This window comes from Miniopterus schreibersii (assembly GCF_964146895.1).
Source record: "Miniopterus schreibersii genome assembly, chromosome: 11".
Taxonomy (NCBI): Eukaryota; Metazoa; Chordata; class Mammalia; order Chiroptera; family Miniopteridae; genus Miniopterus; species Miniopterus schreibersii.
Genome location: NC_138111.1, coordinates 1 through 57376, shown reverse-complemented (window position 1 = coordinate 57376; position 57376 = coordinate 1). Strand labels below are relative to the sequence as shown.

General features: G+C 61.1%; 1 protein-coding gene across 1 annotated transcript; it reads right to left on the bottom strand.

The window, feature by feature from the left end:
* Nucleotides 1–8609: 8609 nt before the first annotated feature.
* Nucleotides 8610–31729, bottom strand: NACC2 (NACC family member 2). Its single transcript, XM_081152153.1, has 6 exons — nucleotides 31668–31729; nucleotides 29572–30517; nucleotides 12913–13077; nucleotides 11380–11485; nucleotides 10894–10991; nucleotides 8610–9544 (listed from the first exon to the last, which is right to left on the bottom strand). The coding sequence occupies exons 2-6, from the start codon at nucleotides 30455–30457 to the stop codon at nucleotides 9042–9044; spliced, it is 1758 nt and encodes a 585-aa protein (XP_081008279.1). The 5' UTR covers nucleotides 30458–30517; nucleotides 31668–31729; the 3' UTR covers nucleotides 8610–9041.
* Between the last annotated feature and the right edge of the window lie 25647 nt (nucleotides 31730–57376).

The following is a 57376-nucleotide window of genomic DNA, read 5'->3' as shown; positions in this document are numbered from 1 at the left end:
ACTCACCACATTCCTGCTCCGGCCGAGGACCGGAGGGGAGGCCACCGTGACCGAGCCACGCTCCCGCAGGGTGCCTGCCGCCTGCGGACACGGCCCCTCCTCCCTCCGCAGCGTCCAGGGGGACTTACGGCTCTGTCTGTAGGAGACTGAGATGCAGAGTGGCCAGAATACACGTGAGCCCGGAGTCCTCGCCTGCCCGGGCTGGTCTCCCCAACCTCCTCCGCTCTCGAGTAACCGGCTGCTAATTGGACCCAGCTTTCCCTGGTTCTCACTCCAGAACCACCTGCTGAGTGTCTGCCACGGAGCAGAACCCACACGGCCCGATTTCACTGACTGTACTATGGACCACGCGCCACTGTGCTTTTGGAAACACGGCACCTTCCAGGCCCCCAAACCCCAAAAGGCAGCATCAGTATGGTCCCATTCTACGGAGAACACTGAGGCCAAGAGGAGCTGAGCACGTGCCAAGGCCACACAGGGAGTAAGTGGCAGGGTCCCCCTCCCACCTCCCCCCCTGGGGGCTCTGTGGGTGGCTTTGCCCCCTCCCTCCTTGGCCCCCACCCAGCCAGAGCCCCCTCCCAGCAGGAGTTTCCTCTGAAAGTTTCACCTGTTTTGCGGAGCTGGCTTCCGTCTCCGGGATCCACCTGGTCCTCATGGTAATTGACTGCTCTCTAATCAAATCTATTCCATTCCAATGAGTCCTGTAGCCGCCTGAGTTCCAGGAACGTACTGTGAGCACAGAAGTATAATCAAAGGGCAAAAAGCAGAGGGCACCGTGGGCCTCTCTGCCAATCAAATAAAGCTGGATGGTGAGCTCTCATCCTAATCAATCGTGTCCCGTTGGCGTGGGCCTCGCCAGGGCTGCGTTCTGGCACCAGGTCCCCGTGATCGAATTTGCCCCCCAGCCAGACCACCTGGCAGCGGATCCGCTCTGCTCAGATTCCCTTCCACGCGGATGGCGGATGGCGACGTCCGAGAGGGGCTCCGTCTCCGAGGCGCCACTCTGGACCCACACGGGGGGCTGAAGCCGGGGCACTGAGTCAGCCCCCGGGTCTACAGAAGCCCCAGCCTGGGGGGCTGTCTGCGGGGCAGGTAGGGCTCTGAAGCCGTTCGACTGCCCAGGGCCTGTGTGGAGAGACAGGCGCCCAGCACCTGGCTCCGTCCCTCTCTGTAGCCCCAGGACCCTGCAGCCGGCCCGAGCCCACAGGGACACTTAGCCCCCCCGCAGTGCCTCCAGATGGGGGGTCGGGCTTTACTTGCCTCCTCGGTCTGCCTCCCCATCCCGCCCTGGCCCCAAGGCCCTCAGGGTAGAGAGCGGGGCTTCATCTTCACCCCACTAGGTGGGCAAGGAGGGGGGCAGCCACTCCGAGGCCTGGAGCAGAAGCTGCCCAGAGGCGGCCCCTCCCACCCAGCCCCCGTCCAGCTCCCCGACCTGTGGGGAGGGTCCCTCGGGCTGACTGCCGTAGGGGGTGTGGCCACAGGCAGTGGCTTCCTCCTGAGGGGTGGGGCTGCGTGGAGTGGGGAACCTCTCAGAACTGATGGGGGCCCTGGAGCCGGGTGGCTGGGGTCTCTGGCCCCCTCCTGCCGCTGCCCCTCGAGGAGGCTCTCAGGGTCCCTGCAGTCTTGTAACAGGTGCAGCATGGTCCTCAAAGCCTCACGGCTCACCAGTCACCTCTGCTGGCCCCCGGCCGAGGCCCCAGGCCTCAGCAAGGTCAGCACCGTGGAGGGGCCTGGCTCAAATCCTGGCTCTGACACCTGCTGGCCGTGACCAGGAGACGTCCTCAACTCCTGAGCCTCAGCCTCCCTGTCTGGAAAATGGGGCTATAACTGGATCACCTCACAGGGTTGTGGTGGGACCTCAGTGAGGCCCTGCAGAGAGGGGGCCAACAGAGGTCAGCAGGGTCAAGCTCGCTCCCAGTGAGGCCCAAGGTAATGCTGCCTCCAGCACAGGGACCGGGGGCACATGCACAGGGGTCAAAGCCAGAGTCATCCTTGGGTACCCCTCTGCCCCCACCCTCCCCAGGCCCCTGGGGACCCTAATGTGGGATCCTGGCCATCCCTGCATTCTGTGTCACCTGTGGGTGTCATCAGCACAATTCCCACACGGCAAAAGCAGTTCTCCCCATAAGCTCCTGGGTTCCCTTCTAGATTTAGCCCTAAGTAGCCACACACCCCAGGGGAGCCCAAGAAGCCAGGCCCAAGGGGGTGATGGCCTCGTGCTCCTCTCTGGTCTCAGGGACCTAGGCTGGGCCTCTGTACACCCAACACAGCGGGAGTCCTGTTGACACTGTCCCCCCGCTCATCCCCATGTGCCCAGATCTGTGTCAAGGCCTTGGGCAGGGCCTTGGGAGGGCAGCACAGGGCAGGCCCAAGGCCCTCAACTCCCCCTTCCTGACCCAGGCTAACCTGCAGGCCCTGCCCACTGCTCTCCTTCCCTTCCTGATGAAGGCCCCACAGTGGTCCCTTGACAAGTGCCTGCGTCCCTGTGTGAGCAGACCTGCCGCCTGCCCCTGGGGCCACCTGACAGCCGGGAATAAAGGAGAGCTGGGACTGACCCTCCCCGAGCCTCCTGGCAACAGGGGCAGGCCCACCCCCTTCTAGCTGGGCTGTTGCCAGCAGGCATGGGGTGCTCAGGGTTTGGGGGGCAGCTGTCGACTCCTCTGTCCCAGGGCCTGTCTCCCTGCTCTAGGGAGCAGAGGTGCCCACCAGTGGGGGTCGTAAAAAACTCACCATTCAGTCGTCAGTCACGGTTGGAGAGGCATACAGGTGTCGGTGGGCCCCAGCCCCCACCCTCCCACCCCACCTGCTCCGGTCAGGCCCTCACCACAGGGCTCCTTCCCTTTGTGGGGGGAGGACAAAGGGCTCTGGGCAGAGCCTCAGGGTCCTGCTGACTCAGCACCCTCCTCCCAGAGCAGGAAAAAGGGTGGAGGGGGAGGCCCGGGGCTCAGAGGACAGGTTCTGATGCCTCAGCCACTTTCTGTGGGAGGCTGCAGGGGCGGGAGGCTGCTGAAGGACAAGGCCGCAGGGCACAGAGAGGGCATGGAGCACGGGCTGGCAGTGCCTCACCCCTCCTCGGGCACCAGGTGGGGCTGGGCAGCTGTCCCAGAGGGACCCCCCAGCAGGACGCCTGGGCTCCAGCCAAGACCATCCTCACCCCCCCACACACACACCACGGGCCTCAGCTGCCCTGACTGCAGGGGGGCTCCGGTCGGGTCGGGTAGGGGACTTGTGAGGGGCCTTTGGAGTCTTCCAGCTTGTGGGGCTCGTGGCTCAGAGACTGGGTGTCTCCACTGGCCCAGGTGGGTGACCTGGGAACCCACCCCGTCCACTGGCTTCAAGGCCTGAGGGGAAGGGGCTTGCACACAGCCAGCCGAGTGGACGCTGGGGAGCTGGGCGAGGGCGGCAGGAACCGTCCTGCCAACAAGACCCTGGGCGCTTCCCCTGGTGCCTGGTGCAGGGCAGTGGGAGGGGGACCTGGGCTGGGCAGTGGGAAGGGACCGGTTTCTTGGGCTTCCTGGGGGAAGTGTGATGTGGCCCCTGCAGGAGGGAATGGCTGAGGGCGACCCTGGACCAGCACACCCCTTGCTACAGGGGTCCCCAGTGCAGGGGGCCCTTCTGGAGACCATGTCCATCTATTTTAGACCTTGTGTCTGCTCCGTGCTGGCCATGGCTCCCAGGGGAACCGGTCTGGGGACATCAGCACAAAGCAGACCCGCAGACCCGTCCCATAAACAAGGGAGCACGTAAATCCCGGCTCGGGCAGAGCCGTGCTATGAAGCCCCAGGAAGGGGAAGAGACCAAGGGGCTTGCATAAGGTCAGACAGAGGTGGCCATTCTGGACTAGACCTTCACAGGACAGGAGGTGAGGGCCTTGCCTGCAGGCGTCCATGTGTAGGAAGTAAGTGCCAGGGCCAGAGACCACATCAGCCAAACACATTGATGCCAAGCCTGGCCCACCTGGGGCCCAGGGGAAGCTCAGGAAGGTCCCAGTGGCTCCAGCAGAGGAGGAAATGGGCAAATGGCTGCCAGGCCTGAATCCAAGAACCCCAGCCCCGGGCTGGCCTCGGGGGACACTCCCAGGGACAGTTGGAAGATGGAGTCCACCACCTGGGTCCAGGGCTCCCAGGGGGCCAGGCAACCTGCTCCGCCCACTTGCAGTTCCCCCTCTGTCCACCCGGGGGCAGGCCTGGCCAAGCAGGAGGTTGGGGTGGGGGAGAGAGGGGGCCCTGTGCACACCTGGCGGGGGGCAGGCAGGTGAGCCAGGTGAGGTGTCTCCCCAGTCTGCAAACAAGAAAAAGGAGAGGCCCTCGCCCAGGCCCATGACCCCCAGGACGTCCTGCCCAGAAGCCCCTTCCCTTGTAAGACCCTGGGGGAGGGAGGGGGAGGGGGCCAGGTGTGGACCGTGGGCCAGGCGTGGACAGTGGGCCAGGCGTGGACAGTGGGCCAGGCGTGGACAGTGGGCCAGGTGTGGACCGTGGGCCAGGTGTGGACAGTGGGCCAGGCGTGGACAGTGGGCCAGGTGTGGACAGTGGGCCAGGCGTGGACAGTGGGCCAGGCGTGGACAGTGGGGGTGGCCCCTTCCCCTACCGGGCTCCTGGGACCTGAGGCTACCCCAGGACAGTTGGTCTCCCTGCCCCTAACTGCCCCCCAGCTTCTCAGCGCCCCCCCTCCCGCCCAAGCACAGAGCAGGCCGCTTGGGTTTGAACTGACTTTATTATTCTGTAAATGTGAATTTTACAAAGCGCTTTACAATGACCGACCGATCGCGTCCTTCCGTCTGTCTGTAACGGATCCCACCTTCTGAAGCGGCTCTGAGCAGGCTCGGAGCCCTGTGTCGTGGCTGCTGGCGGGCGTCTCTGGGCTGCGTTACCGAAACAGCATCAGCCGCGGCTAAGAAGCGAGTCGACTCTGCCGCGCAGCCGCCCGGGACCGAGACGCGTGAGAACAAAGGTTCTCTCCTTCGTCAAAAACAAAACAAACAGAAACAGAAAGCCAGCGTCCCTGCGCCGACACCGAGCGCAGTGGTGCGGGAAACCACCCTTTCTACAGCACGGGAACGGTTTACGTGTTTTATTTATTTGTTTTTAACAGTCGCGAGTTACAGAATCCCTCACCCCTCACAGGCTTCACCACAACCGGCTCCTTTGAAAAGTCTTTTCCCCAAACAGCCCGTCCAGAGGATAAATGGTCTGTTTGCACCCAGAGTCATCCGAATGTTCAAGTCAAAAATATTTATACATTTTTATACTTAGTTTTTTTGTGGTTTTTTTTGTCTGCTAAAAATAGTATTGCAAGTTTTGGCTTCTGTTGACATAAAAATTACAGTCATGTGCAAAACGCTAAAGACGACGCAATTGACCAGAATTCGAGCGGGTTGTCCAATCAGAAAGCTTTCGATTCTGCGTAACTTTTTTCCTTTCCATTTTTTTCCAAAGAAACACAAGAAACAAACAAACAAAAAACCCAAAACTTTCGCTGTGTTGGGAACACCTGCGCGCGGCCCGCGTGGCCTTGGGTCCCCGGCGCGGGCGGTCGGAGGCGGCGGGCGGGGCCGTGATGGATTCAGGCGCAGCGACATTCTAGAGCAGCGGTTAAGCTCAAGGCAGCGACGCACCCTGATTCTGCGGGGGGTTGCTGCTGGCGGAGGCTTTCCCGGAGCTTTCAGTTGGTTAACGGGTAATTGGCCTTTTTTCTAACTGCGAGATATTTCCATAAAAATAAGCTGTCTAAGGGGAATCCGCGCCGTCACAGCTGGGGAGGCCGCGCAGGGCTGGTGCCGGCCCTGTCCCCCGCGCAGGGGACCGGTCAGGGCCAGGCGCACGGCCCCTGCGCGCCTCCCCACCCCGCCTTCCGCCCGGCTCGGAACAAACACAGAATGCACTTTCCCAGAGGGGACGGCGCCAGGCCGCGGGCCTCCACCGCAGTCACTCGCACCGGGCCGCCGGCGGGGGCTGCAGGCTCGCGCCTGCGGTCTGTCCCCCGCGCCTCTGGTCCACAGCCGCACCCAGTCGGGGCAAGGTAAGACAACGAATCCAACGCAAAGTCAAGTGACCACAGAGAACTCTGGGCAAGGCCAGACACAGTGCAGAAAACAAGACAGAATTCAAGTACCGAGGCACGCCGGCCGGCGGGCAGCCCGCCCAGCTCACAGTATCTGTCCCCGTGGCCCTCCTGAGGGGCCTGTCGCACTCCTCCCGGGCCTCCTGCGGGAGGGCGGGCCGCCCATCAGCTGCATGCCCTCGGCCCTCTCCTCGCAAGGCGCCGCTGTGACTTAGCTCTAGATAGACTATGTAGTATATGCGTATTGCTAGTAAGTCAAGCTTAGGGATAAAGGTGCTCGCATCTCATAAATACTGAGTGGCTCGTCTCTCCATCTACGGGGTCTGGGGGTCAGGATCACGCGGACGGGACAGGACTTAGTCGTCTTGTAAACAGAGGAGGGGGAGGGTCCGGTTTTCATAACTGGTTTTCCGTGGGAGAAATGGTCAAATGATGCTAAGGCACTCTGGAAGGCCCCCGAGCCAGGCCGCCGCCGCAAGCCACGCGGGGAACGTTCGGGGCTCGGAGGGACGCCCCGGCACATACAATCATCAGCCATGCCCGCCTGCAAACGCTCCGGACCCACGACCACCGCGGGACACATTAGTGCAAAACGCTCGCCCGGCCCACCCGGGGCCCGGGGAGAGCTCAGAACCCATTCACATTTAGAGATTAAAGTTCCACCTCGAGCTCTGCCTTCCTTACCCAGAACAACAACAGACGGCGAGTATCAACAACAGAGGCAGAGGTCACGGACATTGTGCTGGCCTGGCCCCGGCCAGGCCTTCTCTGTGCGGCCACCAAGCCCTCGGCCGGGCCAGCGGCGCCCTCCCTGCCCTGGCCCCCGTGGGCGGCCGCGCCCACTTTGGAGTGGAGAGGGAGGGAGACAGAGCGAGCCCTTCCGTCAGCAGCCGGGGCAGGTGGGCCCGTCTTCCGAGGGTCCCCAGGGATGGTCAAATTAAAGTGCAAATTTGGGTGGGGGGAGCAGACAAAGGAAACTCCAGAGGGGAGTGGGTGGGAGTCAGCCTCCCCACCATCACCTCCATTGCCCTGAGGCCACCTGAGGGTGCTGGAGGGTGGGGCCTCCTCTCAGTTCCGGGAGGACTCAGCTCTGGACCCCGGGGGCTGCGGGCCCCAGGTGGGGAGGGAGGCAGAGCCCACCCCCGGCCAGGCGGCTGGTCCGGAGCCGCAGCCCCTTTAGGCGAAGGACCAAGGGCTTGGGCTTCCGTGCACTTGGGCCGGGACACGCGGTAGAGGGGCTGAGATCGGCTCCCACCCGCCTGCCCACCCAGGGCCCCCGCCCCGTTCTGGAAGCTGCCGGATCTTTCTGGGGGTCAGGCACACGTGGGGCCTGGCCGGAGGGGCCGGGAGGCTGCGTGCCGCTGGGACGGAGCCCTCCACCCCCAGCAGCCTGCCCCCAGAAGGGCAGCAGTCAGCAGGAGCGGGTGGAAAGAGCGTAACACCCTCCTGCCCCCACCCCAGGCAGCCCCGCACGGGCCCTCACTGGGCTGCAGCTGGAAGGCTCAGCTTTGTGGGTCCCGAGTGGGGCTGAGCGCCCCTCCCGGCCCTGTGCACACGGGCGGGGGGGCAGGGGAGGCAGGCGCCGGGACGGGGCACCAGGCGAGGCCCCTCCACTTCGGGAGACGGAGGGGGTGTCTCTGGCCATGTCTGGGGGCCGCCTGGGACGTGGGGGGAAGGCAGCCCCTGGACCAGGGCAAGCAGCCCTGCGAGTGGCGACATGAGCACTGTTCCTTCCCCCCAAACCAGCAATTAAACTTCAAAGAGAACAGAACATTCCAACCTCACACAAACTGACAACTTCTACGGCCCTTCCCCGCCACCCCCGCGCCTTCCAGACCCTCTGCGTCTGCTGCCCAGGCCCCTGCACCCTGCCCCGGCTCAGGCCTGTGCCCGCCACCCACCCACCGCGGCCTGAGTGGGGCACACCCCAGGGTCGGAGCCAGCACGGGGCCCCACTCCGGCCCCAGCCTGGCCGCGTCCCTACCAAGCGGGAAGTCCACCCCCAGGCTGGCCCCTGAGTAGCCTCCACCTTGTCACACACTCTGGCTGCATCTCTGGGGACCCCCGTCCCCAACAGGTGAGTACAACCTGACCTGGGGTGGGGGACTTGTTACACAGATGACCCGTCCCCAAGCCATAGTGGGTGGGTTGGGGGCAGGGACACCCAGTCCTCCCTAATTTTTTGCTCTTTTGGGTCTGAAAGTTTCCAAGCCATGTATGAAATAGATCTGAATTCAGGCAGAAACAAATAAACAAACATAATCCCAACAGGCTGAAGGCGGGGCACCTGGGTGGCCGCCCCGCCCTGCCCCACAGGGCGGCGGGCAGCCGGGCAGGAGCCAGGGGGGCCCAGGTGCACCGAGGGGCTGCGGGGGCGGAGAACAGGGACAGCCAGGAACCCTTTCTCCCCTCACAGGGAGAGCAAGGCCCGTCGCGGTCCCTCCCACTGCTCCCCACGCACGCTCAGAGGCACACGCGGCACTCGCACCCCACGCCCACGCCAGCCCGCAGGCCTGACCCCCCCCCCCCCCCGCCCTGTCTCAGGAGGAGGGGAAAGCGCGGAGTTTGGCCCCCGGGGGCCCAGCCCTGGCCACCAGAGGGGTGGGTGGGGCCCTCGGGTAAGGACCCGGGTCCCTGGCTTCGTCCTGGCAGAGGGGCAGGAGGGGGGAGGCTCGGGCAGGGCTGGGCACCAGGGCCCGGGGGCCTCTGGCCCCCTCCCCAAGGAGGGGAGAAGCTACACTTGGAGACTGACCTCGAGTATCAAAGGGGCTCGGGGGCCTTCCTCGCAGCTCGGCAGCCAGTGGCCTAATTGTTTACAGTGTCACGAATGCATTTGTTTCCTTCATAAATTTTAAATACAAGCAGAATAAAAATCACATTTTTTTCAGGCAACAGCAGTTCAGTAGGTAAGTGGCTTGATCACATTTGTTTGTATTAGTAACGCATGCAAGCAGCTAGTACCGGTCCCGGCGCCCGGCCCTCTACAAAGTCCCCGCATAGGAGCCCTCCGGTCTCCTGGCTGCGGGCGTCTGGGGCCGGCTGGAGCTGGCACTGCCCTGCTCGAAGGGCCGCGGGGGGCTCTGACCTTCGGGGGGCAGCGGCTCCGGCGCCGCCACCTCCTGGATGACGGAGCCGGCCCCATCCGCCTCCTCGCCGGCTTCGAAGGCAGGGTTGGCCGCGGCGCCCAGGTCGACACTCACGGCGTCAGTTCTCAGGGCCACGATGGGGGCCGTGTCGCCTCGCCGCTCCCCGAACAGGCGCTGCTCGAACACCTGGGCCGCCGTGGGCGGGAACTCGGGGTCGAGGGGCATGCCGGCGGCCGAGGAGCCCATGACCGTGCGGTACATCTCCACGCCCTCGGGCAGCATGGACTTGATTTTGGGCAGCCAACGCTTGCGGACGCGGCGGGCGTTGGTGCACATGTCCGCGGCGATTACGTTCATCTCGCTCTCCTTGAAGCTGGGCGCGAAGTTCTGGCAGTACACTGCAGGGACAGACGGGGGCGAGGGGGAGGGCGAGGGGGAGGGCGAGGGGGAGGGCGAGGGGGAGGGCGAGGGTCAGGGCGAGGGGGAGGGCGAGGGGGAGGGCCAGGGCCAGGGGGAGGGGGAGGGGGAGGGGGAGGGTCAGGGCGAGGGCCAGGGCCAGGGCCAGGGCAGCCGCCACACAAGGGACTCCCCACGGCGGCTGAACCTCTGCCTCCCAAGGGGCCCTGGAGTCAAGATGCCCTGGACGGGCCTCGGGGTCAGAGAGCTTAGTGCTGGAGCGGCCACTCCCGGGCTGGTGGGGATGGGGCATGGGTCCTGCTCCCCAGTGCTCTCTGGGCCTCAGCCTGCAGACCAGTGGTCACCTTCTCACTGCTCAGCCCTCCAGGCCACCCGATGCTCTGGGACAGTCTCTGGCCAGACTGTCCAGGAAGGAGAGACAGTCAGAGCACTAAGGGCAAGGCCGTGGCTCTGGTGTGAGCAGTGGGCTTGGGGGCTCTGGCCCTCCCTGACCACTGGCTGGCTGTGTGGCCCTGGGCAGGCGCCTTCTCATCTCCGGGCCTCACTTCCCCCTCTGCCCAGCCCCACCCCGGAATCCGGGGCCTGGTCAAATATGCCTGAGAGATATCAGCCCCTGGCCGGAGCAGGAGTCAGGGCAGAGCCTGGGTGTCCACCCACAGGCCGGCCAAGGTCGAAGGGAGCTGGTCCCAGCCCGGGGAAGCAAGAAGCCGCAGCTGGAGTCCCCCCCGTCCCCCAGGAGCCACAAGACCCAGGTCTCTAAGACTGTGCAGCCAGGGCCAGGCGCCCGACACGCCCCCCACGGCGAGCCCTGCCGCGGGCAGCACCGGCCGCACCCTGGCCCGCACCCCCGGATGCCTGGCCATGGCCCGCACTTTACCGACGGCAAAGGCCCCTCTTTGCTCTAAAACAAGAGATGTTTTTTAAGCAAGAAACTGACAGTGATCATGTGGCCCCGGCTACAGGGGGCTGAGCCCGGGGTCAGTGTGCCCGCTCCGGGCACCCAGCCGCGGGTGCCGGACAGGGTGGCGTCTGCCGCAGCGACGGCCGGGCTCCTCCCCACGTGCCCAGGAGTGGGAGGCAGGAGCCGCCAAGCAGATGGCAAAGGCTCAAAATAACCTCCAAATGTAAATAAAGGGTTTTGTTCAAAAAGGAAAATTAGACCTATTTCACATATTAAAATAGTTTCGCAGCTGAACTCATCGCGCTCGGGACCTGCCAAGAGCACAGCGCGCACACCTCGGGACCGGCTCCCGGGGCCAGGCGCGGGCCACCCTCCCGGGCTGAGTCCAGGGGCTCCCCCGCCTCCCGCCCCCTGGCACCCGGGCCTCACGTTTCACAGCGTTGAGGACTCTGCTGTCCAGTGGCTTGCGGCTCGGGTCGCTGGTGGACGAGCGGATGCCTGTGCCACAGCTGTTGGCCAGCGTGTTCCTGGCGGGGGGAGGGAAGAGTGAGACTGGCCCCAGGTGACCGCAGGAGCGGCCTCCCCTCCCGCATGCCGGGCGGAGAAGCAGAGGCCGTGGCGGTGGGCAGGGGACACCCGGCCTCCTTCAGGGCCCGGTGCCCATCCCCAGGGCTGGGGTTCGGCGGGGAGCAGCCCCACACCCTTCGGCGGACGGGAGGAGGAAAGCCCCCGGGGGCAGGGGCTGCTCTGACCGACCGAGAACGGAGGGGACCCGCGGGGGTCACCAAGCCCCCGGGCACGCCCCACCCTCCAAGGCGCTGGGGGGCACTGAGGGGTGGTGTCAGACGGGCGGGGCCTCAACAAGCAAACAGCTTGCGACCCAGGGGGCCGGCCGCCCGGGCGGCGGGGACCTACCTGTCAAAGAAGGTGGCGAGCAGCCGCCGGAGCAGCACCTTGTGCTTCACGCCCGCACACAGGTGGCAGTTCATCAGCTGGCCCCGCGTGATGTAGACGCCCGAGCCTGCGGCCGCCAGACACAGTGAGGCCCGGCCCCGGCTCCCCGCGGCCGTGGGGAGGGGCCGGGCGCAGGGGCCTCCTGACCTCCCCGAGCAGCGCCCCGCCCGGGCCTGGGTCCCCGCAGCGGGGAGGCGGCCTTGGGGGCCCCCAAACTACCCTCCCCGCCTCCAGGGAGCTCCCGGCTCAGCCAGGGGCCCGGAGAGTTCCGTCCTGCCCCGAGGTCCCCCCGGACAGAGCGGTGGGGGCGCATCCTGCAGGCTGGGCGGGGCCCCACCTTCGGAGGAACAGCGTGAAAACCCTGGAAGGGCACGCACAGTGCTCCCGGGCTCCGAGGGCTCCGCGGACCGATCACAGGGCGGGCACCCAGCCTCCTCATGGGGAAAGGGGCGAGGCGGGTCCCTCCTTGGGGGCAGGGCAGGAGGGCCTCCAAGGCCCTGCTCTGCCTGCGGACCCCAGGCCACGGGGGGACCTTCCCCAGCTTGACCATGTTTCCCACATGAGCCGGGTCTCCTGGCCAGAGGCACACAGCTGGTTCAGCATGGAGACCACCTCAGGGGGTCTGGTCAGTGCTGCTGACAGGCCCTGGTCGTGACCTGCCGGTGTCCCTGAGGGCCTCACACCCACCCATGTCATGTCTGTGGAGCCTCAAATCAACAGCAGACCAGGTGCCCTGGACCCCCTTGTTTGGGGAGACCTGTCACGGGCTGGGCACGGGGGGGGGGGCGACCTGTCTAGCTGACGGCAGGGACAGGGAAGGTGCTAGTCTTTGCCCCTCCTGACCCCAAACACCGACAGACAGGAGCCAGGGATCTGGCAGCTGGCGGGGGAAGCCTCGGGGGAGGCCCCAGGTCCCCAGCAGCCTGTGTTGGGGTCCCCTGGGGGACGAGCGCAGAGATGGCTGCAAAGGGCTCCATGTCCGCCAACCGGGGCGACAGGGCCATCAACAGCCACCTTCCCCTGAGCAGCCTTAACACCCAGAAACAAATCCCGCTGAAAAGATAAACATTTCTGACAGACACGGGCCCCAGTGGGCTCTGACTTGTGTTGTTTCTTCTACGGACGAGCCCGTCTCCGGGAGCTGCTGCTCGGGGCCCCCGGCCCTCACCCCGCGGACGCGGCCAAGGGGCACTTTGGGAGCCGGGGGGACAGGGAGGACGGGGGCTACTAAACTGCATCAGGCTTGGTTTTATCTGGGACCTAAATTAAAACACAGCCGTGACTGCCACCCTGCCCACCGGCAGCGAGACCAGCCAGGGGATTCAATTAAAACGCTAAATTAATTCAACTGAATAACCGCTCCTAAGGCCACGTTCTTCTAAAGGAAATCAGAGGAAACAGAAGATGGTCTATCTTTTTCTTGACGGACTGGCGATGAGTCCACTGTTCACAGCTCTAAGAGGGCGCCGCACACGGGCCGGGGGCGGGCCTCACCTGCCACCAGCTCCAGCTTCTCGCCGGGGTCGCCCTCCGAGTAGAGCTTGGGGTGGCAGCGATACCCGATCTGGCTGATGAGGCTGGCGGGCAGGGCCACGAGGTCGCGGCGTATGAGAACGCAGGAGCGGCTCTCCAGCGGCACCGGCTCCGGCTTCTCTTGCACTGCGGGCACAGGACCAGCCCCGTCAGAGGTCCCCCGAGCAGCCCTGCTCCGGCGGGGACAGGGGACGGGGACGGGGACGCCCTGCCTCCCACCCCGGCCTGTCAGAGCTGCGGGTGCCCAACCTCTGAGCCCGCCCCGCCCCCAGGCCCGGGAGCCCTGCCCTCCTGATCCTGCCCCTGCGGGGAGAGCGAGCGGAGGACGGCAGGTGAGAGGTGCCGCCCGGCCCGGAAACAAGTCACTGAGGCCCCCGAGGCTCCGGGGAGGCGTCTACGGGCAGAGGCTCGGCGCAGGGTCTGCGGTGGGGTGCGGCCTCGGTGAGTTGAGGGGGCACCTCCCTGGAGGCTGCACCGCCCACACCTGGCTGAGAGGCAGCTCCATCGGCATCTGCTAAGCACTTGCCAGCAGTAAAGACGGGCGGGGCAGATGCTGCATCTGTGAATGTTCCTGACAAACTACTGTGGGCGAGGGGGGGGATAGCCAGGGACCCGAGTGAGCCAGCCCTGCAGCTACAGTGGGGGGATGGCGAAGCCCCCTCTGAGGTTCCCCGGCCACAAGCGCCACGGGCCAGACACCAAGTAGAGGACCTGGCCCCCGCCCCCTTCCCCGCCTCCCCACCCTGCCCTCCTGACCCCCGCAGGCCTGCCGGTGTCTCTCCCGTGCCGGGGTGGGGGCTCCCCTCTGGTGCTCAAGGACGCAGGGTCCAGAGGGCACTTGCTGGGCATCCACCACACCCACTGCTGCACAAGGGCCAGGAGACTAAGGGGGGAGTGCCTGGCAGGGTGGGTGCCAACACAGAGTGCGCAGGATCCAGCCATACCTAGGCCTGGAGTTGCCCCAAATCCCCACCCGGGGACCCCCAGGCCACTCCTGTGCCTTCGGCTGAGCCCCTTTGCAGGGAGGCACCCGCCAGTCTGGGACTTCAGTCCAGCTGCAGCCCAATTCCAGGAGGAAAGAGGGAGTCGTCGTTCCCCCCCCCCAGTCAGCAGACCCAGCTGCCCAGATCGGGGCAGAGCAAGAGAAGACCACTGTGTGGGGGGCATTTCCCACGAGGCATGTTGGGAGAACACAGTCGGGGGGGATCAGCAAGCAGAGAGCAGCAGAGAAGCTTCCAACCCAGAATCACCGGGGCGCTTGGTGACATTTTAAAACAGAATTCCCGCCTGCCCCTCCCCGCAGCCGGCTGTGATCAGAGCAGACGGGCAGCCTGGCGCCCGCCGGGCATTTACAGAGAGATCGCTGGACCCACCACTCCTGTCCTGCACTGTCTCCAAACAGCACAAGTTGTTTGCGCCCTGCAGGCCTCCGCCTCCCTCAGCCCCAGCCCAGCTCCCCAAGAGCCAGAGACTGTCAGATCCAGAACAGGCAAAACACTCGCTATTCCTGCTGGGCACGTGCCAGTGCCGCACCTGCTAAAAATACCCACCCGAGGGGGCGCATCTGGAGAGGTGCCCCGAATTCCTTCCCGCGCCCCAGCCTGCCAAGGGCTCCTCCTTCCAGGGCCCGAGTTACAACTGGGTTCTGGAAACTGGGGAGCAGTGATGGGGCCACCGTGTCCCTGGTGGCCTGGACGGGTCACTCTCGCCTGACGGTGAGGGTGTGGGAAGCCCCTGGTGGGCTGTGGCAGTGGCCACCTGCAGAGACTCTGCAGTGACACCAAGGTCCCCAGAGCAGGGGACCCAGCAGCCTCCTGCCACCCCAGGACCGAGGCGGGGCTGCGACCTTTGCCATCCACGGCCCCCCTTTAACCAGCAGCCACTGGGTTTCCAGGGTGTGGGCTCCAAACACCTGGCATAGGAAGTGTGGAGAGAAGCACCTGAGAGGGCACTGAGCTGTGGTGCCGGAGGTGAGAACCGCTCTCGGGGCGGGTAGGTGAGTCACGGTCACCAGGGTCTCGCTGGGAACAGAGCTAATCTGGGCAGACAGGTCACGCTGGCTGAAGAAAACACAGGGGGTCATGGGACACGTGGTGGACCCTCCAGGGGCTCCAGTGGGGGATCCAGAAGGGTCCCCATGTGCCTCAGGCCCTGCTGCTCCGGCCTTGGTGACCCTGTGACCCTGCACGGTCCAGCCAGCAAAGAAGGACCAGGCCCGGAGGACAGTATTCTGAGCAGGACAAGCCAGGCACAGAAGGACCATCCTGTGCGACCCACTCGGACGCGGTCCCCGGAGGCCTCAGGTCCCCGGAGACAGGAAGTGGACGGTGGGGACCAGGGGCTGGGGGGGTGGGAGTGAGCCTTTCGCGGGGGCAGAGTGAACGTTTGGGACGAGCATGTCCTGAGGATGGTGGTACATACACAACAGTGTGACTGTGCCCAGTGCCACTCAGCTGGGCACTTAAGAAGCAGGATGCCCTGGCTGGCGGCTGGTGGTGGAGAGTCTTCCTGCGCACCAAACGGTTGTGGTTTTGATTCTTGGGTTGGGGTGTGCATGGGAGGCAATGTCTCTCTCACATCGATGCTTTTCTCCCCCCCCCAAAAAATCAATAAAAACATATTAAAAGTGGGTAAGATGGTCAACATTATGTGTATTTTATCACAACAAAGAAAACATTTTTACAGGATGAGTGGAAGGAGTACAGGTCAGTGTGTCACGCTGGCCTCACCCCTGAACTTTGACAGCCTCCTGGGGTCACTGACTCGGGATCAGAAGCTCGAACTTCTCCCAAGCAGCACACACCAGGGCCCAGCCCCTGGGGAGCTGCGGGGTCAGAGGCCCCACGTGAAGAACCCTGTTCCCGCCCCCGAAGCAGAGGGCGTCCCTGGGGGGCTATAGGAAGCACCCCCGGGAGCCCCACCCGTGTGAGTGGAGGCTGGGCAGGGGCAGGGGCAGGGCAGGGGATGCCCACTCCACAGGAGCGTATGCCTTTTGCTAAAACGGCAGAATAAGAAAACGAACCCCTAGTCCTTAATTACGCAGGAAAATACAACTTAAAACTGAACGGAGAGGAAAGTGCTGACTCACACGTCTAACTGTTAGGCCCACTCTAAGTACCTGCAGATGGAGACAGGCTGTCGTGGCCCAGAAACAGCCGCACGAACTCGCTCGGCTGATCGGTGACCAAGGCTCACACGTCCCTCAGCGGAGGGCGGCAGCCCCCTCAACCAGCGCTGCCCAGCAACCGGTCACAGGCAACTGCGCACAGCGCCCTGGTCCCCACCTCCCGCCTCGTATAAAACCAAACAAAAAGGGGCTGCAGACCTAAACCTAAGACACAAAATTATAAAACTTTTAGAAGAAAATCTTTGTGATCTTGGGTTCAGCTAAAAGCTGAGATATGACCCCAAAAGCACAACCTAAAAAACAATTAGTTGATAAACTGGACTTTATCAAAACGAAAAACTCCCGCCTGGGAAAAATGAACAGACAAGCTAGCTATGGACTGGAGGAAATATTTGCTAATCACAGGTCTGATAAAGGACCTGTCTCGAAAATACTGAGAGCCCAGCCGGTGTGGCTCAGCGGTTGAGCATCGACCTATGAACCAGGAGGTCAGGGTTCGACTCCCGGCCAGGGCACAGGCCCGGGTTGCGGGCTCGATCCCCAGCAGGGGGCGTGCAGGAGGCAGTTGATCCATGACTCTCATCATTGATGTTTCTCTCTCTCTACCTCCTCCCTTCCCCTTTCTCTAAAAAAAAAAAAATCAATTAAAAAAAAAGAAAGAAAATACACACAGTGCTCTCAAAGCTCAACAGTGAGAAAATGAGCCACCCAGTTTAAAAATGGGCCAGAGATCTGTACAGACACCTCGCCGGAGACGATGCAGAGGCCAAACGAGCAGCACGTGGAAAGCTCTGCGCCTCGTGGGCACCAGGACAAAGCAAAATCAGACCCCGGGGAGATGCCACTTCGCGCTCACGAGAACGGCTAAGCTTACAAACCTGAGCACAGCAAGTGCAGACGAGGACCTGGAGCAATGGCACCATCAGCCCAGCTGGTGCAGATGGAGGCACACGGCACGTGGGACACGGCCGGTTGGTTCCTCAGAAAGTTAAACCTACACTGAGCACGTGACCAGGCAAATCCACTCCCAGGTATTACCCCCGGAGAAATGAGACGTGAAGACTGTCCACACAGCTCCCTGTGCGAGGATGTCTGCTCAGCTCTGACCACAGTGCCCCAAGCGGGAACCTGCCCGGCGTCCTGCAGCGGGTGACACGGAGCCATCAGACAGCGGGTCACAACTCAGCACGGAGCAGGGACAGCGGGATGGGGACGGGACGGGACAGCGGGATGGGGACGGGACGGGACAGCGGGATGGGGACGGGACGGGACAGCGGGATGGGGACGGGACGGGACAGCGGGATGGGGCCAATTACTAGCTCCCTCTGGGCGTCTCCCCATCCAACTCAGCCTGTCCCCATCTGAGCTGGTGCCACCACTGCCAAGCCCACTCCCCTGGCCACTGCCACCCCCAGGTCCAGTGGGTTCTGCTGCTTTTGTCTCCTGCTCCCAAGCCTGGCCCTGGGGGACCCCACAAGTGCCCTACCTGGTCTCCCGGACCTCCCACAGTGATCCCGGCACCTCTCTGTGTGCCCATCTGACCTCCCCTTTCTGCTCTGTCCTCCGTGAATGGCTTGGGCTCGTCCAGTGCTGTCCCCAAGACACGCAGGGCCCCGTCCACACCACCGAGCGGCCCTCATCACTGTGAACACCCCGCAGGCACCAGGAGTGTTTACATAAAACCACATACACGCACCGCCCGTGAGCGAACCACACAGGACGCAGTGGGCTGTGGAACCCGAGGGGCGTGGGGGGCGGAGGGGCCCCTGGGGCACAAGTTTCCACGGCCGGTCTTTACGTTTCGCCAGCTGTGTGAGACCAACACACTTAACTTGTAAGACCCCAGAGCCTCCCCTGCGGCGGGAGGGCCACCACCTCGGCCAACCCCCAGCAACAACTCCGAAAGCTGCCCGGATGTGCGGGGCCCCCAGGAGACGGAGCACAGACGTGGGCTGAGCGGAAAGGGGCCAGAGGGCCTGAGTGTGCGGGGTCACGGCCCCAGGAACAGGCCTTGGACGAGATCTCCCAGCTTCACTTAGACAACAAAGCAGCACGTGTAGGATGAGCTTCAGAAAAAGCTGCCGAGAAACAACACGGTCTGGAATTTGGTGACTCAGGTGTAGATAGACAAACGTTGGGTTTTAGGGCCTGTCAAAGAGGAGATGCTTTGGGGAACCCCAGCTGAGAACTGGAGAGGGCTGTGGCCAGCAGCGGGGCCACCCAGGAGGCCGCAGTCCCCCCCGTGGACCTCTGACCGTGGTCCCCAGACCTCAGAGGAAGAGCCTGCTTGGAGCTCCCTAGGTTTCCACACAAAGCCCAGCTTTCAATACAAAGTTACCAGGAATAAGAGAAAACAGAACCGACTGACACAATGCAACTTACACAAGACATGGATGGACCAGAGGACAGGGACAGAGGGATGGGGAGGAGCGCGGGGACCACAGGGACTCGGCCTGGGCCTGGGGGCTCCCACCTGAGGTCGGTGCGAGTCAGGGCGGCTGCCGAATCTCCAACCTGCGGGTGCAGCACAATCTCAGAAAGGGAAACGGTCAGGACAAAACGTCTGATCAACCGAAGAGGAGAGGGAGGAGCCACAAGACCAGAGGCACAAACGAGAACCGTTCCGGGATGGGAGGTAAAACCCAAAATATTGTAATGAAACGGGCTGAACCAAACACTCTAATGACAGCTTAAGATTTAACAAAACAAAACAAAACCCAAGAGAGAGCCTTGAACAAAAGCACAAAGAAACGATGGAAAAGACTTGCCAGGACCTGTGTAACTGTGTTGACCCCATGTCATCCCGATAAATCTGAGCGAGGCCCGAGGCCCGAGGCACGAGGCCCGAGGCGGGAGGCGGGAGGCGCGAGGCGGGAGGCCCGAGGCCCGAGGCGGGAGGCGGGAGGCGGGAGGCGCGAGGCGGGAGGCGGGAGGCGGGAGGCGGGAGGCGGGAGGCGGGAGGCGGGAGGCGGGAGGCGGGAGGCCCGAGGCGGGAGGCGGGAGGCACGAGGGCGCTGCGCCCACAGAGCGGGCACAGACTTCGCAGCAGGAGCCGCCTGGCGACACCACAGGGAACTGCATGGCGACCGGGGGACCGATCCCACAGGAGGACCGGCCAGCCTGCAGTGACCACAAACCGATCGGAGCCTCAAGACGAGGGGCAGGAGGAGCGGGCCAGCCCGCCCCCGGCCGGCCCGAGGGGCGCCACGCGGCCCGGGGACCACGAAGGCCTGGCTCAGCTGCCGGTGAGTTTACCAGGCGGAGCGGCGTCTGTGCATCTCAACAAGCCTCAGAGCGACAGAGCTGTGAGTCTGCTCTGGGGCCACAGGGGATTCAGTTCAGAAGCCACAGCAGACAATGAAACAAGACACCAGCCCACGACCAGGGGTCCCAACGAAAGCGCCCGTGCACGGGGAATTCTGTGCGCTGATGAGCACACACCCGACCTACAGACACGTGCTGGACAGAATGGGCCGCGCCGCCCGGGGACTGGGCAGCCCCGGGCGCGAACACTGTAAAACGCCGAGAAATCAAGGATCTAAAGGGTCTCAAAACCTCGGAAAAGGAGCACATTAAACTCAAAGAAAAAATAAAGTGAGATTACCCCATGTACAAGTATATACAGGGTGTCCCCCAAAAACGTACATTCATTCCAATGGGTTAAATCTGAAAACACTGGAACTGATAATTATTTAAAGTGTGTCTACATTTTGGGGAAAAACAATCCACGAGTCGGTTCATTGAAAAGACTAGAATGATGGAAAATCTCCAGCAGGTCTAACGAAGGAAAGGCGGGGAAAGGCGCAAATTCACAATATTCACAGCACGACAGCCCGGCTGGTGTGGCTCAGCGGTTGCGCATCCACCTAGGATCCCAGAGATGGAGGTTCGATTCCCGGTCAGGGCACAGGCCTGGGTTGCGGGCTCGGTCCCCAGTCGGGGGCGTGCAGGAGGCAGCCGATCAATGACTCTCATCACTGACGTTTCTCTCTCTCTCCCTCTCCCTTCCTCTCTCTGAGATCAATAAAAAACACACACCATAAAAAAATGTAAACCTCTATACCAACACTAAGTAAATAATTGAGATAAATGAAGGAACAGAAAAAAGAAGCGTGGGGTAGGGGGAAGAGCTCCCCACAAGAGACCTGCTGACTAACAAACACAGAAGCGATCGTCGCTAACTAACCGATGGTGCAGGCTGGTGAGGAACAGTCTCCTCTCGCAAAGGGAAAACAGTAACTCTACCTGGCAGAGGTCACCCTAACCGAACGATCGAAGGCAGCATCACCAACACCGAGCCAGGCTGGTATCATGTGCCTCCCGATAGACACACTGAGCCGGGCTCAGCATGGCTTCTGCGGAATCCGGTTGAAACCACAACCCACATCCAATCACGAGACGGAACCGGACAGAGGGACATTCCACAAAATAACTGAACCATGCTGGGCAGAGAGGACAGACCCGTGCGGGACGAGACTGGGAGACGACTCCAGAATAAAGGAACCGGAGACAGTCACCCAAAGTGCAGTGTCTGGGTCTGAACTCAACACTGCGTCCAAAACACACACTGCTGTGGGCAACAGGGAGACAACTGGGGGATTCAAGCCTGACTGGTTCATACAACAACGCAGTTGAGAGAGAACGTCCTGAGTTTTTTAAAAATATGCTTTTATTGACTTTAGAGAGAGTGGAAGGGAAAGGGGGAGAGAGAAAAACACATCAATTTGAGAGAAACATCGATCAGCTGCTTCCTGCACCCCCCCACTGGGGGTCGAGCCCACACGCTGGGCACGTGTCCTGACGGGGAATCGAACCGGCGACTGTCTGGTGCACGGGTTGACACCCAACCAACTGAGCCACACCGGCCAGGGCAGAACGCCCTGAGTTTTGAACATTGCACTGTGTCTATGGAAGAGAATGTCCTTGTTTGTAAGAAATGTTATCTGCTCTCGAATCGTTCAGAAAATCACACACATGTCCATAAAGAGGGAAAGAATCATATAGCAAATGTGGCGAGTTCTTACAGTGAGTGAAGGGTACACAGGATCCTCTGAACTGAACTTGAAATATTTCTATAAATCTAAAATGATTGCGAGTCAAAGTTTTTGGTGTTTTTTTAAAAAAATACATAGAGGAACATCACCACAATCTTGAGGCGAGAAAGATTTCTTTAAACAAAATGTAAGAACAGCTACTGATAGAGAGTGGGGGGGAATCAATAAACTTGACTACATCAAAGTTATATTGAGAAAACGAAGGTTGTGGATTGGGGGAAGAGACTTATGACACATATCTGACAAGAGGCCCATTCAGAGCACACAGAGCTCATGAAAAGCTGTAAGAAGACAGACAAGTCGCTAGGAAAAGTGGGACAATAGACGGAAACAGCCGCTTCCCAAGGAGCTGTTCCAGTGCTACGACCACGAAAAGGTCACTCATTAAGAAAATTCAAGGTAATGCCACTGTGAGAGGCTCGGGCGGCATGCTGCAGGCACTCAGCAACGTGGACGTCACGATGTCCAGCGTCCAGTAAAGGATCAGCAGGCACAGGGAGACCCACACACGGTGAGGAGGGGAAAGCCGGTCAGGAAAGACTGCTGAATGAGAAACTATTCAGTCTAAAGCCTGGACAGGAAAAAGGCTACACATTAATAAGTAAACAGAGCCTTGGTGGCCTCAGGGACAAAAACAGGTTTAATGGAGTTTGGGGAGGGGAGGGCCACAAAGATCTTTGAAGAAATAATGGCGTAAAGGTTCATGTCAAGGCTCAGCAAACCCTAAGCAGAGCCAATACAAGTGAAAAGACAGAAAGTCACATCAGAACCAGAGGTAAAAACAGCCTGAAAAAAAAGTCAGGCTGACTTTTTTCCCTCCAGATAGAGAAACAGAGCAAATGACTGTAACTTCCTGTGAGAAAACGCAACCCAGAAGGCAAGAAAATGACATGGACTGAAAGAAAAAAAATAGTGGTCAACCCAGAATTCTATATCCAGCAAAAATACCCTTCAAAAGTGAAGGTGACAAATTGTATGATGAAAACGGATTAATTTCATTGAACATAAATCATACTGCAATCAAGCAAGTTATTTAAAAAGGTGATAATGACCTTTTTACAGTTTTTCAGAATTCATCACTAGTCCATCACTAGGATGGTTAGAAATGCTAAAGGAAATTCCTTGAGGAGAAGAAAAGCGATTCCAGATGGAAACTCCAAACCACACAAAGTATGCAGGACAAGGTAAGTATATAATAGAAAAGGTGGGTTTTTTTTTTTTTTCATATTTTAAATGTCTTCAAAAGAAAACTGGATATCCACATTTAAAAAATAGAACCTTGATCCATACCTTACACCTTATACAAAAATTACCTCATGACTTAATTGTAACTCACTGAGGTTAAATGTAACCTAAGCCATATAACATCTAGAAGAGAACACAGGAAAAAACACTGTAATCTTAGGTAAACACCTAAATACAACCCCAAAGCATGATCTATAAGAGAAGTAATTGATCATTTAACTTCATCAAAATGTAAAAATGTCTATAAAATACACTATCAAGAAAATAGAAAGACAACTGCGGTCTAAGAGAAAATGTGTACAAATCACATATCCAGCCTAGGACTTTGATCTGTAAAATATAAAGAATGCACAATACTCGACAATACTCAATAATCAAACAACCCAATAAAAAAGGGCAAAGACTCGAAGAGGCCCTTGACCAGAGCAGGTATACGATGGCAAACAAACACATGGAAGATGTTCATCATTAGACAAGACAGAAAGACAAAACCACCATGAAATACCACCGCCCTGAGAATGGCTTAAAAATAAAAAGACAAAAACCAAGTGTTGGCGAGAACACGGGATAACTGGGACACTTAGGGTGGCCGATTCTCACACAGTTAAAATACACACTCGCCATGTGACCTGCAATCTCACTCCTAGGTTAATTTATGCAGGGGATTGAGAGCAGAAGTGTGTGCACAAACCCATACACAGACGTTGCAGAAGGTTAATTCATAATTATAAAAAGCTAGAAACAAACTAAATATCCTTTAATTGGTGAATAAACAGTGGTTCAGCCATCCAATGGAATACTACTCAGCAGTAAAAAAGAAATAACTGCGAATTCAGACAATACCACGAATGGATCTCAAACGCTTTCTGACTCAAAAGGCCACATACTGCATGACTCCCTTTAAGTGACAGAAACCAGATCAGTGGAGGCCAGGAGTTAGCAGGAGGGGCAGGAAGTGACGGCAAAGGGACTGATGAGGGGCCCTCAGGCTGGTGACACTGTTCTGTATCTCGAGTGTGGAGGCGACCACGTGACCATGGGCATGTGTTCAGACTCAGAGGACTGTACAGCCAAAGGGGTACATTTTACTGTACCGGAATTTCAAAATCGACTAAAAATAATAACATATGATAAGGCTCATAGCACGTGAAGAAGTAAAACATGACAACTGCACAAAGGACCGGAGGGGGGAATGGAGACACGTCTGAAGGGTCTGAAGTTACACGGTGTGGCAGGACTGAGAGAGCACCCGGGATAAGCTAAAGAGGCAAGTAACTAGGCACAGCCGAAGCATAAAGGGGTGTGACCATTAAGTCAACCCTTGGGAACACTAGAAAAAAGTCAATCCAATAACTGACGCCAGAGAGAAACCAAAGGCAAATAAAAAGCCAACCGCCAGCCCTGCTGCTGTGGCCCAGAGGTTAGAGCACCGGCCCACGCACTGAAAGGCTACTGGTTTGGTTCCCGGTCAGGGCGGGTGCCCAGGTTGTGGGCCTGATCCCCAGTAGGGGCGTGAGCTGATCAATGTTTCGCTCTCACACTGATGTTTCTCTCTCCCTCTCTAAGAATCCATTTTAAAAAATCTTTTTTAAAAAATGCCACAATTACAACAGATCCGTGGGCCACAGTGGCCTCACTAGTGAGTCAATTCCACCAAGCGCGTAAGAAACAACATCAAAGTGACACCAAGTCTTTCAGAAATAAAGGGAACCAAGGTCAGCTAAGTCCTGATACCAGAACCAGACACAGTATCGGAAACCTACGGATAATTAACCTTCACGAGCAAAGATGCAAAATTCCCTAAGAAAATATTAACAAACGGAATCCAGCAGTACAGAAAACTGACACGCAGTGGCCAAGCGGGCTTGTCCTGGGAATGCAAGGATGGTTCAGCAGTTGAAAACTGGCTGATGCTTTCACCACCTTAGAAACGTTAAGGAGAAAACCCACATAATCACTTCCACAGATGAGTAGAAAACATTTGATAAATTCAAACCTCCTTCATGATTAAAAAGAAGAGAACGAGTGACCTGCCTGCGGCGAGGAGTTAAACACGCACCTCTCGTGTGGCCCGGCACCCCACCCGCACACGGGTGGCCACAGCCCGCACTGTGGGGCAGGCGGGGCATGGTGACAACAGCCCCCCCCGGAGGCGCCCACGTGTCTGCCACAGTGGCACAGCCACGGCGGGGAGAAGGCAGCAACCGAGATCACCAAGGACCCACCCTTAGAGCCACACGATGAATCTCAAGATCTGGTCATGGAAAAAAGTGAACAACAAGGCTGTTCTGTATGATCTCACAGCGATTCTGGAAAGACAAAGCTGCGGTGGCAGAAAACGGGGTGGGGAGGACCCGGGAAACTTTTCAGGGGAGTCAAGTGTCCTGTGTCTGGCTGCCTGGGATGCCGGATGGATTACCATTACGAAAGGCATCGCCGGCACACTGAAGCGGGCACATTTCACAGCATGCAGACGCGTTCAGGCACAAAAGGGAGGGGCAGGCGGGTCCACGTGGCACTGAGTCCAGGCTCACTCTGCGCGAGAGAGCCAGACTCCGCTTGCGGGATGGGACCTGCTTCTAGAACAGCCAAAGGATCCCGAGTGCGGGAGGGCGGGGGCCGGGGGCCTCGAGGGCCACCGAAATGTTCTCTCTGATGGCGCCTCACCCCGAGGCTCCGGGTTCGTTTTACACCCATCCCATTAGGCATGTAAGTTACACCTCGGTGAATAGGGTTAAGAGGTCTCGGGGCGTTTGGAGTCTGAGGGTTAGAGGTGACACCACACAGCTTAGCAGGCACCCAGGGAGGCCACCCCGAAGGCTCTCGGGGACGAGCCCCAGATGGCACCTGGAGTGCCCGCTGGCCCTGGGGGCAGCCTCCTCGGTGCTCAGTGTGACAGACACAGCGGGACTGGCACCTCTTTTACCCAGAGGAGCTGCTAGGTGTTATTTTAAAAGGGATGCTATGTCCCAACCCCAGGCCCACACCTCCCCCCTTCCTCTTGGGTGCCACCCGAGCCAGGCCAGGGACAAATACATCCCTGGCTCCTGGGGCCCCACCAGAGGCTGGGATGGGCTCTAACAGTGTGACACCCTGGCCCAGGCCAGGAGGCAGTGGGGGGTGGTGGGGAGTGGGGTGATTCAAGAACAAATCCCACCTTCTATTCCCTTCTCTGTGGGACTCCAAGTGACTGGCCTTGAGTTCTCAGCCCTGGGTGGGGTGGCCTCCGACAGGCATCCCGTTGGCTGAGCAGGCAGGAGATCCTGCTGGAGGGACCGCAGCTGCAGGCCAGCCACCCACCACCCCAGCCTTGGCCACATCCGTCAGGTGAGAGGGCAGCAACGCTGAGCTTGCTGGTGGCACAGAGAGGGGCCTGGCCCTGGTGGGCTCGCACACGCTCCCTGCCTCCCGCCCCCCACACAGGGCATGGGGCAGACCAGGGACAGACGTGCTCCTGGCGTGTGCTCCTGGCGTGTGCTCACGTCAGGACACTGGGACAGCTGGGCTGAGGCTGAACTTTCCCGAGACTCTGGCACCACCGAAGCTCGCAGGCCTGTCCCACGGAGCTGAACCTGGAGCGGCTTGCAGGGGACAGTGGGAAGGCCCGGGAGCTGGCGGGGGAGCAAGACCACACAGGGCCACCAGCATCACGGTGCACCAACCAGCACAGCCTCCCCGGTGGCCTCCCCCAGCCCCGGGAAAGGATTAACGGGGCTGGTTTCTAAAGAGGGAGGTGTGCCTTTGTCTCAGGCTTCCTCAGGGGGCAATACCTGCCTTCAGTTCAAACATCTGCTCAAGAGCAGAGCTGGGAGGGGCCCTGTCTGCAGTCCAGATGCCGAGGGAAAGCTGGGCCAGGGCGAAGTGGATGGAAAAGTGGTCAGACACAGGAGGGACCCACCCCGCACGGAACGGGACAGGGGACCCAGGCTGGTGCCACACCCACCCCACCATGCTCACCTCCCCAACCAGTCTCGCTCCGGGGGGTGCCAAGGGATGGCTGGCCCTGCCCCATTGCCACCCTTGGCTGGGGTGGCAGTGACTACCCAGCCATGATCAAATACTTGTCAGGGTCTTATTTGCTGTCTGTCTCCCCCAATGTGAGGGTAGGGGCCCTATTATCTCGGTCACCACTGCTCGCAGCCTGTGGGTAACAGACATGTCCAGGGAACAGGGAAGCCACAGGGGCTGACCCCTGACTGCACCAGGGTGCCTGCTCTCTATACCCACCCCAGAACCAACACTGACCCCCAGGACCCCACTGCCTCAACCTACAGACACCCACCAGCTCTCGAGCCCCCAGGAGCTGGAGCACAGGCTGACCTGAGCCCCCGAGGGAGCCAGGCCCCAAGCTATGCCCTGGGGAGGAGGAGGGGGGGGTGTGAGATGGGGGGAGTCCCACTCAGTCCCATCAACACCCCTACAGCTGGGCCTTCCTGGTGGCATCTCTCATGACATCAACAAGTTAGAAATGACCCGCTGCCTTTCAACGGGGCCTGGACACATCGCTGTGGTGTCTCCACCAATGGGTGGTGACACAGACTCGGGGAGACAAAGGAGACGCAGGAGGGGAACAGGCGGGAAAGATGCCCGGGGCCACTGTGGGTCAAAGGCAATCAGCTTTATCTGCGATATTTAATCCCTTGATTTCCAAAACAAGAGGCTGGCCACACAGGCCCTGCCAATGGTTCCCCATGAGGGTGAGGGTGCAGATGGGGTCACTGGTGTCCACGTTTCCTGCAGCAGCTGCTGGTCAAAGACCTAGCCTATCCTTGGCAGGGAGGGAAACTGAGGCCAGAAAGGAGAAGGGACTCTGAGTGTCCTTAGAACTTTCCAGATTCTACCAGCCTAAAGAGAGCCCTGCCCATCCCTGATCTGGGACCCCAGGGCTGCTCGGCCACCAGAGGTGGGTGTAAGGATGTCCCTGGATCTGGCCAGGCCAAGGCACAGAGGGAGCAGGGCTAAGGGGGCCAGCACCCGAGGGGCAGCCAGCCTCTGGGGACAGGCCCCTCTCTGCCGGCTTGCCCCCATGCCCCCCTCCCCACTACCCTCTTCCCAGCATGCCCAGCGCCCTGTGATGCCAGCGACGTCACTGCCAATAACCTAGATTTTAACCAAGAAATCACACACCCCCTCCCTGCCCCACTTATGGGCTCACCGAGGAGAAAACCCAGGCTGGAGCATCCTGGGCCAGCTGGAGGCAGAACCGACCCCCACACCCTGCCCCCTCTGGTCTTCCAGTTTGCCAACACCCCTGGGGAGGTGGTGACAAGGGAGTCTGACGGCCACGGGGCTCCCTCCTGTTCCCCCAAGACATGGGTGAGCCCCTGCAGGCACACAGCCTTGAGCCAGCCCACCCCCCGGGCCTCAGTGGGACTCACACCCTTGTCTGAGTAATGGGGGTGGGGGGGCTGGTGAGAAGGCCCAGGCACCTCAGGGTCACGGGGCAGCTTGGCCTCCCAACCTCCGCCCGGGCCTTTCCATGGCCACTATCCCATTGGCTCCTCTGGAACCCCCAAGACCCAGGTGGGCCACCACTGTTCAGGTGGAGAGAGGGCTCCGGGCTTGTCCAGCCAGAGGGCAGGTGGACCAGCTTTCAGCAATCCCGACAGCTGGCCTTGCTCACTCTCCCAGACCTGCCACAGCCCAAGGCCACACTGGCCGCAGGGGGTGCAGTGCAGGGAGGTCCCCGGGAGACATGCACCAGGACGGGCCACAGAGAGCAGTCCCCACCCCCAGCCTTGGCAGATTCTGCCCTGATCCCCCCACAGAGCCCCATCCTGCTGGCAGCATGAGATGGAGTCCTCAGGGACTGCGGGGTCTGCCCTGGGCCCGTGTGGCCTGCCCTCCCCGCGAAGGGGGGAGCCATGAAAGCCGCCCAGCCTGGGGCTACACGTGGCCCTTTCCCCCTCTCCCTGGGGGCTGTCAGAACACAGGCAGGCTCCCAGAGGCCCCTGCAAAGCCTGAGCCCCATGGGCCCTCAGAAGGGCCTGGCCATTGCTTCCAGGCTTCCTCTACCACTAAAAGGAAATGCCAAGTCCACTGAGGTGGTCTGTGTGCTAGCACCCTGTGGGATTCCTGCAAACACGCATTTAAGTGAAGTAATCGCCCCTGAGACCCAGCTGGCCCAAGCACCCAGCTTCCCCTGCCCCCGCCCCCCGGACTGATGGAGAAGCCCTTGCCAGGAGATCCAGGAGCAGATGAGGGGGGAAGAGGAGGGGGGGCAGTGGCGTCCCCTCAGGGACATGGGGGTACGGGGAGGAAAGAGTCCTCAGTGCCCCCAGGGCCCCAGCTCTGGGCGTCGCTTCCCGCTGGCACATGTGTCCGGATCCAGTGCACTGGACACAGGCCCCGCATGCAAATCAGGGCAGGCAGCAGGCCCAGGCACACAGCCAGTTTTCGGGGAACACAGAAGGCAGGGGGACACCCGATCTGGGGCCCCAACTACGGGACCCTCTGCCCAGCAAATCATGAGCCCTCTCCAGGGACCATGACGCAGTTCACAGCACCAGGCATCTCAAATGAGGGCATCTCGGGTTTGTAGGTCCCGAGTGGGGGAGCCCCCCTTAAGCTGGGGCAGCTCATTCAGTTCAACAGGCACTTTCTGGCCTGTCCCTTGGTGCTAGGCCCAGGGAGGTGGTGGCAGACGGGATGGGTACAGGGGAATCTCTGGCCTTAATGGGTGGAGAGAGGGCTGAGGTCAACGGGCCTGCTGGGCTGCTTGTGGAGCCAGGAACCTCACAGACAAGGACACTGAGGCCTTGAGCAGGAGAGCGACTGGCTTGGGTCACCCAGCACCTTGCGAGCCCTCTGGCAGGTCCCTGGTCCACCGGGGCCCTCAGTCTCTTCCTCTGCCCAGTGGGAGACAGAGCCCACTCCCACATGCTGCACTAGTGCCAGGGGGTTTGCTCAGCTGAACACCTTCCTGTGGCCTCTCATCTCACCTGGGATCAAATCTAAAGCCCTCAGCTGAGGCCCTGCAAGACTGACCCAGGCCAGTCCCACCTCCGGTCGCAGCTCCCGCCAGCTCCTGCCGTCTGGCTGGGCCCCCCGCACACCTCCAGCCCCGCGGCCTCCCCAGGCTGCCCCGCCTGCCCAGCAGGGCTGCGAGGCCACAGGGAGGGGTCAGGTCCGCCCTGGTGCCCACAGAGGGCCCGGAGGCGGCCACGCCGGCTGGCGGGCGGCCGGGGCACTTGCCTGCGTAGCTGCCGCTGGCCTTGATGTACATCTGGCCGTACTGCTCCTCCACCATGGTGTCGTAGGCTTCGTCTTCCTCTTCCTCCTCCTCGTTGTGGTAGGAGGTGGGGCTGTCCGTGGTGGGCAGGCTGCTGGCCCCCGGGCTGGTCCGCTCCCCCTGGGAGTAGGGCACCTGCTGGATGCTGGGGATGAGGGTGGCCAGGCTGGGCACCCCATAGTAAGAGACCCGGGGCAGCTTGAGAGGGGCCGCGCCGGCCGCCACCGCGGCGCCCGCGGCCGCTGCAGCGCCGTCCCGGGGCCCGGACTCCAGCGGGCGCTTGGTCGCCAGGCCCGGGCCGGCGGCCGGCGGCAGCTCCGTGGCTTCGTGCTTCACGCGGGTCAGCAGCGGGATGGGCATGGAGGGGGACACGGCGTAGGGGGGCCCGGGGGCGGCCGGCTGCAGCTGGTTGCAGGGGCTCTGGGGCTCGGAGCTGGCGTCCTCCATCACAGCCGTCTGTGAGTCGCAGTGGGGCGAGCTCACCTTGAAGAGCAGGTCGGTGCCACGCTCCACGATGTGCTGGATCTGCAGGAAGCCGGCCGTGTACATGACCACGAGCTGCTCGCTGGCCGCCATGGTCAGCCTGCCCGTGTAGCAGAAGGACAGGATCTGCTGGAAGCAGGCGGGCGGCACCGTGCCCGGCAGCTCGAAGGCGCTCTTGCTGTTGCCGCTGAACAGGTCACGGAAGTAGAGGCTGCTGGCGGCCAGCACGGCCCGGTGGGCCTTGAAGGCCTGGCCCTTGACCACGATGGACACATCGCAGTAGAGGCCCAGCAGGCGCTGCTCATTCAGGCAGCCCAGCACCGTGTTCCCAAAGTTGGGGATCTCAATGTGCAGCATCTGCGACATGGCGGGCAGGCTGGCGGGCCCCCTGGACTCTCAGCGCGGGAGCGGCCCGAGCAGGCACATCTGTGGGAGAGGGCGAGGGGCACCGTGGTCAGCCTCCTGGGTGCCCAGTGCCCACCCGGCAGGGCCAAGCCCCCACAACCCCCCAAACACGCTCTACCCCAGCACCCCCCTGCCGGTCACTCCCAGGCGCCCTCCAGCTACAACTGTCTGGAGGTCTTGGGCCGACCTCGCTCACAGGGGGCCCTGGCCCAGCCAGTGCTCAGAGCTGCATAGGACACTGGAAGCCCAGAGCCGCCTCCCCGCCCCCACGCCCCGGAGGACGGAGCCCTCAGCCAGACCCCACCGTGGCGGAAAGCAGCCGAGGGGCCCGCCCGGCAGCAGGGACCGGAGGCCAGGGCAGGGCACCAACCCGCTCGCTGGCTCACGCAACTCTTTTCCCAGGAAAAAGTTAGCAGCAAAGACGCCCCTCGCCGCCTTTCCCCAGGGAGGGGCCGGAACCAAGAGCAACGGGTGCAGCCTCCCCAGGGTGCCACGGGGGGTCTTCCCCCCAGGCTCTAGGTTTCTGGTTTTACTTTTCCTCCGAGCAGCAGCGCAGGGGACAGGTGGGGCGCCCGGGGAAGTGAGCGAGCTGAGAACTCCGTGGCTCAGGCTCCGCCACCCCTGCCTCCCGCCCTGTCCTGCAGGGGAGACCTCTAGGGCCAGAGGGGCTCCCGGTCCCGAGCCGCCGGCCGGCAGGAGCCTGGCTGCGGGGCCCGCTGGGAGCCTGTCGCAGCCCCCCCGGCCCCCCAGCTCCCAACGCCGGCCAATACCCGCCGGCTCGGTCAAGCCCAGGTGACTACAGGGGTCACGGGGAAACTGGGGACAGGGACCGGCCTGAGCTGGGGATGCTGCTGTGCGCCCCCGGGCTGGGGACGGGGCTCTGGCACTGTTGATCCCGTGCCCGCATCCAACGCGGGCAGGGACGGACGGGCCGGAGAGGGCGCCGACTCAACTCCACGCAGCCCGAGCCACACAAAGGGCCGGTCTGTCCGGAGGGCGGCAAGTGCGGGTGGCCGCAGAGGCTCCAGGCGGCCCCGGGAGGGGCAGAGCGGGCGGAGCGCCGGGACCACGACGGAGTTGGGCAGGTGGGCGGCGGGGGGGGGGCCGGTGCCCCCGCTGCGGAGAAGTTGCCAGCCAGGCCGGGCGGCACCGGCCAGCGGGGGAGACCTACCTTTGGCCGCTGCCGCCGGTGGCCCCGCACTGCCCGCTCAGCCTGGCAGGGGCAGGCTCGCCCGCTCGCCGGCCGCCTGCGCCCCGCAGCCGCCAGCTGCTCCGGGAATGCAGCAAACGGAGCGGGAGCCCTTGGGGTGGGGAGGGCGAGGAGCCCGGAGAGGAGGGGGAGGGGAGGGGGAGGGGGAGGGGGCAGAGTCTCGGCGCGGGGCTGGGCGGCCGCGGCTCAGCTGCACCCAGCCCGGCTCTCCCGGGCGGCGCGCAGCATCTAAATGAAGGGGCCGGATGCAGACGGACATCCAGGCAGCTCCCGGGAATGAATAACTCCCTTTGATTTGGGAGCCGAAGCAAATGCCAGCTCCCAGCCCGGCTTTGAAAACAGTGGCCTGTTGGTGCCAGAGGAATGCGTGGCTCCGGGTGTTGGTACAAGACAGACTTTTGATGACTCACTGCAATGCAAACAAAGATGGCAGAAATACTGTACTGTACGCGGGGAAACGCTCGCAGGGCCGCAGCGACCGGCGCTGCCTGGAATTTATGGTGCAGTTTTGCATATGAATTGCCCAGTAAACTGCCGCCCGCCATCCAGCACAGCCCGGGTGTCAAGGCATTTAAACTATTCCAAACAGTCTGCAGAGCTGGCAGAGCCCCGCCGAGGGGCAGGGGTGGGGCACACGGGGCAGAAGCTGGGTGAGGGGGGGCCGGGCGGCGGGGGAGGGGGTAGATGAGAGACCGAGGCGGGCACTGGAGAGCCAGGGGCCAGGGGAAGAGGCCCAGAGCCGTCGGGGAGGCCGAGCTGGCGCCCCTTCCCTCCAGGGCCCCGCAGGGCCCCGGGGCCCTGCTTCCGGCTTCTCCTTGGGGTCCCAGAGCGGAGGGCCCAGCTAGTCAGCCCACCACCCCTAACCCATGCGCCCAGGGTAGTCGGCCTGTCCCCCAACCCCAGCCTGGACCAGAGTTTTTAAAAAAGCAACTTTGTGTGGCAACCAGAGGCCCTCAAAGGGGCAGCCTGGACCCTGATGCACCCGCCCCAGCAGAGGTGGCAGCAAAGATCCCACCTCCTCCCAGGAAACAAAGCAGGCTGGGCTGCCCGGGGGCCACAGTGTCCAGCCTCCCCCGTGGGCTTTCCCTAGGTGTGCACAGCCTGTCCTGCCCCAGAGCAGGGCACCTCCTTCCAGACTCAAGCCACCACCTGCTGGACTGTGTGGGCCCTGGGGCCAACCACTGGCCTGCCCAGCCTCAGTTTCCCCACTGCCACCAACTGTGGCCCTCGGAGGAGCAGATGCAGCCTGCGAGAAGGGACAAGGTCGAGACTGGAGTGGCCAAGGCCCGGTCCCTGCAGCGATGCATCACTGTCAGCACCTGAAAATCAGCCCTGGTGGCTGGAGTAGGGAGGAGGCTGGCAGCGGGCAGCACCCCTCCCAGCACCCCCTCCAGGCAGCCAGAGAGAGGGAGCCACCTGGCACCTCCCCATCCACACACTGTGGGCTCAGCTCCTGAGACCAGATGAAAAGCAGCTGAGTGGGGGTGGGAGGAAATCCAGGTGAGGGAACCGCCAGGAGCTGTGGCCTCAGAGGCCCCTTGGAGGCCCTGTGCCTCCTACTCGGCGGATGACAGCGGGGGGTGGGGGTGGGGGGTCACACAAGGCGGGGAGCGCGACTGGGGCACTGGCAGAAATGGTCCCTGCTGGGCTGCTCCTAGGGAGCTGTGCCAGCAAGGAGACGGGGCTCGGACCCTCAACAGGCTGCGGCCCGCATCTCCGCACCAGCCAGGCTTCAGACCTCACCGGCCAGCTGAGTGAGCCCAAACCTCAGGCCCTTCTCATCTGCACCTGGGTGGCGGAGGCGGCCCGAGTCCAGAGCAGCCTGAGCGGGCCGAGCCTGGAGGGGCCGCTGGGCCAGCCTGGTCAGTGGCACGTGCTCTAGCGCACGGCATGTTCCTTACGTTGCCCGCTCCCCACTGCCCCTAGGAGGCCCCGTCACCCACGTGAGGCCTGTGTCTGCACAGGTAGCCTGGCCAGGCAGCTTTATTCAGACCCAGGGTACCGGGCCCTGGGAAGGTCCTGCCAGAAGCCCTGTGGGGCCCCCGGACTGGGCTGTGTCACACTGGTGGCCCCCTTTCCTGGGGTCTAGGAAAAGCTCCATGGGGCCAAAACGAGGGGCTGGGAATTTAGGGTGGGGTTGAGGGTCACACTGGGAAACAGGGACACCCAGACTTGTGATGGGGAGGAGAGGGTGGGTGCAACCCTGGCGTGGGTGCAGGACACAGGCTACCACTGCTCCTGTGAGAGCCCTCTCCTCCCGAGCCGAGCCCCAGCCCTCCCCGGAACAGAGGCACCCCGGCCTCCAGGCCCTTGCTTCATTGCCACCTCCTCTGGGAAGCTCACCAGGTGCACTCGCGAGCTGGGGAGAGCAGTGGTCTGCCCAGTGCCTCTGGAGCATTTAACATAACGCTGGGCGTGACCGGGGAGAGTAACAGGAGAGGGGCTGTGCTGCCCAGCAAGACACCGCACAGTGCGGCGGGGCCCTCCAAACGGCCCCTTCACAGACCCACAGCGCTCATCACCATGAGCCTCCCAGAGAGCGAAACGGGGTCACCTGAGCCAGATGGGGGGGTGTCCTGTGTCCTAATGGAGGAGGGGCACCCAGCCTGGCCAAGGTGTGCAGAGGCCAGCAAAGGTGCCCTGTGCACCAGCCCCCAGAGGGTCCCAGTGGCCCAGGGCAGTGGCGGGGTCCTAAATGGAGAGCAGGTGACAGCACCGAGCCCTTGGTGCTTGTCCCGGCGGGTCCTGGGTCCCACTGGGCACCACCCCCATATGCTAGGTCTGGCCCCAGCCCCATCTCATCCGCATCCTGTGGCCTCAAGCAAATGACACAGTACCTGAGATTCTCATCTGTCAACCGGGGGTCAGGTGTGCCCTCGGCAGTTACCGCAGGGTCCGGAGAGGCGATATTGGTAAAACCCTTGGCTGGAGCCAGGCACACTCTCCACCCAATGAGCTGTTACCTGCCGTGACCTGGGTGGGAGGGCGACGGTCCAGGTGGGCATCTCCGCCACACCTCCCCACCCCCCTGGCCTCGGCCCTGCATTTCAGGCCCGTGCCCCGGGCTGGGGCCAGACCACTTGCCCAGAGAAGGGACCATTATTCGTCTGGATGGTGACGGGGCTGTCTGGGTCCCTGGGGACCGAGGACAACTGGCGCTGTTGCCGCCGTGTCCTCATGACACCTGTGCAGGCGAGGCTGGCGCCCGAGGCCTGGCCCATGGGAGCCCGACGTGGGCTGGTTTTAGGTTGCTTTCTTAGAAGCCTCGCTGGGGCAGGAACAAAGCTGAACTTTAGGAGAAAAGAATGAAATAAAGGCTTGGTTTACGCACCCAGGGCCCTGAAAGCAGGACATGCCAAGGGCCGACCCCTGTGTGGCAGCCAGAGAGGAGGCAGGCCAGGGCCCGAGCAGCCAGGGCGGCGGGGAGGGCCATCTGCCAGGACGGAGGCACCGCCTCACCTGCCCCTGCCTGTGGAGCCCCACCCCACCCTGGCTGCCTGGTCCCTCGGTGCCTCTGCTTCCCCACCCCCTGCTTCCCTCCCGGGAGCTGCCCTGTGCCGTTTGCTTACAGAAGGTTGGGAAGAGCCAGGCAGACATCCCTAACTCAGTTCTCTGTGGCCATCCTCAAAGCCACAGAGCACTGAGGGAGCCCTCCCCCTCAAAATGCCCTTCAGAATGGAACCCCGTTTGGGAACCCTCTGCTGACACCACAAAGCCAGAGTCCAGCACCCACAACTGTGCCAGCCTGGGGGGGCACACCCCACACAGACTCTAGACCTCCCCTAGAATGAGAAAAATGTGGGCAGCCAGGGGGTCTTTTCCGTGGACCCTCCTTCTGGACAGCAGGGGCCCAGGCCAGAGCCCCCCCAGCCCCCAGCAGGCAGTGCAGCCCTACAAAAAGGGGATGGGCACTGGCCTCAGGGGTGGCAGACATGCATGCACATGGGGCCGGGAATCAGCCTGGAAGCCCCACAGAAGGTCCACCGGCCATTCCCCACCCTCGTGCCCACCCCAGATTCCAAACCACTTTCTGTGGCAAGGGCACGGCCAGGCGCAGGAATGCAGGGTTTAATTTCTGCAGGATCACCACCAGTAAGCGAAAGGCAGGCGAGATAAATTAAATTAAATAAAATGATTTTGCAGGATTTAATTTTACCAATCTAATAAGAGGTCTGGACCTCAGCAAACGCACAGTCATTAAACACACTCACAGCAGGGGAAGGAGGAGGCAGGTGCACCAGGAAACATGCTGGCAGGAGCCCCCCCTTCCCTGCCCCCAGTCGGGGCCCTGTCCCCGGGGGCAGCCCCTGCCTGGCCTCCGAGCCCCGTCCTCTCAGCAAAAGGGGGACTGGCTGCACCACACTTCCCAGGAGTCAAGGGGCTCCAGAGCTTGGGGCAAGGATGGAGTCTGGCCGGGAGGCAGCCAGTGGCTCTGTGAGTCAGCACGAACACACGTGAGCACACGGCGGGGAACACGGCCGGGCTGCTGCACGGAGGCTGGCGGAGGGGGGGGGGGGAGCACTTTGGACAGTGGCCTGCAGAGCAATTGCCCAGCTTTTCAATTTCAGCACAGGCTCCAGTTACTGGCCTGCAGGAGGGAAGCTCTCGGACATCCCATCACCAGCCTGCTAATGCAGAGCAGGGCGGGGAGCGGTTGGAGGTGGACTCGCTGGGGGTCAAGGTGCCCATTCGCATGCAGGCTGCCCTGCTTGGGTGGGCCAGGCCCCTGGGGGCTGGGCAAGGCAGCAACTGGTTCGGGCTTCAGGTTTGCATTAAACTTTTAATACACCACAAGCAGAGCTGCACCACCGCGGGCCTCACTGCTAATGGAGGGCCGGATGCCCTGCGAGCACCGTGCAGCAGAAGCAGGGCTCCAGGGTAGGTTCCTGGCTGCCAGGAGGCCCTCCCCATGGTGCCCAACAACCACGGACCTCACCAAACCCCACCCCCTCCGGGTGGGTGCAGATGAGAAAGCTGAGGCACCAAGGGGGCAAGCCTCCTGCCGAGACCTCAGGGCCAGGGGCAACTGAGGCTCAGACTTGTCCCGGCTGCCAGGACTCTGCTGCAGAGACAAGAATTCTTCCCGGGCCTCTGACCTTGGCTGTTCCGAAGCCCCCCGGGGCAGAGGAAAGGGGGCAGGCACACAGGCCTCTGAAACTTCAGGGTTAAGTAGGTCCCTGGCTGGGGCCCCACCTCCGAGACCCAGCCCTGGCTCACCGTGTCCCAGCCTGAGAGGCAGAGGTGAGAGACCTTGGGCATCTGGCCAGGCACCTGGACAGCCTCCGTCCCAGACCACAGCCTGGACTGGCGTGAAGCATAAAAGCCAGTTTTAACTGCACTAACAAATGTTTGCCTGGAAGCTTTCCTTCCCAAACAGAAAAGGGCAGCATGCCAGCCAGAACCTGCAAAATCAGAGATGTGCTCATCAATCCTTCCCCTGCCACCCCAAGGAGAAGGCCACAGATCCACGCTGGTCCTCAGAGAGACGTCCCCTGTCCAGCACCCCTGACCCCAGCCCTCGAGGGCCCAGGGCACCAGGCAGGCCACCAACAGCCGGCCCATCAGACCCCAGCCACAGGACCCCAGGGTTGGGCACAAGCTGGGTGGACGCCCCATCAGGTGGACAGCGGGCCCTGTGTCCCACAGCACATGGCCTATGCAGGGAGCTCTGCTGAGCTTCCAGCCTCGGGGTCTCTGCAGCCAGGCTGAGCCCATGTCCGGGGGAGATGCAGCCTGTGGCTCCTTCTGACACGACACCGCCCACCTGCCACCCCTCACCAGCCTCCCACCCTCCCCTCTCAAATATTGACTTGAGTGTGGGTGGGGGGTGGGGCCAAACAAACAGGGCGGGAACCGAGAGAAGCAGCATCGCAGGTCACTCGGAAAAGGAGCGGGGCTAATGCCCACCCACGAGCCAACCCCCCACCCAGTAGCACCCACCCAGGCCCCTGCCTCGAGCGCTGAGACCCACCAAGTCCACGCACTAGCCACGAAACGGTTCCAGGTTTCCCAAGAATTAAGCAGTGTTTTGAGCAGAGCCGACAATCTCTCACCCGTATTTGTAATTTAAATAACGGAAGCTTGAAGAGTGTCTCCCTGGGGCATAGTTTAATAACTTAAAAAGCCAGCCCGGCTCCAGGAGCAGACGCACCCTCCTCCTCCCCTATCACTAAAACAGGGTCTCCCCCTCAACCCCTGGGCTTGGGGGGCGCTAGGGGGGCTGGAGATAACAGCAGGGCTGCCCCAGCTGAGCCGGCCTGGGAGCTGGACTCCTCTCCTGGCCCCCCCAGCACCCCACTCTCCCCTCTGGTGGGTCTGCCCGGGTCCCAGAGCAGCTGGAGGGGAGAGGGGTCCTGGATGCCGTCCCAGGGCGTGGGTGGAGGGGCAGTGGGGGTGTGCCAGGCCCTGCGGTCACTCCGCTCATTACCAGACAGCCACTCCACATGCCCTCCCTCGTTAATATTCATCGCTCTCTCATCTGCATATCCTGCCATAAATAGTCGAGGTAAGAAAGACACAAAGCTCCACTGCATTTCTAATTATGCTTAAAAATCTCATGTAAATCGGGCAGACACACCAACACTAAATCAGCCACCGGTGGGGGGGCGAGTCCTCGGAGACAGGGCCCCAGCACACAAGCCCCCACCCCGGGCCACCCCCGGCCAGGAGCTGGGCAGCAGGGTCCCAGGCCACACCCATGCTGGTCGTGAACTAAGAGATGAGCATGGGGCAGGGGAGACCCTGTAGCACCTCAAAGACATCACTACCCCCTCCCCCGAGGGCCAGCCACCCTGTTCCACCTTCTCTCAAGGGGCTCCTTCCCCGCCTAGGACACCGAGCCACCCACCCCACATAGGTGCCCAGCTCCCGGGGTTCCTGGCCATGTGTGGGTCACCTCCTGGCCAGGGACTGTCTCTACCTATCCAGGGGGGCATCCGGGACCCCTACATTGGCACTGACAGATTTCAGGGCCCCTGTGGACTGAGCTGCACTTGAGGCAAAGTGCCACCCACTGAGCCCAGCAGGTGTGCAACCAACAGCAGGTGACCCGCTTCCACCTGCTTGGACCACCCCCATCCCCTCAAACAGACCACAAACACCAGGTGCTGATCCTGGCCCCCTGACGCAGCCAGGACCAGCCCAACTTCCTGGCCAGGAGCTGGGGCACCGGGCAAGCACACCCCTCTTTCTTCAAGTGCCGGGTGCCAGGTGCCAGGTGCCGTGGCAGGGCCACCTCGGGGGACCCGCAGGAGGCACAGGCCCGAGTGACACGGGGGTTACCCTACTCTGCCTTCAGAGAGACGCAGAGCTGCCTGCCTGCTGCCCGCATTTGCCTGGCATCGTGCCCAGACCTATTTTTAAGCCCATTTACTAGAAATCCCACAAATTAAAGGAAATACGGATAATGCAGTAAGAATCCTGGGGGCCAAATAAAAGCTACACATAATTGTCCTCGCGCTGCAGCGTGAGACTCTCAACCACAAGCCCAGCTCTCCCCGAAGCCTGGTGCAGGAGGCAGCGGCTGTGTTAAGGAGGGAGCCAGGTGGGGCGGGGAGTCCTGCTCCCTCACTGGGGAGCAGACGCCATAGGAGGCAATTACTGATAAGAAAAATAAAGACCAGAGATACGACAGGACTTTATGGCCACACTTTACAGCCCAGGGTGCCCACAGCACCGCAGGCCGCAGGTTCTTCCCAGAAGGTGGGTCCAGGCTGCAGGCAGAACCCCCTTCTCTCCCAGAGGCCACTCCTCTGCAAGGCGGGAAGGGGGGTCCTCCCTCACCAGTGCCTGGCCCCAGTCCCATCTCCAGCCTCACCCCTGCTGTTCCCTGTGGCTCCCCAACAAGCCAGGAGACGGGGGCTGCAGACACCGGACTCTCCAGTCGGTCGACATACCCCCGGACGGAGGGGCTCAGTGCTCACACCAGAAAGGACCAGAACCCCCAGAACCAGCTGTCAACCTAGGTGACGGGGTGAAAGGTCTACGGTGGGTCCCCGAGGTTCAGGCCCAGGCCCAGGCTCACTCACTCACCACGCCTCAGAGAGGACAAGATGGTCAGGATGCTCCCGGGCGGGAGGCGTTGAGGATGCAGCTGGGCGAGCCCCAATCCCTGAAGACCCATGGGGGCCCTGCTCTGGCACGTCCTTGCCAGCCCTCCCCTGCTCGGCCTCCCCAGCCAGGTGTCCACTATGTAGGAACCCAGGTATCGGCCAGTCCTTCACCAGAACCTGCCCCCCTGCATCCTGCAAGGCCAGCCAGCCCTGCTCACCGGGGGCCCTGGCCTGAGGTCAGAGGGCTCAGCCTGCAGGAGGGTCGAAGGGGACAGGCTTGGCACTCACGCTGAAGTCAGCAGAGAGCAGGGAGACAGAGGGAGCCGTGGACACGAGCTGGGCTGCAGGTGCCACAGAGGGTCAGGGACGAGTTCAGGCCCACCCCGGCTCCACAGCATGGGTCGGGGAAGGTCTGCCAGGCTCTGGGCAGCAAGTCTTGCTTGTGCGCATCACGGGTCACGTGACCACCGTCCAGCAGCTTCGTCGAGGTGCCAGAGGTCCGTGAGCGTGTGCGCGGCCGCTCCTGGGAGGAGGGACCGTCAGGTGTGCTCTGGGTTTGCCTGAGGCACGGAGGCGCTCGTGTGGGCCGAGCAAGTCACCTGCAGCCCTCGTCGGACAGCGGTCAGTTACGGAAGTTAAAAGGCGTGGTTAATAAACTGCGGACACCGTCAGGCCTGCTGTGGCCGAGAAGTGTGACTGCAGATCCAGGCACAACCCTCGAGCCGCATCGCATGGGTTCGGACTCACAGGGCAACTTACACGCAGATTGTTTTAAAAAAATACACACGATACAGAACCTTCCTTATGACTTTCCTAATAACACTCTTTTGTCCAGCTTTATTGTGAGAATACCGTACGTAACACGTGTGACATACAAAACACGTGCGACTCGGCTGTTTCGGGAGCAGCAGGGCTTCCAGTCCACGGGGGCTGTGGGTAGCTAGGTTCTGGGGAGTCAGGAGTTACATGTGAGCTCTGGGCTGCACGGGGGTCAGCGGGTTAGAGGCCACAACCCCTGTGTGCTCAAGGGTCAACTGCATGTAAAACAATGTTTCTATTATCACGGGAAAGGAGGCATTTTTTTAATGAAATTTAAAAAAAAATCCTCACCAGAGGATATTTTTCCCACTGCTTTTCAGAGAGTGGGAGGGGGGAGAGAGACACATCGACTGGTTGCCTCCTGCACAGGCGCCAACCGAGCCGGGGCTCGAACCTGCAACCCGGGTAGGTGCCCCTGACTGGGAATCAAATCCTCAGCCCCTCAGAGCATGGGCCACGCTCTGACCACTGGGCCACACTGGCCAGGACAAGGGGGCATTTGCTTTAAAGTGAAAAGTCTGGCTGCCCCAGAATGTGAAAGGGGCAGGAAACAAACCCTCGAGCGGCGGTGTGGAAAGCAAGAGGGGTGCAGAAGGGACCGCTATTTCCCTTGGTTTAGAATACCTCAAAAGCAGCCACAAAATGTTAAGATTTTGGCCAAATTTGTGGGTTTTTAAAAATACATTTTTATTGACTTCAGAGAGAGGAAGGGAGAGGGAGAGAGAGAAACATCAATGATGAGAGTCACTGATCGGCTGCCTCCTGCAGGCCCCCTGCAGGCCCCCTGCTGGGGATGGAGCCTGCAACCGGGCATGTGCCCTGACCGGGAATCGAACCCTGACCTCCTGGTCATAGGTCGGTGCTCAACCACTGAGCCACGCCAGCCGGGCCGAATTTGGTTCTGATGAGTTTATTCTGAAGGTAATTTTTTAAAAGACAGTCCAGTAAACTAGAGCCTGGGGTCTGTTGCGGGAGCAGCTGGTGCTGGAGGGCCGAGGGGCGGACACGTGGGGTCGTAAAGGTTCCCTCAGCCCCACGCTGACCCCCAGTCTCCCAGAGTGACCATCCCTGCTCTGCACTGACTGTCCCTCCTGAAGTTTTTCCCCCCAAAGTTCCTCAGGCCTGAAGCAGTTACCCTTCCCCACAAAGGTGCCACTGATTTCTACGGTTAGTTAGGACACTGTATTGTCCCTGTGACCCATGGATGGCCGGGCTAAGACTGTTGGTTGTTCTACTTATCAAATGTCCGCCCCCTTCTGACCACGATGTTATCAACACCAAGAGGGCTGGACTTTGCCCGAGGTCTGGAGCTCCCCAGGGGGCCCAAAGCCCATCATAAAGGCTGTTTCCGCCTCTGACGGGCTGGGTGGACTTGACTGGCCCGTGTTTCTCGACTCCCGACTCCGAGGTGAGTGCCCAGGGGGAGGCGACGTTAAGTCCAGAGCCGGCCTCCCCAGGTCGAGCTTAGACCAACCGTGACTCACAGGAAAACAATTCTTACACGTCCCGTCCAGGCGGGAGACGAGTGTCTGTCCTTCTGCCCACCCGTGTCCTCACTCTGGGGACACGTGAGCATGCTGTGACACAGCGGTCCTGTGTGCCCCAGGCAGTCCCCCAGGCGGGCACTGTCGGCTCCCCTGGGACAGAACCAATTCCACCTGGTCATGAGCAGGTGGCCGCTGCTCCCTGGGGGCTGTGCACACGGAGGGGAGTGTCTCCCAAGGAGGCTCAGCCCTTAGACGACTGTCACTCCACAGGGAAGGGGCCAGGTCTCCAGATGCCTTGAGGTCCAGGAAGCCATGGGCTGCTGGCTGAGGTCCACACTGACCGCCATGAGGGAGAGAACTGGTCACTGGGGTAGACCTACAGTCCGCCCCAGAATACTGGGGGAACCTCCCTATCCTTCTTGATTCATCTCCAGCCCTCCACGCACACTGGCTCCTGCCAGCTGCTGGAACCCTTCTCCCAGACCTCAGGACCCAGAAGCACAGGCTGGGGGGTCTCCTGCATTTTGTGGCAATGCAGCTAACGCAGCCATTCCTGCGGAACCTGGCCTCCTACACCCCGACACCCACAGTGGGCCGTGCAGCTGAGAACCCTGCGCACCTGGTAGCCGCCCACGGTCGTGACTTGGGCTCCCCATCCCAGAGAGCAAAAGGTCACCTCTGGAGCCACCAAGGCCACTGTCAAGGACCTGAGCTTCCTCGTGAGATGCAGGAGGGAAGCAGAACAGGCTCACCGGCTGCCTGGCGCCCGAAGTCCAGGCTCCTGCTGGGCAGGTAACTAACCAGACAGAACACAACAAACCCGCTTTTTCAAAGGTTATTTGGAGATTATTTACGATCACAGAGGGATGCTGCTAAGAACGATGCCGGGCCGGGCGGCCCCCTGGTTGAGCATCGACCCATGAACCAAGAGGAGGTCACCGGTTTGATCCCGTCAGGGCACATGCCAGGTTTCGGGCTCAGTCTCCAGTAGGGGGGCGCAGCAGGCACCGATCAACGTACGAGGTTTCTATCGCTCTCCCTTCCCCTCTAAAGTCAATAAAAACATTAATTCAAAAAACAAAACAAAACAAAAACCTGCCAGTATGACAGAGGGTGGCCGTCCCACATCACCAAGGCACCGTCCAGGGGGCCGCCACAAACGTTTCAAACCTCTGTTTGATTTGCTGATATTGATTATACCTCACACTTGGAGACAGGTTAACTCAGATTCGCGCCCAAAAGAGATGCAAATGATTTCTGTCCAGTAGCGAAGCCAGCCCCAGGGGCACGGTTTCCCACCCTGTGGGGCGTTAGCCATTCTGTCCCCAACTGAACAGCCTGCGTCCAGCATTCTCTTCAGTAGCTATAAATACTCAGTTCCTTAACCGCTCGGAGCCAGCTTTCCTGTCCACACCTTAAAAAGGAAGGAAGGCCTGACACCTGCTACAACCTGGACGGACCGCGGACAGCGTGCCGAGTGCGATGACAGGCCGGCCCTGCGCACCCGCTCCTAGGGGGTCCCCGGAGGAGTCAGAGCCACAGGCAGGAGGCGGGCGGCGGGTGCAGGGGCTGGGGGCGGGGTGGGGGCGGGGGTTTCGTGGGGCAGAGTCCGTTTGGGAAGCCGGACAGTCCTGGAGATGACGGTGGCAGCTGAACAACAGTGAGAATGTGCCCGATGCCACCGCGCTGTGCAAGGACGTGGTGGAGACGAGACGGTCGGTGCTACGCTGTGTATTTTACCAGTTTAACATTTTAAGTCACACACTTTGTCAGCCCCACGTGTGAAAGGCACAGGGTCACCTTTCAAGAGCGGAAGAGAAACGGGAGCTTCGGCTAAAAGTCCTCAAACAGCACAGAAACAGCACCGCCTGTGAAGGAAACTTGCTAAACTGCATTTCATTAAAACCGGGAACTCAACGGCCCACCCACCATTCACAGAGAAAGGAAGATGCGGGAGGAGCCCTTGGGATACCAGGAAAGCAAAGGGTGTGTGGCCAGCAGAGGTGAAGAGTTCTCGTCAATCAAGAAGCCGGAAACTCAGAAAGGTCGAAGGTGGGGAGGCCAAGCCCGTGAGAGGCACAAACCCACCGGCAGGAGGGCAGGTCCGCAGGGAAACGCAATGACACCCCCGGGGGACCTGCGGGCGGGTTAACTGTGGGCAGTTCCTCCCCAGCTGTGCACCCAGCACTCACACCCAGTCCTTCCTGGCACAGGGGGTTCAGAACAGCGCAGACTCGAAGACCCACGGGCCCAGCACAACAGGTTAGGTCCTGAGAAAGTGGATGAGTCCCCACAGAATCCGCGAGACCGACACCTGCCCCCGGAGCACCTGCGCACCTGCCAGTCACAGCACCGAGCAAAGGGGGCCCAACCCACCCATTCACAGGAGATTCAAGAACAGCAAACTCATCCTGGCACTCGTGAGGCTGGGGAGCCACACCTTGACCCTGACCCTGACCTTCACCCCTGGTCTCCCAGGTGCGTTGGTTGCATCAAAATAGGGGAAGCCCAGCAGGCCCGATCTGTGCCCTTTCCTGAAGGCTGCCTGGCTGCGTTGCTTGAAACATCCACTTACGTTAAAATACTGGGTTGTACTTCATCACAAAGGGTGTGCATTTAAAGAAAATCGGGTAAATAATATTGCGCTATTAATAGCTTTTCATCATAAAACGTTCAGCACTGTATCTAAGCAAACCACGCACCAGTTTTCAAAAATAATGTTGATGGCTGGTGGGGGGAGGGGGAGACCAGCCGACCGACAGGCTGCGTCCACATGCCCAGAGCCCAGGGACACCCCGCCTGCACGGCACAGCAGCCAGGCGCCCGGGACCCTCAGCCCAGAGTCCCCCAAACCTCAGTGCCTCCGGCCCCAGAACTGTTTCTATGAAAAGAGCAGACACATACTGGAGGAAGGTCCCCAAAGAATCCCCAGTCTTATCTCAATGGCCTGAGGTCCCAGGTTCTCCAAAGCTGTTTCCATTTCCCCCGAGTCTAAGGGAGCCCAGGAGGAACACCTTCACCCCGTGTCAGGAACAGAGAAACTGAGGCTCAGGTGGGGAAGAAGCTGGCTTGCTGGCTGGGGGCCTGGACCCTGGGTCTGACAGTGAACAGGACGCCCCCTCGTCCACAGGCAGGACTCAGGACAAAGTGGCCCCTGGTCACATGCTGACATGGGCACACAGCAGAGAGGGCAGGATAACAGACCGGGTTTAGGGCCTTGGGTGTCAGCCACACAGAGAAGGCTCGGAGGGCAGCCATGGTGGGCAGGTAGGTGGGTGACCAGCAGTCCTGGTCCCACAGCCCAGGGGCCAGAGGGCAGCCCCGCCGTCTCCACCTGCTCCAGGGCCCTGGGAGCAGCAGGGAAGCCCTGGGGGGGCTGGGGTCAGCACTCCCAAGGACCATCGCCCCTGGGGCCCAGAGGGCCAGGTGCCACTGTCACTGTCACTGTCACCGCTCGCAGGTCACCGCTGCACCTCTGCGATTCCCTAGCAGTTCCCACGGGGCACTGAAGGCAAACATGTTAACCTGACTTCAATCATGTCTTTTTAAACAAAGTGCACACTCTGTTCCTTCAGGGCTCAGCACCCGGAGACGACTCTCTGTCTGAGCATCTGTCCTGGGCAACGGACACAGAGCATGGGGGACAGAGGGGGCCGCACAGGGAATGAAGGGGAGCCCCGCTGCTGGCTCCCCAAACGCGAGCTGCTGGGCAGCCTGAACCTCCAGAGGTCCAGCCCCTGCAGGCGACACTCCCTCAGCACAAGGCTGGAATCTGACGGCCGGGCAGGTGGAGCAGAGCCTGCGCCCCAGGTCACCCTCGGATCCCGTCCTCCAGCCAGGGCCACGTCAAGGTACAGCCGGGAGGCAGGACCGGGGCCCATGGCCGGTAGGACCCCTGCCTGCCCCTTTGCCTCGGGCCTGGGTGGAGGAACAGGGGGAATGAGGTGGGGACCAGGTCCACTCACAGGTGGAGTGGGAAAGCCTCAGGCCACCTGGAGCTGTGGACCCCCCTCCTCCCTTCATTGCCCCACAGGGCTCTTTACAGGGGACCCACGTGGCCAGTACCCCCACATGTCAGCCACTGCATTGGCGCATAACCAGCCCAGGCCAGACGACACAGAATTTAGCCAACAGAGGGCCCTGCTGGTGTTCTTACTTCTCTTATTGGGGGGGCAGGTGGGGAATCTCCCCTCCAGACATGGGGCGTGGGAGAGGACACCAGCCAGATCCCTGAGCTGGGTGACCTGCTGGCAGCACCCAGCAGGCAGCACCCTGGCCTTCCAGATGGTGCACTTTGGGGTGACGGGGCCGAAGTCAGTGAGAGGTAAATGACCACGTTTCCAGACGAGTGTTAAGCTGACTTTTTAAATTCAGGATAAGTGGCCAGTGCTGTGCTGTTCATCTCCAGGACAACACTCTGGGCCCCAGGCCCCACCCACCCCTCCGGAGGTCTCACTGGTCTCTCAAGTGCACGTGCCCACCCCCGGACCCCCGCTGACCTGCGCCCCACGTACAAGCAGCCGAGACCCGGTCCCAGGAAGGTCCTGTCTCCACATGAGCCTGACTGGCGGGGGCCAGTGTGAGCTGTGAACAGGCCTGGGGATGGGCTGGGATGGCCAGTCCCCTGTGTGCCCTCCAGGAGGTACAGGGACAGCTAACCCTGCAGAGGCTGCTCAGAGGAATGGAGGTGGCAGGAGCGTTGAGCCCTTGACCACAGCCCCAGGTCAAGGATCTCAGATGACCTCGGGGGGAAAAGAAACAACATGTCCATCGTGTCCATAAATTCTGGAACTGGCCAGGGACACCGGAAGGAGTTCCCAAGGAGGAACAGCAACCAACACTGGGAACCAAGATGGAACTGTGGGACCCGCCAGGCCCTCAGCTGCTGAAAACACAGAGGAGAAAAGACAGTGTGGTGAACACGGGCCAGCTAGCTCCTCAGGGGCCCGAGCAGAGGGGGAGCCCGGCCAGGGTCAGTGCAGGAACTTGACCTAGTTAACCAATGACCTGCACATCTCACCCCCCAGCTGGTGAGGGCGACAGGCCAGCTCGGGCACCGGAGCTGGCACCTCCTCCCACCAGCACCAGGCGCTCGGGCGCCACGCTCCCCGCCCGGCGTCCGGAAGGCGGCACTGGGCACGCATCCTGGGGCTTCCGCCTCCACCACGAGCTCTAACGAACTCCCTCATGAGGTTTCTTGGAAATCAGTGGCTGTAATGTAATCACAGCTGCTGGGGCTCCGAACAAGCCGCTCAGTGTCTCCGTTCGGTTATAATTATTACGAAAGCCCGGTGAAGACATGGAGAGGAGGAACCGAAACCCTGAGGAATGCCCGAGGGCCCTGGGAGGGGAGCCCACACCGGGCTGCCATGCCCCTACCCACCACCCCACCCCTCCCAGGGCCAGGAGGCACCGTCCTTCCTGCAGGTCCCAGGGCTCCATCTACCTGGATGCACCTGGCCCAGGTAGGCAGGCAGTGCCAGGTGAGGGCAGGGCTAGGGTGACCACGGCTGCCCTGGGTACCTGCTGTCTTTGTCCTGCCCTAGCTCACCCAGGGCAGAACTCTGGAACCCCAAGAACGCCATCTGTTCTGTGACCCCATCCCTCTGGGTCGTCTCCCTTCCACAAAGTGAGGGTATCGGTCACTCTCCAAAGACCCTGGGTCCTGGCTGACCAGCCAGTGGCTCTGGGCCAGTTCGTGAAGCCAGACTGCGACCACCCAGGATGCCCAGCCCTGACCCTAACCGTACCCGTAAAGCACCAGCACGGCCCTCAGAATGACTAAACAAAACGGAGCCAAGGTGAGGCCCCCACTTGCCACCAGGCAGCACCTCCCTGCCTGTAGCCCAATCCCACTCCCAGGCCCCCAGGTCCCCGTGGCCAGGCCGGCGGTGAAGCTGCCCACTGCAGAGCCCTGGTCCCTGTCCTGTGCACCCTCAGCACCCACAGGGTGGGGCTGGCTGGCAGGCAGAACTGTCCCGCCGGGTGACCCCAACCCTGGTGTTCGCTCCCTTCCTTCTTCCCAAAGACACGCAGACCACCTTTCCCATGAGCAGCTGGTTTTATTTCGCTAACTCTACCCTCAGGCATGGCCTCCATCCTGTCAGATCTCCAGGTGAGAGGAGTGATCGTGGCTGCTGACTGTTCTCAGACCCGAGTGCGGCAGGAACCTGACCGGACTGGTGCCCCCATTCCAATGGAGAGTCCAGGGTGGGCAGCAGTCCTCTGGCACCCAGCTGCCCGGCTCCAAAGGAGAGGAGCCAGGACAGGAGGTCAGAGGGCCTGAGCCCCACCGGAGGTCAGGGGACATGGGACATCCCTCGCTGCTGCTCCTTCCAAGCCTGGGGGCGTGAGAGGGAGGAGGGGAGCATCACGGAGAAGGGAAGGACAGGCGGACAATCTGGCCTTCACTCCTGTGGACGCAAAGAGGCCACACGCTAACCTGAGGAGCTCAGGGAGGCCTGCGGGGCGGCCTTGCAAACTCAGAGACCTACAGTAACCACAGAGAATGGTCTGAAATGAAAACTCTTTAACTAAAAAGCAATTTATGGTGGGTAGTCATGTCCTAGGCTGGTATCATCCCTGGCAAAGGTCCATCTTCACCTGAACTGAGACTGTCTATTGTCTTTTTGCACCTACGATAACATATCGTGGGAATGTCAAAGTAATTTCCCTTTTCCAGGACCCCTCAAGGCACCGGCTCTGCTCTGCAGAGACCACACATCCCCTCACTGTTAATTGTTGACTGTTAACTAATCTGCACCCACCTGAGTAAAGTGTGTCCATCACTTTACTTTCTACCCAGTCCCAGCGCTTCCCTCACTTTGCTTTCTCCCGCCTCCCTCATCTATCACCCATGGATTTCATGTAACCCACCTGCGTCTCCTCTTTTGATTATAATGCATAAAATAAGAGGCAAAACTGCCATCTCTGGAGCTTTATCTCACCCCGATGAGTTTCTGCTTCCTGGCAACTGTCGACAGTTTGGCTCAAATAAACTCACAAAGATTCTTCACAGGTCTGAATGTTTCTGACATTAACACCCCTGTACTGGGTTGAGTAGGGTTCCCCCAAATTCATGTCCACCTGGAACCTCAGAATACAACCTAATGTGAAACTAGGGTCTTTGCTGATGAAATCAGTCCAATTAAGATGAGGTTGTACTTGATTCAGGGTGACCTCTAAATCCAACAACTGGTGCCCTTCTGAGAGGAGACGGCCCTGTCACAGGCAGGATGTGGCCACGAGCTGCAACCAGGACCGGGAGAGCCAGCAGAGACCAAACCCCAGAGCTCCCGGGAGGGAGTGAGGCCCCTGACACCGACTTGGGACTTCGGACCTCAGGACCAGGAGAGCTTTTAGACCACCCAGCGTGTGGTACTTTTCCCAGCAGTCCCAGGAAGCACACAACCCCCACCCCACGGACACTGACCTGGACCTTGGTCCTGGCTCCATGGGAACAGGACCCGCTGGCTTCCAGCTGATCTGCTCAGACGTGGACAACATCCTTCCGCCAAGAAGCGGATGGTCCCGGAAGAGCTCCAGGTCAGGGGAGGAGATGCAGCGGATGGACCGGGGAGGCCTCCTCTCTACTGATCCCCTTCTCACATTCGTCATCAGCAGGAGGGGACACCAGGCTTGGGGACACCTCCTCACCTCCTACTTCATCCTCAGCACACGGCCCCAGAGCCCAGAGGAAGAGGGGGGGGGGGGCAGTGCCAGCCTAGCACCCGGCTCAGAGCTTCTGGGCTCAGGACACTAAGGGACATGCGCCCACCAACTAGGACAAGACTGGTCCCTCCAGGAGCAGCTGGTTCGGATGAGTCCCCAACATCACTCGTTCCGGTCCCTAGTCACTCACGGCTCAACAGCTCCCCTGTTCCTGGGCCCAGATCTTTCCACGCACAACAGGTCCCATGTGGCCCACCCGCTCTCCCCACTCCACCCCACCCCTCTGCCCCACCCTGGTCCCTGCACACCCCTCGCCGGGACCACAGGCCCAGCTAGTAGGGGTTGTTTAGGAAACACAGGCATCAGACGGAGATTCTCGTTGAGTGACGAGACACAAAATCTGAACAGGACAGTCACACCGAGAGGCCCTGCTGTGCATGCCCAGGCAGCCTCGGACAGACCCAGACGGGGCGGGGTGGGGTGGCATTCTGTAAACCGGTCCCAGGCTCTCAAGTCAAGGTCACAGGGGCCGCCAAGGAGAGACCACAGGACGGTCCAGACTGAAGTAGCGGAAGAGACATGAGACTTGAACCTGACTGGCTGTTGGGCACAACACCTGTGACCTCCCAGCTGGGCCTGCCGGGGAGGCCAACCTTGCAGGACCCTGTGGCTGGAGCAAACTGTTACCGTGACTTCCCCCTGCAGAGGAGGGGGGCCTGATCCTGGGGAACCCCTGCTCCCCAGGGTCCATCCCAATCCCAGGCCAGATGTCTAAAAACCTTCAGGAGGGAGTCTCTGAGCGTGGCCGGAACCCTCCACGGGCCTTCTGGGCTTGGGCAGCAGAAGTCGGTCCCGGGCTCCCCTGGGAGAAGCCCCACCCCTGCCAGGCAGCCCTGGAGGGGAGGAGAGAGGAGCAGCCAACACCCAGAGGCCCCCAAGCAGAGCTGGGGGCTGACCCCAAGGGTGCTGGCGCGGGGGGCCTTCCATCTTCCTGGGTTATTAGGAATCTGAAGAGACCCATGGCCTGTATCCTGTCCCACCAGGCCCAGCCCCTGCTGACCTGCCCAGTCTCAAGCCCCCTGTGGTCACCTGCTCCTCACAGTCCCAGGCAAATGGTGCCCCCTCCCTCCAAGGTCTGGGCTTGTTTGAACCCCAAGAGTGGCACACCCCTTGCACCCCTCTATAGCCTGGACGCTGTGGCCCATTCTGGGGACCCACCTCCTCCCGCTGGATGGAGCTCTGCTGTTTTCTCTTTGCCTGACTTGGTATTTCCCCAAATTTTAGGACCTTGCTTTTCTTCTGGGGGGTGGGGGGTGGGGATGGAAGACACATAGGAAGAAAGACCCAGGGGCCATGTGGCTAAGTCTCTGCTACAGTTTGGGGTCCAGTGTTGAGCCAGGCTCAGCCTCCAGGACTCCACGGTGATCACACGCTTTTCCTCTCCAGGACCCCTCACACGCCACGGACAGGCCAACCACACTGGGTTACAACAATTACCACGAATCCTACGTCCTGTTCCCAAGCGTACAAAACCACAGACTCTATCTCAGGAAGACCCTCCTCCACTGGTGGCCCCGTTTCCTGCCTTGCACCCCAGCTCTGTTCCTGACAGCAGAGCTCCGCCAGACCTCCCGGCCTGCAGGGGCCCTTCCCGCCCCACCGGGCTCCAGACCCTGGCTCTGTGGGCCGCGGCTGCTAGGTGGAGGACAGCGTGGCCGGCCGACAGGGTCCTCAGACCTGTCAAGGCCCCATCCAGTCCCAGCAGCGCCCAGAGCCATGTCCATCTCCTGTCTGAGCTGCCCGAGGAGCAGGGCCCTTCCCTCCACCCAGCAGGGGGGCAGCGCCTGGCACCAGGCTCCCTCCTCCCTGGCCTTGCCATTCAGGTGACTTCAACGGGAAGCTCGGGTGTGTGGCACGGGGGATGGGCGGCGGCCGGCACTGGGATGCAGGTATCCTGGGACCCACTAGGCTCCTACGGTCACCAGATGGACACTGTTCTGAGAACCCACGAACGAGAACCCCTGAATGGACCCTGCTCTGTGGGGTCAGGAATAATTTTACCCCAAACTTCCTCTGTCCGATTTCTTCAGTACAGTGGGACAGAGAGAAGCTGGCAGGAATCTTAAAGCTGGCAGACTGCAGCCCCCTCTGTGAGGACCAGCTGGGGGCTGCAGGGCACCACTCCCGGGAATGGGTAACAAAGCAGCCACCTTCAGACCCCAGCTCCCTGCCTCTCCCCAAGGGTGCTGATGAGGACAGGACAGCACCACCTTCCCCTGGGCTGCCCCAGCTCCTGGTAGCTGCAAAGCCAGGTGTTAAGTCAGTCAATAGGATTGATCGCCGCTGCACGGGAAGGCGGAGAGGCCGGCCTGTGACCTCAGGCCCTTCCTCAGGGGCTGACAAGCATGCACCGGCCGGGCCCCAGCACCAGGCAGCACTCACTAACAAGCATCACGACCCGGCGGCCGGCCAGGAGGACTCAGTTCTCACTCTGCCCCAGAGCCTCCTCTCAGCCCACCCTGTTCTGATGGCCCTCGTGTCCCTCCTGAGTCCCCCTGCCACCGACAAGGGACAAGGCTGGTGTGGAGGGAGGGCACAGGCTAGGAGCACCGTCCTGAGTCACAGCCCGGGCCATCGGGCTGGTGGGCCCGGGACCAGCGGTGTCGCCCCCGCGGGGACGGCCCTGCGCCTCCCTCGCATCCTGGGAGAGGGTTTCTAGCAGGCAATTTGCATAATACTCTTTGCAAGTTAATATCAGCCTCTGATAATGATCTCGGCATAGCGTGGCGCTGAGGCGGCTGTTACAACACTAAGTAATCATATTTTAAATTATGTTTCCCTTTATAGAAAGGTGTTGCAAAAACACACAGACATGAAATCTGTCTGCTGCAGCCCCACTGCCAACCACCTGACCAGGTTCCCAGCGCGACCATCGTGACTGCGGCATCAGGACCTGAGGCCACAGGAGCCCTACGCCCCCCCCCCCCCCCCCGCCCCAGCCTCACCTGGGTCAGGGGACCCTTCCCAGCCAGGGCGCTGCCCAGGCCACAGTCAAGGGCAAGTTTGTGTAGAGTTCACGGGGCACCTACTGCCCACCGTGCCCCGGTCCCGACTGCCCTCCCTGGGAGTGGGCAAGAGGGGCTCCCCCACCCCAGCCCAGCATCATGCTGGAGACCGCAGGGCCATGAAGCCAGACTTCCACGAGACACGGAGTCCTGAGCACTCAGGTCTTTATGCTCCAGCTCCACCAGAATTGCCACGATGCACCGAGGGCCTGGCCAGGGGCTCCCGTCTCCCCTCGCCCAGCGCCTGCGCTCAGCGCCCTCCCCCCAGGACGGTGAGCCCATCCTTGACTCTCACATCCACACTCGACTGGCCTGCGGCACCTGCGACAGCCCGGGAGACAACCCTGGCAGGTGACCCGGGGCCTGGCACGCGTCCACACCCCCCAGGTGTCTCCTGGGGCAACAGTGGGGGCAGGGCCCACATGGGCAGAGCACCGGGTACACTGGGAAGGGGAGGACCAGGCCGGAGCTGGAGGGGGCAGGGCCCACCACCTGGGAGCCCTCCCCAGGAATGGGACAGAGGAAGCCCAGCGCTCGCCTCTCCTTTCTCTAGAGTAGGAGCCAGGCCACCACCCAACCTCTATTTTCTTAAAAGCTTTTTTTTTTCTTTTTTATTAAAAAAAATCCAATTATAGCACAAATCCCTCAGCAGGGGTCAGTGTGGAATAAGAAAAGCCAAAGTTAATGGACGTGACACAGGCAAGATTAATGCCTAAAGGGCTCCAAAGTTGTATGATGCGGATTTCATTAACATTTTAATTGTAATGTATCTTTTTAATCTTCTCTCACCCTAATGGGTTTATATCCACACACAAAAAAGGGAAGAAAAACTGCTGACAACAACAAAAAGTATCAATAGACAAAATTTAACAAAGGCGCTTAGCAGTGCAACGGAAACCAAACGAGCAAAACTCTGTTAACATTGTGATTTTCTAACAGCGCCAGTCGAGTGCGGCAAAGGCAGGGGCTTCTGGCTCCTGGCACAGAGACAGGGACAGGCGAGGAGGGAGCCCAGGGGCGATGCTGAAGCCAGGGCGCCCCGAGGGCAGAGCGACTCAGGACCACTTTTCTGCTCTTGATGGGTGGAGGGAGGGCTCCCTCTAAAGACCCCAGCAACCCCCACCTCTCCCCACTGGCTGGACTCCTTCAGAAAATACCAGCCACCGGGGAGGGAGTCCCCTGGTACCGCGGGGATGCGGAGGGAACACTTAGGGGTGGCTGCCATCATGAGGGGGGGCATTTTGTGGGGCAAGGGCTGGGGCTGGAGGCAAGAAGGCATCCTGTCCCTGAGGCCCACAGACAGCTCTGGGCCATGGCATTACTGCCTCTAATTTTCAAAGGTGTTATCTTTGGAAATACAATTAACCCTGACTACCAAGGGCCCAGATTTTTATTTTCAATCAACAAACACTCCTAGAGCACCAAGCCTGTGCCTGCTGTTGTGTCTGACCCTTTGCCCCAAATCCAGCTCCCTTCAGTACCACCCCCTCAGGTCCAGGCCGCCCTCAGGGACCCACTGGCTGGGCCTGGGACACAGCCCGAACCATTGCTCACCCCAGTGACTATATATGGACACTTTCAGGCCCCTTCGGTCCCCGCCCCCAGCCCTGCCTGCTTCCCAGGCACACTGGCAGGCGCTGGGCGGGGCCCAGGAGCTCCCAGCCCATCCATGGCCATGTGCCCTCCTGGATGCCAGGGCCCAGGGCTGAGGGGGAGGGGCAAGATTCCTTCAGAGATACCCGGAGCCAGCCTCTGCTCCCCCTGGGGCCAGAGAAGCCATCTCAGAGAAAAGTTTGCTTCCATTCTCCAGGGAGACAGAGAAGCAGCCTCCCCTTAAAGGAGCGTCTGTCGGTCTCTCACTGGCTCTAGCCCATTTCCTGGGAGGGGGCACCTTGAGAGGGTCCCCAGGCGAAGCCCATCCTGTACAGAGGTCAGGGCCAGGCCTGCTCACCATCAGCCTCCCAGCACCAAATAAGGAAGCTACTAAGTAGCATTACAATCAATGCACAGGGCAGGGCTCAGAGAGGGCGAGTTACCCACCCAAGCTCACACAGCCTTGGGCTGGATGTGATCTGGCAGAGGCTGGAGAGCCTGGACACAGGCCCAGCCAGCAGCAGCTGGGGGTGGGGCAGTACCCACACAGCCCAGGTTCCCTCTCGGTTCCTCCGCTCAGAGTGCTCCCAGGCTCAGCAGCCAGGGGTGCCCGATATTCTTGTCACGGGTGCTGCCCCCACTCTAAGGATGCCAACCATAGGCCACCAGGGAGCTGTGCTCCAAGGTTCCTGACCCAGACACTTCCTATACCTCTGTGGCTACCCCGCCCACCCAGCAGAGACCCTCACCCCCAGGGCACCAGCTTTCCAAACCTGAACTTGAAAAGCTAGAGTCCAGAGGAGGAAGCCCAGCTCCCAGCAAGTGAGCAGGTACAGGTGACAATGAGGGAACCCAGGCTGGCCCCCGGCATATCCTGCTAATGATCTCATCCAGGGCCAGGCCTGGTGAGAGCAAGAACTTGCTAACAGAGAAACAGAGGCCGCCAGGATCCGCCCTGCTCCTGCTCTGAGGTGAGCAGTGCCTCAGGCCAGTGTTTTCCCCAGTCGACACCCTGGGGTCCAAGGCTGGGGAGGGTGGGGAAGGGCATGACCTCCAGGCACACAGATCAGTGGCTCTGGAACAAAGAAAGTGAGAAGAAACCAGGAGGGGAGGGGAGAGCATGCATCTCCGGCTCTAACCCATGAGTTCCAGCCTCATCTGTAAGTACTGAGGTGAGGACCGAGGGGGTGCCCGGAAAATTGTGCCCTACAGGAGTGAGGTGCTCAGAGAGAGCCCCCGGAGAGGGCCCAGCTCAGGGACCCTGTGGGCAGGTGGCCCGGCTGGGGCAGTGAGAAGCCCAAGTGAGCCAGCCCTAAACAGGCCCTGATGACCCCTCACCAGCCCTCGGTCAGACAAGGCCCATCAGACTTTATACGCTCCCACCGTGGGGCAGGCTCTAGGCAGCCCCTGCTCACCAGGTGCAGCTCCAGGTCACCTCTCCCTGCCTTGGGAAACACCCCCCAATGGCACCAGACCACAGGATTTTGCTTCCCTTCAAAGACCAGGCCTGGAAGCCAGCCCCAGGTTCCTTGGGACCACCCCACCGGCCATGGGAATGAGCCAGGCCAGCTAATATTTCCCAAGCATGCCCGTTACACTGGGGATGCACAGAGCCTGGTTCTCATGACATCATGAAAAACATGCTGGAGAGTCTGGAGCGAGGGACCATGATCTGGGCTACAGTTCACGTGGGATCTGGATAGGCTGGGCAGACATTCACCACATTGCCCCCCACGCCACAAGGCACCTCCTCCCACCCCGACAGCCCAAGGGGCCACACAAACTAGGGAGGAACCAGGCGGAGCAGAGCCCAGGCGGGAGAGCACAGGGTGAGCTGAGGGGCAGACCGGGGTGGCTGCAGGGAGGTGTGGACAGGGCTTGCTGACAGGGTGGAGGAAACAAGGCCTCAGATGGCTGAGGTCTGACCCTGCTGGTGGCCCGGGAGGCCTGGGCTGCAAAGGCTGTGTCCAGAGCCCCCGGATCCTGGCTCTGCATTCTGGGAGCACAGGCCTCAGAGAAAAAGGTGCAGAGTGGAGCCGTGGGAGCATCCTTGAAAGGGTCAGGCCACAGTGCTTACCTCCTGTCCCGAGAGGGGTCTGGGCCTACCCCACACAAGCCTGCCAGTAGGACCCTAAGAGGCCCAAGAGTAACCCAGGCTGTGAAGGCCCTCTTACATGAACAACTCACGCTCACGGTTCGGTTGAGAAACAGAAGTTCAAAGGATTCTGTACAGTCACCCACAAGCCTTCCTCCCAGAGAGGCCCCTCCGAGCAAACATCTATGGCCAAGAACCTGTGGGTACACCCCTGAAGACAAGCAGCAGCCCGGTGCTCCAGGTCACGGCGCAGCACTGTCCCCTAATAACACATCCTGCAGGTGACTGAGTCGCTCCGGAGTGGAGGGTGGACCGAGCACCACGGTCAGCTAGGTATCAGACACCACGTCCAGCACCGTCCCCACCCTGGTGTGACCGCTGACAACAGATCTGTGCCCCTGAGCGATACCTTGTTCTACCCTGCTCCTTCCAGCCGGCTCACCCACACAGTGGGGGGCTAACCCTCAGGTCTCATCTTCTGTTTCCTTGGCTCAGGCTCCAGACAAGGTGCCAGCCAACAGTGGACCCTCAGGTAAATGCCAACGGGCCTGGGCACCACAGAGCAGTTCAGTGCTTCACGGGAGAAGAGGTGTTCGCTGGAAGCTGGGAGGAGTGGTAGCTGCCTGACCCTTGCTGCCAAGCCTCACTCCTCATCTGTAAAATGGGGCCAGCAGTGGAAGCTGCCTCTCGCGGAGTCTTAGTAACACAGGCACAGAGCATCACCTGTGCCGAGAACCACTGTGGCCTCTGGGGAAACCGAGGGGGGAGGGGAGGCCTGGGGAGAAACCCCTGCAGACCAGCCAGGCAGGCCCAGGCCCAGGAGGGCATGCGAAGGGGGCGGGGGCGCTCAGGGTGCCCAGAAGGACCCCCTTTGCTGGATGGTGAGCTC

Bases quoted from the DNA above. Each gene is read 5' to 3' on its own strand.
- NACC2 (XM_081152153.1), bottom strand. From the start codon at position 30,457: ATGTCGCAGATGCTGCACATTGAGATCCCCAACTTTGGGAACACGGTG. The intron at 10,992-11,379 runs GTAGGTCCCCGC...TCCCCCCGCCAG, and splicing joins CTCGCCACCTTCTTTGACAG to GAACACGCTGGCCAACAGCT. The intron at 9,545-10,893 runs GTGAGGCCCGGG...CTGTCCCTGCAG, and splicing joins AGTCCTCAACGCTGTGAAAC to TGTACTGCCAGAACTTCGCG.